The sequence below is a fragment of the Lonchura striata genome, chromosome 4, assembly GCF_046129695.1.
Source record: "Lonchura striata isolate bLonStr1 chromosome 4, bLonStr1.mat, whole genome shotgun sequence".
In the NCBI taxonomy this organism is placed as follows: domain Eukaryota; kingdom Metazoa; phylum Chordata; class Aves; order Passeriformes; family Estrildidae; genus Lonchura; species Lonchura striata.
In genome coordinates, this window is record NC_134606.1 from 66,979,445 (window position 1) to 67,045,972 (window position 66,528).

At 54.5% G+C, this 66,528-nt stretch overlaps 2 protein-coding genes across 2 annotated transcripts; both read left to right on the forward strand.

Annotated features, from left to right (window-relative positions):
- Positions 1–18,756: 18,756 nt before the first annotated feature.
- Positions 18,757–22,128, forward strand: LOC144246176 (serine/threonine-protein kinase pim-1-like). The gene is made up of 6 exons (XM_077782635.1): positions 18,757–18,766; positions 20,224–20,327; positions 20,420–20,470; positions 20,768–21,134; positions 21,527–21,703; positions 22,025–22,128. The coding sequence occupies exons 1-6, from the start codon at positions 18,757–18,759 to the stop codon at positions 22,126–22,128; spliced, it is 813 nt and encodes a 270-aa protein (XP_077638761.1).
- Positions 22,129–27,752: 5,624 nt separating this feature from the next.
- Positions 27,753–31,953, forward strand: LOC144246177 (serine/threonine-protein kinase pim-1-like). Its single transcript, XM_077782636.1, has 6 exons — positions 27,753–27,762; positions 30,049–30,152; positions 30,245–30,295; positions 30,593–30,959; positions 31,352–31,528; positions 31,850–31,953. Exons 1-6 carry the CDS (start codon positions 27,753–27,755, stop codon positions 31,951–31,953), a joined length of 813 nt encoding a protein of 270 aa, XP_077638762.1.
- Positions 31,954–66,528: the final 34,575 nt, after the last annotated feature.

Consider the following 66,528-nt stretch of genomic DNA (forward strand, 5'->3'; position numbering starts at 1 on the left):
CCCCAGCCTGGTGGTGGAGACGGGCCTCCAGACAGCACGGAGGTTCCTCCATCTGCAGGAAGCTGCCCCAAGACAGCCCTCGAGTGCAGCCAAGGCCTTTCTAGTAGCAGGTGAGATCTCCCGAGGAGCTGCCTGCGGCTCCCCCGGGGCTCTGGAGGGGCGCGGCCAGGCCAGGCCAGGGCCCCTGCGAGCAGCCTAGTCGCCGGCTGTTTCCAGTGCCTCCGACGGCACGGCTTGAAAAAGCCCTGTCTGCCTTGCAGCCGCTCCTGGCATCCCCCTGTGCCAAGGCTCGGGCTGCAGCCCCGGCCGTCGTCAGGAGCAGAGCCCAGCCCACGCCGCCGGGGACAGCGACGGTGCCGCCCTGCCCCGCTGCCCCGGGGCTGCCGCAGCCGCCTGTGCGCGCTGCCCCGGCCCGGCTCTGCCGCTCGCCAGCCCGGCGGCTGCAGGGCGGTGGCCGCTGCCCGGCGCGCAGCAGGAAGCAGGTGAGAGCGCGGCGGCCGCGGGGGCCCGGCCCGCTTCACTCGCGGGCACTTGCGGGGGGTTCTGGGCGCAAGGCTGATGGCTTCTCTCGGCCGCAGGGCAACAGAGGCAGCGGCAGGAGCTGTACCTGTGGGGCCCGCAGCTGGGCAGCGGCGGCTTCAGCACCGTCTACTCGGGCATCCGCCTCTCGGACGGGAGCCCGGTGAGTGGCCGCCACGGCCGGGCGGGGCAGGAGGGGCAGCGGCGGGGAGCGGCAGGGCTGGAGCTCAGCCCTCCTCTCTCCGTGGCTCGCAGGTGGCCATCAAACGCGTGGCCCGGGAGAGCGTCCTGCAGTGGGACGAGCTGGTGAGTGAACGGGGCCAGCGGGACAGAGCGGGGCGTGGCGGGCAGGGAGAATCCCGGGGCGGGCTCAGCGTGCGGAGCCGCAGCCCCGCGGGCCTGGGCACACCGGAGAGCGGAGCTGGGGCCGGGCAGCGGCACCCCCGAGCATCCCCCGGGCGGGAGGAAGCGCAAGCGCCTGGGAGGCTGCGCCAGGGGGCACTGGGGCATCCCGGGCAGGGCGCAGCGCAGCCCCAGGGCTGCTGCAGCAGCAGCAGCAGCAGCAGCAGGCTGCTGCAGGCACTGACTTTCTCCTGCTCACAGCCCGACGGCACCCGCGTGCCCTTGGAGGTGGTGCTCATGGAGAAGGTGGGCTCTGGATGCCACAACATCATCCAGCTCCTGGACTGGTTTGAGCTGCCTGACAGCTTCGTGCTGGTCCTGGAGCGTCCGGAGGCATCGCAGGATCTCCTGCAGTTCCTGCAGGAGCAGGGCTGCCTGTGCGAGGAGCAGGCGCGCTGGCTTTTCTGCCAGGTGCTGGAGGCCGTGCAGCACTGCACCGCCTGCGGCGTCCTGCACCGGGACATCAAGCCAGAGAACCTCCTGGTGAACCCGGAGAGCGGCCACCTGAAGCTCATTGACTTCGGCTGCGGCACCTTCCTCCAGGAGCGGGCCTTCACGGGCTTTGCCGGTGAGCCCATGGCCTGGGCCCTGCTCCCGGTGCCAGGCACCGCACGGCCCCGTTCCCTCCTGGGCTGCGGGCTGCGTCCTGCAGCCGGCCGCCTTTAGGAACGGGGCGGATGCCGAGCCCCAGGAGCCGGCTGCCGGCCCTGCCGACAGAGGGGGGGCAAAAGCGGCTCCTGGCCCCTGGGCTCAGCGGGCCCACGAGGGCCTGGGCTGCTCCGCTGGCCTTCTTGGCCTTGCGGAATGGTTTCGTGCCTTTGGCCAGCTGGCTGGGGGACGCGGGGTGGCCTCGGGGGGAAGCTGTGGCCACGGCTGCAGCCCCTGCCTCGGCCAGGAGGCCGGCGCCAGGCTCTGGAAGGCAGCAGCCTGCGCCCGGCCAGCGCCGCCTGTCTCCCCTAGGAACGCACGTGTACAGCCCGCCCGAGTGGATCTGGCTCGGCTGCTACCACGGCCACGCGGCCACCATCTGGTCCCTGGGCGTGCTGCTGTACGTCATGGTCTGCGGGAGCCTCCCCTTCCAGGATGAGCCTGACATCGTGCTGGGCAAGCTCGTCTTCCGGCAGCAGCTCTCTCCAGGTGGGTGTCCAGCCTCAAGCGGGCGGGCTTTGGCAGCTGGCGGCGCGCAGCTCGGCGCGGCCCTCACCAGCTCCGCGGGACGTGGATCTGCCCTCCAGGGCCGGCCGCAGGAGGGGCCCGTGCCGACGGGGTCAGCGCGGCACGGGCGGCCGGAGGAGTCGGCCGTGTCCCGCCGTGCCGCTCTCCTGCGTGGGGCAGAGCCGGTCGGGAGCCCGGCACGGCCCAGAGCCCGGCACAACGTGGCCCGGGCCCCGCGGGCGACGGGGGCAGCTGGGCAGGAGACTCTGCCAGTGACCGGCGCTTTCTGCCTTCTCCCCCCAGAGCTCCAGCACCTGATCCGATGGTGTTTGGCCAAGCACCCTGCGGACAGGCCGGAGCTGGAGGAGATCTCATGCCACCCTTGGGTGCAGGGCCGGCGCTTTTGATGCCTTGCCGGAGCCTCTGCAGCACCCACTTTCCGAGTTCCACGCAGGACTGAGAACCCGAAAAATAAAACAGCAAACCCATTGTGGTGTGTCAAGGCTGGTCCTTGTCAGCAACTTCAGCTAAAGAAACGTCTTGGGAAAAGGGGGAATCTGAGTGCTGCCTTCAGCCTTTGTCAAGCTTTCCATGCCTGCCCTCCCGGCTGGTTCTTTATATCTTCAAACTCAGGCCCTAGTGCGGGCAGGAGGGGCTTTGCCCAGCCAAGAAATTCAGCAGCGGAACAACAGCTGCCCTTGCAAAGTGGCAGGGCTTCTTGGTGTCTCTTGAAGCGACACACAGGTCCATGTGTGAATTCCAAGGGTTATTTGGTTTCAGGGACAGAGACGTTCCTCTCTTAGCAGAACTCTGAGGAGAGCCAGAAGCTACAAAATATCATTTCAGGTTGAGCCCTGCTGAGCTCTTTTTTATTTCTTCCTATGAAATGGGAGGCAGGGCTAGGCGCTTGACCAGCTTGGTCTGCACCATCCTAAGTCATGTGCATGGAGCCCACAGGAAATGTTGAGATGCCAGAGTCATTCCCACAGTGCTGGTCTCATTTTACCCCCAAAAAATATCTTCTGCTGCCTTAAAAACAACCGATGGTAATGGAAAGCGCAGTAACCAGTCACAGGAAAGCACCCAGCTGCCTGCCTGTGGAGGGTGCCATCTACTAAACCTGTGCCACCTTCAGAAAATAGTGTGGCTGCCTCTGCAAGGCAACAGCGCATTCTCCTGCTCTCATTCCCACTGTCAGAGCAAAACTGGAATCAAGCAATCCCATTCCATCACAACCACCCTTACGCTGAAAAGGTGAAGCCCTGATCTCAGGAATGCCATTCGTGGCAGAGGTTTTCCGGGAGTGAAAGCATCCTCCCTTCCCAGAGGTATTGCAAGTTCCCCCTCTCCCCACTCCTTTCCATCCATAAATTGAACACTGACAATCCAGAAATGTTATACACCACAATCCTGGGATGTATTTCTTTTCTTTAGGTAGATCTAAAGCAAGCTGGAAGTTGTTCAGCATCTTCTGCCCTCTTCAAGTGAGCATTTGTAACTTTTCTTCCTACAATAATCCAACCAAACTGCTTGGTTACTCCTTGTCCTAGATTGCAAGGCAATGTGTGTATTCTCTCTGCCACCTGTTGGAGGTGTGGCAGTTTTCTTCTGTCCATTGTGCAGTTTTCTTTATCTCTTCTACAAACCAATACTCCCTCTGGGGAGAAATCTGCTGGTAATGGGCCATGGAGTGGCCCTGCATGGCTGATAAAATTATATCATCTCACTGGGAGATCTTCTGCCCAGGGGGAGGAACCAAGTATTCCTAACTGGGTATAATCAGAGATTTTGGGACACCAGGGCAACCTTTCTCCCAACTGGATTCCCGGAGGTGCAGCTTTCTTTGCCACTGGATTCCCAGAGGAAGACCAGGCCCATCTATACCACTACTGGGCCTTCAGAAGAAAACTCCACCTTTCTACAGGATCCCTGCTCCAGCAGAAGCACAGCTGGCACTGCAGGAGAACTGCAGCCACCATTTAATGGGATGCTGCCACCACCCTGACCCACAGGGTGTCAGGTCTTATTCTGACTCTCTCACTCGTTTCTTTTTGTTGAGCTTTGTCCTATTACATTTGTATTTTTGAGTTTTCCTAGTAAAGAACTGTTATGGTTTGACACTGGCACAATGCCAATGCTCCCATGAAAATGTGATCCCTCCCTTGAATGCTGTGAAGTGGAATTTAGAGCAGAGCAAAACAGGCCTAAGCTTAATAACAGAAAAAAAAAAAACATTATTAAGCTACTACTACAAAAGAAAAGAGAAAGGAAAAAAAGGAAAGAAAAAATACACAAAGATCAAATGAAAACCTTGCAAAGCATTCCTCTTCCTACCACCAAACTCTAACAAACTACAGTGAGACACAATCTAGACCCCAATCAGGTTTTTACCTTCTAAACAATCGATACTCAGCGCCTTCGAGGGAGGCAGGAGCCTCTCTTGTGGCACAGACTCTTGAAGAAAATACAGCTCTACATCTTGTGTTTCTATGTCACACATGGCACCGCCCGGAGAAAAGTTTGCTATAGTAACCTTCTCTTTTCTATGCACAGTGCTCTCACCACCAATGCATGGATGGACAGACTGCTTTTAGGATATTTCCTTTCAAGGATGCCCTGCCAAGAGGGAAGAAAAACAACAGTTCAGTTTTTCATTGTTTGGGTCCACTGTCCCCCCTATTTTCCCATTTCCCCTAGAGCTGAGGGTTTAAAAACAGAGATCTTCTTCTCTTTCCTTTAAAGACAGGGGGCGCCACCACAAACCCTCTAACTTTTTTCTCTGTTCACTTCTGTGTCTTCCCAGCTGAAGGAGGTCTCTTGACTCACTGGCATTTTCTCAAAATACAGTCTCTCTTAAAAGAAAAGATTAGTTCAGTTTGTGGCTAACACGGAAAAGTCCAGTCAAAAGCCACTCCTTGTCCCCCTCCCATCTAGAATTTCTCCTTCTAACATCCCAGGGTCTAAGGTGTCTCTCTTCCTCTCTTTTAAACTGAGGAGGGGAAGGAAAAATTCACAAAGCTTTCATTTCTCAAGAAAGGGTTAAAAGTTCAAACTCCGCACGGATGGCTCGATGCCCAGACTCCGGCAACTCCCACGCACTGGGCACCTTGCAGCTCCCCCCGCTCCTCCTTCCTCACAGTGGAATTGCTGACAAAACTGCCGATGTCTCTTTCTCTCTCTCTCTCGGGAGAGAAACTCTGGCGGGGGGGGAACGGAGACATCTTAGATTTCTTCCACCCTTCCATCTGCAGGGGCCAGCCCGGTTCCAGTCCCTCCACCCTTCGGCCTTACCTCCGTCAGGCCATGGGCCTTCCCCTCCCCACCCAGCCATGGGCCGGGCGGGGGGGGCTGCACTACACACTGACCAGAACTAAAGAGAGCGAGTTCCCCTGGGAATTCTGCTTTTAACCCCTCTATATTCCCAGAGGCGTGTCCACCTTCAATTGGTTAATATCTAAATTGATCTCTTCCTTCTGGAAAAAATTCTCTTTCCGTGTCAAACTACGACACTCTACCCTTTGCTTCGGAGAACACTGATTACAAAAAAAAAAAAAATCAGTATCAAAATTACATTTAACACATTCTATATGAAACAGCAACTTATACTAAATTTCTACCCTAATTTATTTCAAAACTTAACACAAGCTTTGCTTTTATTATTCTTTGATTTCATCTTACAGCTTTTATGTTATCACTAGCTTATCTTGTCTTATTTGATTTTATTTTATTTTTCCCGGTCAGGGAACCAAAAATGTCATGGTTTGACACTGGCACAATGCCAGTGCTCCCATGAAAATGTGATCCCTCCCTTGAATGCTGTGAAGTGGAATTTAGAGCAGAGCAAAATAGGCCTAAGCTTAATAACAGAAAAAAAAAAACTTTATTAAGCTACTACTACAAAAGAAAAGAGAAAGGAAAAAAGGGAAAGAAAAAATACACAAAGATCAAATTGAAACCTTGCAAAGCATTCATCTTCCTACCACCTAACTCTAACAAACTACAGTGAGACACAATCTAGACCCCACTCAGGTTTTTACCTTCTAAACAATCGATACTCAGCCCTTCGAGGGAGGCAGGAGTCTCTTGTGGCACAGACTCTTGAAGAAAATACAGCTCTACATCTTGTGTTTCTATGTGTTTCTTGTGTATCTTTTGTTTCTCTGCGGGGGGACGGAGACATCTTAGATTTCTTCCACCCTTCCATCTGCAGGGGCCAGCCCGGTTTCAGTCCCTCCACCCTTCGGCCTTACCTCCGTCAGGCCATGGGCCTTCCCCTCCCCACCCGGCCCCGGGCCGGGCGGGGGAGGCTGCACTACACGCTGACCAGAACTAAAGAGAGCGAGTTCCCCTGGGAACTCTGCTTTTAACCCCTCTATATTCCCAGAGGTGTGTCCACCTTCAATTGGTTAATATCTAAATTGACCTCGTCCTTCCGGAAAAAATTCTCTTTCCGTATCAAACTAGGACAAGAACTGTTATTCCCATATCTTCACCCGAGAGCCTTTTAATTTTAAAATTATAATGATTTGGAGGGAGGGGGTTTACATTTTCCGTTTCAGGGGAGGCTTCTGCCTTCTTTAGCAGACACCTGTCTTTTCAAACCAAGACACTGCTCCAAGTAGTTGTTGCTGGAAGATTTTGCTGTGCTTCCCCATTATTAACCCAGTTTAAATTTAACCCAAGTGAAATAAGTACTATTTTGCAAATATTGAAACGTCTATATTTGAAGTTCTCAACATACTACAGAGATTGGATAGGTGATTTTCAAACTCTAACGGTGATATTGACCACAGAATATCAATAAATAGGAACTATCAGACAAAAGTTTATCTAATACACACCCTCAAAAAGCCTCAATTTTCTTTTTCTTTTCTATTCTGGAAGAAACAAATTTACCAGCAATGCCATGCATCCAACAAAGTGACCCAGGCAGGCTGATGATCCTTCAGATTCCAGTTTTCAAGGGTGACTCTAGTTGGACACTGCTTGGAGCACTGCTCACACAGTGCTCATGTTAGGATGAAGTTCACAGAATACAGTGTTTTATTAATTTGCCTTGAAGGGGCAATTTCTTCCATAAAACTTCCAAGATTTCTCCGGGAACAGAAGGGATCACGCTGTGCTGTGCAAGGCTACCATGATTTAAGAGTCCAGATTACCTTGGCATATTTAAATAACCTTGTCATTAACAGCAAAGGAGCGGTGCAATTCCCAAGGCTGCATAAGAAAAGGATGTGTGTAGATCCAGCTCTGAAACAAAGCCCAGCTACAAGGTACTTTTGTTTGCTAGGTTTGCAGAGAGCCTTTTTCTCCTGCCCAGACCATCCTCTCCAGGATAACTGCAACAAAACCAAAACACACACTCACCAACACAACTCAGCCAAACCTGCCAGGAAGACCAATGCATTCAGCTGCTTCTACAAAACATCAGCTTACACTTTTCTACTTTAAAAACTAACAGTATAAATATACATGCAAGATTTCTTAAAAAGTGGCTATATCCAATAATTTAAAAAAAGCTTAAACATAATGCCAAGCTTGTCACCAGCTGCATAGGTCATACTATCAATCCTCTTTATTTCATTCTCCTTTGAAAACAAAATTCCAAAGAGCTCTTGAAATTCATTTTTAAGAGCGCCTTTTGTATCCTTTATTCACTCTTAAAGATAACCATGGAACAAGTAACAAAATAGCTGAAGGAAAATTAGCAGTGTTTTATTTGTCCTGAACCTAAGAATTTAGAACCTTACATTTTTACAAACATGATTTTATACAAAGTATAGGCAATGAAGTTTTCCATCCCCACTAAAGAAAAGGATGTGGCCTGAACCACGGCTGCAGCACCCCCAAGGCTGTAACTGCTCTGCCAGGGGTTCTTCCATGGTCATGGCTCTCAGGTGCTCCAGCAGGACCCCAGGCACAGGCACTGATGTTTTGAGGGCTACCTGCTGAGCATGGCCTAATCCACAGCCACAGAGGCTTCAGGTTTATCCCTGGGCCACAATCCCTTCTTGGGCATGGAAACAACCATGGCCACAGGTACTCTGAGAGATTCCTGCTCTGCCATGGGCTTATTCCCAGCCGCAGATGTCTGCGGGTGTCCTGCTCCTGTCTGGGCTCATCCACAGGTCACAGATCCCTCGACTGGAGCTCACACCACTGGAGTTCCAGCAGCACAGAAACAGCAGCGATGTCCTGGCCTGGTCTCATGGATGATGGGAAGGAAAAGCAGGTTCTATTTCAGGGTTTTAAGTGGAGTTTTGATCCTGTCCCTCACAGAATACACCTGGAGCAGGTGTCCAGCTGTGTGACACACAGAAAGGGTGTGCTGGGTGAAGAATGGGCAGATGTACTGGCTTTTAGTGGGATAGGATCCATTTTCTTCCCAGGGAGCGGCAAAGAGCTGGGTTTGGATTCAGCACGGGAATATGGTGGATAGCACACGGATGGCTTGGATGTTGCTGAGCGGGGCTTGCCCTCCTCAAGGACTTTGCAGTGTCACATTGGACAACCCATGTCCCATGCTCTGCCAGCAAGGAGGTGAGATCATCAACATTCCCCTCCTCATCCCTGTGTCCTACGTAAAGAAGAATCTTCCACCCGCTCTGCTCCAGAGTGCTGGCAAGTGCCCCTGGGGAGCCCCCTCATCCCTCCTGGGGCACTGCGGAGGGCGGGGCCGAGGCAGGGCTGTGACTGCACAAAGGGGCAGAGCGCTGCCGTGAGGCAGGGCTGTGATGTCCCAGGGCTGTGCTGGCCGCAGCACTGTGACATCGCTGTGACATCACCGCGCTGTGGCTGTGTGAGACGGGCCAGCGCCCGCAGCTGCCAGTGCAGTCGCGACGGGACGTGCCGGAGCCATGGGTGACGGTGACGTCCTGCTGACCGTGCTTCTCCTGCTGCTGGCCGCCGTGGCTGTCTGGTGGGCCTTTGGCCACCGGCAACCGCGGGGCCGGCGGACACGGAGAGGGAAGTGGAGGAAGCGCCCCAGGGTCCAGCCCAGAGGCTCACGGAGGAAGCGAGGAGCCCCTGCGGCTCCCAGGTTCCCCAGGCCTCGGGCGACTCCTGGCAAGCGGCCACGTGCTCCCGCCAGCCCCCTGGGCAGCCCCTGCAGCTGCGGCCCCTGCCTGGCAGAGGCCCGGGAGCTGCAGGAACTGATGCTGCACCTCGGGGATGGCAACGGGACATGTGAGCCGCTCTACTCCGGGATGTGGCAGGCATTGTGGAAAGAACTGGAGGAGCTGCAGAACCAAGGCCACCTGCCCTGCTGTGGCTTAGCCAGCTCCTCCAGAAGCCTCCATCCCGTCCACAGGCTGCTCCCAGCAAGATTCTCCATCCCTGGGAGAGCCTCAAGGCCTGCAAGGATGGCACAGCAGGGGAGAGACATCACCATTCATGCAGGAAGCTCAGGCTGTCAGAGACCCTGCATCCAGCCAGGGGCCTCTGCTATCTCTGACAGCCTGCATCCCTTGCAGAGGCTCAGTGAGACCTGTCAGCCTGCGGAAGGAGCAGAGCCCGTGGACAGGTCTCCCAGCTCCCTTGGACTCTGGGACTTCAACAACACAGGCAACATCCTGACCCTTGACGTGGCAAGGGAAAGCCCAGAAGTCCAACTGGGAGCCCAGCCCGATGCAGGGGAGCCCGCTCAGGAGCAGCTGGCGGGGCAGCAAGCGTCCTGGAGCCAGCAGTGGGCATCCCCCAGCAGCCAGGACAGCCAGGACGCTCTTCTGGTTCTGCCCGCCAGCAACAGCCCCAGCCTGGTGGTGGAGACGGGCCTCCAGACAGCACGGAGGTTCCTCCATCTGCAGGAAGCTGCCCCAAGACAGCCCTCGAGTGCAGCCAAGGCCTTTCTAGTAGCAGGTGAGATCTCCCGAGGAGCTGCCTGCGGCTCCCCCGGGGCTCTGGAGGGGCGCGGCCAGGCCAGGCCAGGGCCCCTGCGAGCAGCCTAGTCGCCGGCTGTTTCCAGTGCCTCCGACGGCACGGCTTGAAAAAGCCCTGTCTGCCTTGCAGCCGCTCCTGGGATCCCCCTGTGCCAAGGCTCGGGCTGCAGCCCCGGCCGTCGTCAGGAGCAGAGCCCAGCCCACGCCGCCGGGGACAGCGACGGTGCCGCCCTGCCCCGCTGCCCCGGGGCTGCCGCAGCCGCCTGTGCGCGCTGCCCCGGCCCGGCTCTGCCGCTCGCCAGCCCGGCGGCTGCAGGGCGGTGGCCGCTGCCCGGCGCGCAGCAGGAAGCAGGTGAGAGCGCGGCGGCCGCGGGGGCCCGGCCCGCTTCACTCGCGGGCACTTGCGGGGGGTTCTGGGCGCAAGGCTGATGGCTTCTCTCGGCCGCAGGGCAACAGAGGCAGCGGCAGGAGCTGTACCTGTGGGGCCCGCAGCTGGGCAGCGGCGGCTTCAGCACCGTCTACTCGGGCATCCGCCTCTCGGACGGGAGCCCGGTGAGTGGCCGCCACGGCCGGGCGGGGCAGGAGGGGCAGCGGCGGGGAGCGGCAGGGCTGGAGCTCAGCCCTCCTCTCTCCGTGGCTCGCAGGTGGCCATCAAACGCGTGGCCCGGGAGAGCGTCCTGCAGTGGGACGAGCTGGTGAGTGAACGGGGCCAGCGGGACAGAGCGGGGCGCGGCGGGCAGGGAGAATCCCGGGGCGGGCTCAGCGTGCGGAGCCGCAGCCCCGCGGGCCTGGGCACACCGGAGAGCGGAGCTGGGGCCGGGCAGCGGCACCCCCGAGCATCCCCCGGGCGGGAGGAAGCGCAAGCGCCTGGGAGGCTGCGCCAGGGGGCACTGGGGCATCCCGGGCAGGGCGCAGCGCAGCCCCAGGGCTGCTGCAGCAGCAGCAGCAGCAGCAGCAGGCTGCTGCAGGCACTGACTTTCTCCTGCTCACAGCCCGACGGCACCCGCGTGCCCTTGGAGGTGGTGCTCATGGAGAAGGTGGGCTCTGGATGCCACAACATCATCCAGCTCCTCGATTGGTTTGAGCTGCCTGACAGCTTCGTGCTGGTCCTGGAGCGTCCGGAGGCATCGCAGGATCTCCTGCAGCTCCTGCAGGAGCAGGGCTGCCTGTGCGAGGAGCAGGCGCGCTGGCTTTTCTGCCAGGTGCTGGAGGCCGTGCGGCACTGCACCGCCTGCGGCGTCCTGCACCGGGACATCAAGCCAGAGAACCTCCTGGTGAACCCGGAGAGCGGCCACCTGAAGCTCATTGACTTCGGCTGCGGCACCTTCCTCCAGGAGCGGGCCTTCACGGGCTTTGCCGGTGAGCCCATGGCCTGGGCCCTGCTCCCGGTGCCAGGCACCGCACGGCCCCGTTCCCTCCTGGGCTGCGGGCTGCGTCCTTCAGCCGGCCGCCTTTAGGAACGGGGCGGATGCCGAGCCCCAGGAGCCGGCTGCCGGCCCTGCCGACAGAGGGGGGGCAAAAGCGGCTCCTGGCCCCTGGGCTCAGCGGGCCCACGATGGCCTGGGCTGCTCCGCTGGCCTTCTTGGCCTTGCGGAATGGTTTCGTGCCTTTGGCCAGCTGGCTGGGGGACGTGGGGTGGCCTCGGGGGGAAGCTGTGCCCACGGCTGCAGCCCCTGCCTCGGCCAGGAGGCCGGCGCCAGGCTCTGGAAGGCAGCAGCCTGCGCCTGGCCAGCGCCGCCTGTCTCCCCTAGGAACGCGCGTGTACAGCCCGCCCGAGTGGATCTGGCTCGGCTGCTACCACGGCCACGCGGCCACCATCTGGTCCCTGGGCGTGCTGCTGTACGTCATGGTCTGCGGGAGCCTCCCCTTCCAGGATGAGCCTGACATCGTGCTGGGCAAGCTCGTCTTCCGGCAGCAGCTCTCTCCAGGTGGGTGTCCGGCCTCAAGCCGGCGGGCTTTGGCAGCTGGCGGTGCGCAGCTCGGCGCGGCCCTCACCAGCTCCGCGGGACGTGGATCTGCCCTCCAGGGCCGGCCGCAGGAGGGGCCCGTGCCGACGGGGTCAGCGCGGCACGGGCGGCCGGAGGAGGCGGCCGTGTCCCGCCGTGCCGCTCTCCCGCGTGGGGCAGAGCCGGTCGGGAGCCCGGCACGGCCCAGAGCCCGGCACAACATGGCCCGGGCCCCGCGGGCGACGGGGGCAGCTGGGCAGGAGACTCTGCCAGTGACCGGCGCTTTCTGCCTTCTCTCCCCAGAGCTCCAGCACCTGATCCGATGGTGTTTGGCCAAGCACCCTGCGGACAGGCCGGAGCTGGAGGAGATCTCATGCCACCCTTGGGTGCGGGGCCGGCGCTTTTGATGCCTTGCCGGAGCCTCTGCAGCACCCACTTTCCGAGTTCCACGCAGGACTGAGAAGCCGAAAAATAAAACAGCAAACCCATTGTGGTGTGTCAAGGGGCTGGTTCTTTTCAGCAACTTCAGCTAAAGAAACGTCTTGGGAAAAGGGGGAATCAGAGTGCTGCCTTCAGACTTTGTCAAGCTTTCCATGCCTGCCCTCCCGGCTGGTTCTTTCTATCTTCCAGCTCAGGCCGTAGTGCGGGTAGGAGGGGCTTTGCCCAGCCAAGAAATTCAGCAGCGGAACAACAGCTGCCCTTGCAAAGTGGCAGGGCTTCTTGGTGTCTCTTGAAGCGACACACAGGTCCATGTGTGAATTCCAAGGGTTATTTGGTTTCCGGGACAGAGACGTTCCTCTCTTAGCAGAACTCTGAGGAGAGCCAGAAGCTACAAAATATCATTTCAGGTTGAGCCCTGCTGAGCTCTTTTTTATTTCTTCCTATGAAATGGGAGGCAGGGCTAGGCACTTGACCAGCTTGGTCTGCATCATCCTAAGTCATGTGCATGGAGCCCACAGGAAATGTTGAGATGCCAGAGTCATTCCCACAGTGCTGGTCTCATTTTACCCCCCAAAAATATCTTCTGCTGCCTTAAAAACAACCGATGGTAATGGAAAGCGCAGTAACCAGTCACAGGAAAGCACCCAGCTGCCCGCCTGTGGCAGGTTCCATCTACTAAACCTGTGCCACCTTCAGAAAATAGTGTGGCTGCCTCTGCGAGGCAACAGCGCATTCTCCTGCTCTCATTCCCACTGTCAGAGCAAAACTGGAACCAAGCAATCCCATTCCATCACAACCACCCTTACGCTGAAAAGGTGGAGCCCTGATCTCAGGAATGCCATTTGTGGCAGAGGTTTTCCAGGAGCGAAAGCATCCTCCCTTCCCAGAGGTATTGCAAGTTCCCCCTCTCCCCACTCCATTCCATCCATAAATTGAACACTGACAATCCAGAAATGTTATACACCACAACCCTGGGATGTATTTTTTTTCTTTAGGTAGATCTAAAGCAAGCTGGAAGTTGTTCAGCATCTTCTGCCCTCTTCAAGTGAGCATTTGTAACTTTTCTTCCTACAATAATCCAACCAAACTGCTTGGTTATTCCTTGTCCTAGATTGCAAGGCAATGTGTGTATTCTCTCTGCCACCTGTTGGAGGTGTGGCAGTTATCTTCTGTTCATTGGGCAGTTTTCTTTATCTCTTCTACAAACCAATACTCCCTCTGGGGAGAAATCTGCTGGTAATGGGCCATGGAGTGGCCCTGCATGGCTGATAAAATTATATCATCTCACTGGGAGATCTTCTGCTCAGGGGGAGGAACCAAGTATTCCTAACTGGGTATAATCAGAGATTTTGGGACACCAGGGCAACCTTTCTCCCAACTGGATTCCCGGAGGTGCAGCTTTCTTTGCCACTGGATTCCCAGAGGAAGACCAGGCCCATCTATACCACTACTGGGCCTTCAGAAGAAAACTCCACCTTTCTACAGGATCCCTGCTCCAGCAGAAGCACAGCTGGAACTGCAGGAGCACTGCAGCCACCATTTAATGGGATGCTGCCACCACCCTGACCCACAGGGTGTCAGGTCTTATTCTGACTCTCTCACTCGTTTCTTTTTGTTGAGCTTTGTCCTATTACATTTGTATTTTTGAGTTTTCCTAGTAAAGAACTGTTATGGTTTGACACTGGCACAATGCCAATGCTCCCATGAAAATGTGATCCCTCCCTTGAATGCTGTGAAGTGGAATTTAGAGCAGAGCAAAACAGGCCTAAGCTTAATAACAGAAATAAAACTTTATTAAGCTACTACTACAAAAGAAAAGAGAAAGGAAAAAAAGGGAAAGAAAAAATACACAAATATCAAATGAAAACCTTGCAAAGCATTCCTCTTCCTACCACCAAACTCTAACAAACTACAGTGAGACACAATCTAGACCCCAATCAGGTTTTTACCTTCTAAACAATCGATACTCAGCGCCTTCGAGGGAGGCAGGAGTCTCTCTTGTGGCACAGACTCTTCAATACAGATCTACATCTTGTGTTTCTATGTCACACATGGCACCGCCTGGAGAAAAGTTTGCTATAGTGACCTTCTCTTTTCTATGCACAGTGCTCTCACCACCAATGCATGGATGGACAGACTGCTTTTAGGATTTTTCCTTTCAAGGATGCCCTGCCAAGAGAGGAGAAAAACAACAGTTCAGTTTTTCATTGTTTGGGTCCACTGTCCCCCCTATTTTCCCATTTCCCCTAGAGCTGAGGGTTTAAAAACAGAGATCTTCTTCTCTTCTCTTTCCTTTAAAGACAGGGGGCGCCACCACAAACCCTCTAACTTTTTTCTCTGTTCACTTCTGTGTCTTCCCAGCTGAAGGAGGTCTCTTGACTCACTGGCATTTTCTCAAAATACAGTCTCTCTTAAAAGAAGATTAGTTCAGTTTGTGGCTAACACGGAAAAGTCCAGTCAAAAGCCACTCCTTGTCCCCCTCCCATCTAGAATTTCTCCTTCTAACATCCCAGGGTCTAAGGTGTCTCTCTTCCTCTCTTTCAAACCGAGGAGGGGAAGGAAAAATTCACAAAGCTTTCATTTCTCAAGAAAGGGTTAAAAGTTCAAACTCCGCACGGATGGCTCGATGCCCAGACTCCGGCAACTCCCACGCACAGGGCACCTTGCAGCTCCCCCCGCTCCTCTTTCCTCACGGTGGAATTGCTGACAAAACTGCCGATGTCTCTTTCTCTCTCTCTCTCAGGAGAGAAACTCTGGGGGGGGGAACGGAGACATCTTAGATTTCTTCCACCCTTCCATCTGCAGGGGCCAGCCCGGTTCCAGTCCCTCCACCCTTCGGCCTTACCTCCGTCAGGCCATGGCCTTTCCCCTCCCCACCCAGCCACGGGCCGGGCGGGGGAGGCTGCACTACACACTAACCGGAACTAAAGAGAGCGAGTTCCCCTGGGAATTCTGCTTTTAACCCCTCTGTGTTCTCAGAGGCGTGTCCACCTTCAATTGGTTAATATCTAAATTGATCTCTTCCTTCCGGAAAAAATTCTCTTTCTGTGTCAAACCACGACACTCTACCCTTTGCTTCAGAGAACACTGATTACAAAAAAAGAAACAAAAAATCACTATCAAAATTACATTTAACACATTCTATATGAAACAGCAACTTATACTAAATTTCTACCCTAATTTATTTCAAAATTTAACACATGCTTTGCTTTTATTCTTCTTTGATTTCATCTTACAGCTTTTATGTTATCACTAGCTTATCTTGTCTTATTTGATTTTATTTTATTTTTCCCGGTCAGGGAACCAAAAATGTCATGGTTTGACACTGGCACAATGCCAGTGCTCCCATGAAAATGTGATCCCTCCCTTGAATGCTGTGAAGTGGAATTTAGAGCAGAGCAAAACAGGCCTAAGCTTAATAAGAGAAAAAAAAAAAAACTTTATTAGGCTACTACTACAAAAGAAAAGAGAAAGGAAAAAAAGGAAAGAAAAAATACACAAAGATCAAATTGAAACCTTGCAAAGCATTCATCTTCCTACCACCTAACTCTAACAAACTACAGTGAGACACAATCTAGACCCCACTCAGGTTTTTACCTTCTAAACAATCGATACTCAGCCCTTCGAGGGAGGCAGGAGTCTCTTGTGGCACAGACTCTTGAAGAAAATACAGCTCTACATCTTGTGTTTCTATGTGTTTCTTGTGTATCTTGTGTTTCTCTGCGGGGGGACGGAGACATCTTAGGTTTTTTCCACCCTTCCATCTGCAGGGGCCAGCCCGGTTTCAGTCCCTCCACCCTTCGGCCTCACCTCCATCAGGCCATGGGCCTTCCCCTCCCCACCCGGCCCCGGGCCGGGCGGGGGAGGCTGCACTGCACGCTGACCGGAACTAAAGAGAGCGAGTTCCCCTGGGAATTCTGCTTTTAACCCCTCTATATTCCCAGAGGTGTGTCCACCTTCAATTGGTTAATATCTAAATTGACCTCGTCCTTCCGGAAAAAATTCTCTTTCCGTATCAAACTAGGACAAGAACTGTTATTCCCATATCTTCACCCGAGAGCCTTTTAATTTTAAAATTATAATGATTTGGAGGGAAGGGGTTTACATTTTCCGTTTCAGGGGAGGCTTCTGCCTTCTTTAGCAGACACCTGTCTTTTCAAACCAAGACACTGCTCCAAGTAGTTGTTGCTGGAAGATTTTGCTGTGCTTCCCCATTATTAACCCAGTTTAAATTTAACCCAAGTGAAATAAGTACTATTTTGCAAATATTGAAACATCTATATTTGAAGTTCTCAACATACTACAGAGATTGGATAGGTGATTTTCAAACTCTAACGGTGATATTGACCACAGAATATCAATAAATAGGAACTATCAGACAAAAGTTTATCTAATACACACCCTCAAAAAGCCTCAATTTTCTTTTTCTTTTCTATTCTGAAGAAACAAATTTACCAGCAATGCCATGCATCCAACAAAGTGACCCAGGCAGGCTGATGATCCTTCAGATTCCAGTTTTCAAGGGTGACTCTAGTTGGACACTGCTTGGAGCACTGCTCACACAGTGCTCATGTTAGGATGAAGTTCACAGAATAAAGTGTTTTATTAATTTGCCTTGAAGGGGCAATTTCTTCCATAAAACTTCCAAGATTTCTTCGGGAACAGAAGGGATCACGCTGTGCTGTGCAAGGCTACCATGATTTAAGAGTCCAGATTACCTTGCCATATTTAAATAACCTTGTCATTAACAGCAAAGGAGCGGTGCAATTTCCAAGGCTGCATAAGAAAAGGATGTGTGTAGATCCAGCTCTGAAACAAAGCCCAGCTACAAGGTACTTTTGTTTGCTAGGTTTGCAGAGAGCCTTTTTCTCCTGCCCAGACCATCCTCTCCAGGATAACTGCAACAAAACCAAAACACACACTCACCAACACAACTCAGCCAAACCTGCCAGGAAGACCAATGCATTCAGCTGCTTCTACAAAACATCAGCTTACACTTTTCTACTTTAAAAACTAACAGTATAAATATACATGCAAGATTTCTTAAAAAGTGGCTATATCCAATAATTTAAAAAAAGCTTAAACATAATGCCAAGCTTGTCACCAGCTGCATAGGTCATACTATCAATCCTCTTTATTTCATTCTCCTTTGAAAACAAAATTCCAAAGAGCTCTTGAAATTCATTTTTAAGAGCGCCTTTTGTATCCTTTATTCACTCTTAAAGATAACCATGGAACAAGTAACGAAATAGCTGAAGGAAAATTAGCAGTGTTTTATTTGTCCTGAACCTAAGAATTTAGAACCTTACATTTTTACAAACATGATTTTATACAAAGTATAGGCAATGAAGTTTTCCATCCCCACTAAAGAAAAGGATGTGGCCTGAACCACGGCTGCAGCACCCCCAAGGCTGTAACTGCTCTGCCAGGGGTTCTTCCATGGTCATGGCTCTCAGGTGCTCCAGCACGACCCCAGGCACAGGCACTGATGTTTCGAGGGCTACCTGATGAGCATGGCCTAATCCACAGCCACAGAGGCTTCAGGTTTATCCCTGGGCCACAATCCCTTCTTGGGCATGGAAACAACCATGGCCACAGGTACTCTGAGAGATTCCTGCTCTGCCATGGGCTTATTCCCAGCCGCGGATGTCTGCGGGTGTCCTGCTCCTGTCTGGGCTCATCCACAGGTCACAGATCCCTCAACTGGAGCTAACACCACTGGAGTTCCAGCAGCACAGAAACAGCAGCGATGTCCTGGCCTGGTCTCATGGATGATGGGAAGGCAAAGCAGGTTCTATTTCAGGGTTTTAAGTGCAGTTTTGATCCTGTCCCTCACAGAATACACCTGGAGCAGGTGTCCAGCTGTGTGACACACAGAAAGGGTGTGCTGGGTGAAGAATGGGCAGATGTACTGGCTTTCAGTGGGATAGGATCCATTTTCTTCCCAGGGAGCGGCAAAGAGCTGGGTTTGGATTCAGCATGGGAATATGGTGGATAGCACACAGATGTCTTGGATGTTGCTGAGTGGGGCTTGCCCTCCTCAAGGACTTTGCAGTGTCACATTGGACAATCCATGTCCCGTGCTCTGCCAGCAAGGAGGTGAGACCATCAACATTCCCCTCCTCATCCCTGTGTCCTACGTAAAGAAGAATCTTCCACCCGCTCTGCTCCAGAGAGCTGGCAAGTGCCCCTGGGGAGCCCCCTCATCCCTCCTGGGGCACTGCGGAGGGCGGGGCCGAGGCAGGGCTGTGACTGCACAAAGGGGCAGAGCGCTGGCGTGAGGCAGGGCTGTGATGTCCCAGGGCTGTGCTGGCCGCAGCACTGTGACATCGCTGTGACATCACTGCGCTGTGGCTGTGTGAGACGGGCCAGCGCCCGCAGCTGCCAGTGCAGTCGCGACGGGACGTGCCGGAGCCATGGGTGACGGTGACGTCCTACTGACCGTGCTTCTCCTGCTGCTGGCCGCCGTGGCTGTCTGGTGGGCCTTTGGCCACCGGCAACCGCGGGGCCGGCGGACACGGAGAGGGAAGTGGAGGAAGCGCCCCAGGGTCCAGCCCAGAGGCTCACGGAGGAAGCGAGGAGCCCCTGCGGCTCCCAGGTTCCCCAGGCCTCGGGCGACTCCTGGCAAGCGGCCACGTGCTCCCGCCAGCCCCCTGGGCAGCCCCTGCAGCTGCGGCCCCTGCCTGGCAGAGGCCCGGGAGCTGCAGGAACTGATGCTGCACCTCGGGGATGGCAACGGGACACGTGAGCCGCTCTATTCTGGGATGTGGCAGGCATTGTGGAAAGAACTGGAGGAGCTGCAGAACCAAGGCCACCTGCCCTGCTGTGGCTTAGCCAGCTCCTCCAGAAGCCTCCATCCCGTCCACAGGCTGCTCCCAGCAAGTTTCTCCATCCCTGGGAGAGCCTCAAGGCCTGCAAGGACGGCACAGCAGGGGAGAGACATCTCCATTCATGCAGGAAGCTCAGGCTGTCAGAGACCCTGCATCCAGCCAGGGGCCTCTGCTATCTCTGACAGCCTGCATCCCTTGCAGAGGCTCAGTGAGACCTGTCAGCCTGCGGAAAGAGCAGAGCCCGTGGACAGGTCTCCCAGCTCCCTTGGACTCTGGGACTTCAACAACACAGGCAACATCCTGACCCTTGACGTGGCAAGGGAAGGCCCAGAAGTCCAACTGGGAGCCCAGACCGATGCAGGGGAGCCCGCTCAGGAGCAGCTGGCGGGGCAGCAAGCATCCTGGAGCCAGCAGTGGGCATCCCACAGCAACCAGGACAGCCAGGACGCTCTTCTGGTTCTGCCCGCCAGCAACAGCCCCAGCCTGGTGGTGGAGACGGGCCTCCAGACAGCACGGAGGTTCCTCCATCTGCAGGAAGCTGCCCAAGACAGCCCTCGAGTGCAGCCAAGGCCTTTCTAGTAGCAGGTGAGATCTCCCGAGGAGCTGCCTGCGGCTCCCCCGGGGCTCTGGAGGGGCGCGGCCAGGCCAGGCCAGGGCCCCTGCGAGCAGCCTAGTCGCCGGCTGTTTCCAGTGCCTCCGACGGCACGGCTTGAAAAAGCCCTGTCTGCCTTGCAGCCGCTCCTGGCATCCCCCTGTGCCAAGGCTCGGGCTGCAGCCCCGGCCGTCGTCAGGAGCAGAGCCCAGCCCACGCCGCCGGGGACAGCGACGGTGCCGCCCTGCCCCGCTGCCCCGGGGCTGCCGCAGCCGCCTGTGCGCGCTGCCCCGGCCCGGCTCTGCCGCTCGCCAGCCCGGCGGCTGCAGGGCGGTGGCCGCTGCCCGGCGCGCAGCAGGAAGCAGGTGAGAGCGCGGCGGCCGCGGGGGCCCGGCCCGCTTCACTCGCGGGCACTTGCGGGGGGTTCTGGGCGCAAGGCTGATGGCTTCTCTCGGCCGCAGGGCAACAGAGGCAGCGGCAGGAGCTGTACCTGTGGGGCCCGCAGCTGGGCAGCGGCGGCTTCAGCACCGTCTACTCGGGCATCCGCCTCTCGGACGGGAGCCCGGTGAGTGGCCGCCACGGCCGGGCGGGGCAGGAGGGGCAGCGGCGGGGAGCGGCAGGGCTGGAGCTCAGCCCTCCTCTCTCCGTGGCTCGCAGGTGGCCATCAAACGCGTGGCCCGGGAGAGCGTCCTGCAGTGGGACGAGCTGGTGAGTGAACGGGGCCAGCGGGACAGAGCGGGGCGTGGCGGGCAGGGAGAATCCCGGGGCGGGCTCAGCGTGCGGAGCCGCAGCCCCGCGGGCCTGGGCACACCGGAGAGCGGAGCTGGGGCCGGGCAGCGGCACCCCCGAGCATCCCCCGGGCGGGAGGAAGCGCAAGCGCCTGGGAGGCTGCGCCAGGGGGCACTGGGGCATCCCGGGCAGGGCGCAGCGCAGCCCCAGGGCTGCTGCAGCAGCAGCAGCAGCAGCAGCAGGCTGCTGCAGGCACTGACTTTCTCCTGCTCACAGCCCGACGGCACCCGCGTGCCCTTGGAGGTGGTGCTCATGGAGAAGGTGGGCTCTGGATGCCACAACATCATCCAGCTCCTGGACTGGTTTGAGCTGCCTGACAGCTTCGTGCTGGTCCTGGAGCGTCCGGAGGCATCGCAGGATCTCCTGCAGTTCCTGCAGGAGCAGGGCTGCCTGTGCGAGGAGCAGGCGCGCTGCCTTTTCTGCCAGGTGCTGGAGGCCGTGCGGCACTGCACCGCCTGCGGCGTCCTGCACCGGGACATCAAGCCAGAGAACCTCCTGGTGAACCCGGAGAGCGGCCACCTGAAGCTCATTGACTTCGGCTGCGGCACCTTCCTCCAGGAGCGGGCCTTCACGGGCTTTGCCGGTGAGCCCATGGCCTGGGCCCTGCTCCCGGTGCCAGGCACCGCACGGCCCCGTTCCCTCCTGGGCTGCGGGCTGCGTCCTGCAGCCGGCCGCCTTTAGGAACGGGGCGGATGCCGAGCCCCATTAGCTGGCTGCCGGCCCTGCCGACAGAGGGGGGGCAAAAGCAGCTCCTGGCCCCTGGGCTCAGCAGGCCCACGATGGCCTGGGCTGCTCCGCTGGCCTTCTTGGCCTTGCGGAATGGTTTCGTGCCTTTGGCCAGCTGGCTGGGGGACGTGGGGTGGCCTCGGGGGGAAGCTGTGCCCACGGCTGCAGCCCCTGCCTCGGCCAGGAGGCCGGCGCCAGGCTCTGGAAGGCAGCAGCCTGCGCCTGGCCAGCGCCGCCTGTCTCCCCTAGGAACGCGCGTGTACAGCCCACCCGAGTGGATCTGGCTCGGCTGCTACCACGGCCACGCGGCCACCATCTGGTCCCTGGGCGTGCTGCTGTACGTCATGGTCTGCGGGAGCCTCCCCTTCCAGGATGAGCCTGACATCGTGCTGGGCAAGCTCATCTTCCGGCAGCAGCTCTCTCCAGGTGGGTGTCCGGCCTCAAGCCGGCGGGCTTTGGCAGCTGGCGGCGCGCAGCTCGGCGCGGCCCTCACCAGCTCCGTGGGACGTGGATCTGCCCTCCAGGGCCAGCCGCAGGAGGGGCCCGTGCCGACGGGGTCAGCGCGGCACGGGCGGCCGGAGGAGGCGGCCGTGTCCCGCCGTGCCGCTCTCCTGCGTGGGGCAGAGCCGGTCGGGAGCCCGGCACGGCCCAGAGCCCGGCACAACATGGCCCGGGCCCCGCGGGCGACGGGGGCAGCTGGGCAGGAGACTCTGCCGGTGACCGGCGCTTTCTGCCTTCTCCCCCCAGAGCTCCAGCACCTGATCCGATGGTGTTTGGCCAAGCACCCTGCGGACAGGCCGGAGCTGGAGGAGATCTCATGCCACCCTTGGGTGCGGGGCCGGCGCTTTTGATGCCTTGCCGGAGCCTCTGCAGCACCCACTTTCCGAGTTCCACGCAGGACTGAGAACCCGAAAAATAAAACAACCAACCCATTGTGGTGTGTCAAGGGGCTGGTTCTTTTCAGCAACTTCAGCTAAAGAAACGTCTTGGGAAAAGGGGGAATCAGAGTGCTGCCTTCAGCCTTTGTCAAGCTTTCCATGCCTGCCCTCCCGGCTGGTTCTTTCTATCTTCCAGCTCAGGCCGTAGTGCGGGTAGGAGGGGCTTTGCCCAGCCAAGAAATTCAGCAGCGGAACAACAGCTGCCCTTGCAAAGTGGCAGGGCTTCTTGGTGTCTCTTGAAGCGACACACAGGTCCATGTGTGAATTCCAAGGGTTATTTGGTTTCCGGGACAGAGACGTTCCTCTCTTAGCAGAACTCTGAGGAGAGCCAGAAGCTACAAAATATCATTTCAGGTTGAGCGCTGCTGAGCTCTTTTTTATTTCTTCCTATGAAATGGGAGGCAGGGCTAGGCACTTGACCAGCTTGGTCTGCATCATCCTAAGTCATGTGCATGGAGCCCACAGGAAATGTTGACATGCCAGAGTCATTCCCACAGTGCTGGTCTCATTTTACCCCCCAAAAATATCTTCTGCTGCCTTAAAAACAACCGATGGTAATGGAAAGCGCAGTAACCAGTCACAGGAAAGCACCCAGCTGCCCGCCTGTGGCAGGTTCCATCTACTAAACCTGTGCCACCTTCAGAAAATAGTGTGGCTGCCTCTGCGAGGCAACAGCGCATTCTCCTGCTCTCATTCCCACTGTCAGAGCAAAACTGGAACCAAGCAATCCCATTCCATCACAACCACCCTTACGCTGAAAAGGTGGAGCCCTGATCTCAGGAATGCCATTTGTGGCAGAGGTTTTCCGGGAGTGAAAGCATCCTCCCTTCCCAGAGGTATTGCAAGTTCCCCCTCTCCCCACTCCTTTCCATCCATAAATTGAACACTGACAATCCAGAAATGTTATACACCACAACCCTGGGATGTATTTTTTTTCTTTAGGTAGATCTAAAGCAAGCTGGAAGTTGTTCAGCATCTTCTGCCCTCTTCAAGTGAGCATTTGTAACTTTTCTTCCTACAATAATCCAACCAAACTGCTTGGTTACTCCTTGTCCTAGATTGCAAGGCAATGTGTGTATTCTCTCTGCCACCTGTTGGAGGTGTGGCAGTTTTCTTCTGTCCATTGTGCAGTTTTCTTTATCTCTTCTACAAACCAATACTCCCTCTGGGGAGAAATCTGCTGGTAATGGGCCATGGAGTGGCCCTGCATGGCTGATAAAATTATATCATCTCACTGGGAGATCTTCTGCCCAGGGGGAGGAACCAAGTATTCCTAACTGGGTATAATCAGAGATTTTGGGACACCAGGGCAACCTTTCTCCCAACTGGATTCCCGGAGGTGCAGCTTTCTTTGCCACTGGATTCCCAGAGGAAGACCAGGCCCATCTATACCACTACTGGGCCTTCAGAAGAAAACTCCACCTTTCTACAGGATCCCTGCTCCAGCAGAAGCACAGCTGGCACTGCAGGAGAACTGCAGCCACCATTTAATGGGATGCTGCCACCACCCTGACCCACAGGGTGTCAGGTCTTATTCTGACTCTCTCACTCGTTTCTTTTTGTTGAGCTTTGTCCTATTACATTTGTATTTTTGAGTTTTCCTAGTAAAGAACTGTTATGGTTTGACACTGGCACAATGCCAATGCTCCCATGAAAATGTGATCCCTCCCTTGAATGCTGTGAAGTGGAATTTAGAGCAGAGCAAAACAGGCCTAAGCTTAATAACAGAAAAAAAAAAAACATTATTAAGCTACTACTACAAAAGAAAAGAGAAAGGAAAAAAAGGAAAGAAAAAATACACAAAGATCAAATGAAAACCTTGCAAAGCATTCCTCTTCCTACCACCAAACTCTAACAAACTACAGTAAGACACAATCTAGACCCCAATCAGGTTTTTACCTTCTAAACAATCGATACTCAGCGCCTTCGAGGGAGGCAGGAGCCTCTCTTGTGGCACAGACTCTTGAAGAAAATACAGCTCTACATCTTGTGTTTCTATGTCACACATGGCACCGCCCGGAGAAAAGTTTGCTATAGTAACCTTCTCTTTTCTATGCACAGTGCTCTCACCACCAATGCATGGATGGACAGACTGCTTTTAGGATATTTCCTTTCAAGGATGCCCTGCCAAGAGGGAAGAAAAACAACAGTTCAGTTTTTCATTGTTTGGGTCCACTGTCCCCCCTATTTTCCCATTTCCCCTAGAGCTGAGGGTTTAAAAACAGAGATCTTCTTCTCTTTCCTTTAAAGACAGGGGGCGCCACCACAAACCCTCTAACTTTTTTCTCTGTTCACTTCTGTGTCTTCCCAGCTGAAACAGGTCTCTTGACTCACTGGCATTTTCTCAAAATACAGTCTCTCTTAAAAGAAAAGATTAGTTCAGTTTGTGGCTAACACGGAAAAGTCCAGTCAAAAGCCACTCCTTGTCCCCCTCCCATCTAGAATTTCTCCTTCTAACATCCCAGGGTCTAAGGTGTCTCTCTTCCTCTCTTTTAAACTGAGGAGGGGAAGGAAAAATTCACAAAGCTTTCATTTCTCAAGAAAGGGTTAAAAGTTCAAACTCCGCACGGATGGCTCGATGCCCAGACTCCGGCAACTCCCACGCACTGGGCACCTTGCAGCTCCCCCCGCTCCTCCTTCCTCACAGTGGAATTGCTGACAAAACTGCCGATGTCTCTTTCTCTCTCTCTCTCGGGAGAGAAACTCTGGCGGGGGGGGAACGGAGACATCTTAGATTTCTTCCACCCTTCCATCTGCAGGGGCCAGCCCGGTTCCAGTCCCTCCACCCTTCGGCCTTACCTCCGTCAGGCCATGGGCCTTCCCCTCCCCACCCAGCCATGGGCCGGGCGGGGGGGGCTGCACTACACACTGACCAGAACTAAAGAGAGCGAGTTCCCCTGGGAATTCTGCTTTTAACCCCTCTATATTCCCAGAGGCGTGTCCACCTTCAATTGGTTAATATCTAAATTGATCTCTTCCTTCTGGAAAAAATTCTCTTTCCGTGTCAAACTACGACACTCTACCCTTTGCTTCGGAGAACACTGATTACAAAAAAAAAAAAAATCAGTATCAAAATTACATTTAACACATTCTATATGAAACAGCAACTTATACTAAATTTCTACCCTAATTTATTTCAAAACTTAACACAAGCTTTGCTTTTATTATTCTTTGATTTCATCTTACAGCTTTTATGTTATCACTAGCTTATCTTGTCTTATTTGATTTTATTTTATTTTTCCCGGTCAGGGAACCAAAAATGTCATGGTTTGACACTGGCACAATGCCAGTGCTCCCATGAAAATGTGATCCCTCCCTTGAATGCTGTGAAGTGGAATTTAGAGCAGAGCAAAATAGGCCTAAGCTTAATAACAGAAAAAAAAAAACTTTATTAAGCTACTACTACAAAAGAAAAGAGAAAGGAAAAAAGGGAAAGAAAAAATACACAAAGATCAAATTGAAACCTTGCAAAGCATTCATCTTCCTACCACCTAACTCTAACAAACTACAGTGAGACACAATCTAGACCCCACTCAGGTTTTTACCTTCTAAACAATCGATACTCAGCCCTTCGAGGGAGGCAGGAGTCTCTTGTGGCACAGACTCTTGAAGAAAATACAGCTCTACATCTTGTGTTTCTATGTGTTTCTTGTGTATCTTGTGTTTCTCTGCGGGGGGACGGAGACATCTTAGATTTCTTCCACCCTTCCATCTGCAGGGGCCAGCCCGGTTTCAGTCCCTCCACCCTTCGGCCTTACCTCCGTCAGGCCATGGGCCTTCCCCTCCCCACCCGGCCCCGGGCCGGGCGGGGGAGGCTGCACTACACGCTGACCAGAACTAAAGAGAGCGAGTTCCCCTGGGAACTCTGCTTTTAACCCCTCTATATTCCCAGAGGTGTGTCCACCTTCAATTGGTTAATATCTAAATTGACCTCGTCCTTCCGGAAAAAATTCTCTTTCCGTATCAAACTAGGACAAGAACTGTTATTCCCATATCTTCACCCGAGAGCCTTTTAATTTTAAAATTATAATGATTTGGAGGGAGGGGGTTTACATTTTCCGTTTCAGGGGAGGCTTCTGCCTTCTTTAGCAGACACCTGTCTTTTCAAACCAAGACACTGCTCCAAGTAGTTGTTGCTGGAAGATTTTGCTGTGCTTCCCCATTATTAACCCAGTTTAAATTTAACCCAAGTGAAATAAGTACTATTTTGCAAATATTGAAACGTCTATATTTGAAGTTCTCAACATACTACAGAGATTGGATAGGTGATTTTCAAACTCTAACGGTGATATTGACCACAGAATATCAATAAATAGGAACTATCAGACAAAAGTTTATCTAATACACACCCTCAAAAAGCCTCAATTTTCTTTTTCTTTTCTATTCTGGAAGAAACAAATTTACCAGCAATGCCATGCATCCAACAAAGTGACCCAGGCAGGCTGATGATCCTTCAGATTCCAGTTTTCAAGGGTGACTCTAGTTGGACACTGCTTGGAGCACTGCTCACACAGTGCTCATGTTAGGATGAAGTTCACAGAATACAGTGTTTTATTAATTTGCCTTGAAGGGGCAATTTCTTCCATAAAACTTCCAAGATTTCTCCGGGAACAGAAGGGATCACGCTGTGCTGTGCAAGGCTACCATGATTTAAGAGTCCAGATTACCTTGCCATATTTAAATAACCTTGTCATTAACAGCAAAGGAGCGGTGCAATTCCCAAGGCTGCATAAGAAAAGGATGTGTGTAGATCCAGCTCTGAAACAAAGCCCAGCTACAAGGTACTTTTGTTTGCTAGGTTTGCAGAGAGCCTTTTTCTCCTGCCCAGACCATCCTCTCCAGGATAACTGCAACAAAACCAAAACACACACTCACCAACACAACTCAGCCAAACCTGCCAGGAAGACCAATGCATTCAGCTGCTTCTACAAAACATCAGCTTACACTTTTCTACTTTAAAAACTAACAGTATAAATATACATGCAAGATTTCTTAAAAAGTGGCTATATCCAATAATTTAAAAAAAGCTTAAACATAATGCCAAGCTTGTCACCAGCTGCATAGGTCATACTATCAATCCTCTTTATTTCATTCTCCTTTGAAAACAAAATTCCAAAGAGCTCTTGAAATTCATTTTTAAGAGCGCCTTTTGTATCCTTTATTCACTCTTAAAGATAACCATGGAACAAGTAACAAAATAGCTGAAGGAAAATTAGCAGTGTTTTATTTGTCCTGAACCTAAGAATTTAGAACCTTACATTTTTACAAACATGATTTTATACAAAGTATAGGCAATGAAGTTTTCCATCCCCACTAAAGAAAAGGATGTGGCCTGAACCACGGCTGCAGCACCCCCAAGGCTGTAACTGCTCTGCCAGGGGTTCTTCCATGGTCATGGCTCTCAGGTGCTCCAGCATGACCCCAGGCACAGGCACTGATGTTTTGAGGGCTACCTGCTGAGCATGGCCTAATCCATAGCCACAGAGGCTTCAGGTTTATCCCTGGGCCACAATCCCTTCTTGGGCATGGAAACAACCATGGCCACAGGTACTCTGAGAGATTCCTGCTCTGCCATGGGCTTATTCCCAGCCGCAGATGTCTGCGGGTGTCCTGCTCCTGTCTGGGCTCATCCACAGGTCACAGATCCCTCGACTGGAGCTCACACCACTGGAGTTCCAGCAGCACAGAAACAGCAGCGATGTCCTGGCCTGGTCTCATGGATGATGGGAAGGAAAAGCAGGTTCTATTTCAGGGTTTTAAGTGGAGTTTTGATCCTGTCCCTCACAGAATACACCTGGAGCAGGTGTCCAGCTGTGTGACACACAGAAAGGGTGTGCTGGGTGAAGAATGGGCAGATGTACTGGCTTTCAGTGGGATAGGATCCATTTTCTTCCCAGGGAGCGGCAAAGAGCTGGGTTTGGATTCAGCACGGGAATATGGTGGATAGCACACGGATGGCTTGGATGTTGCTGAGCGGGGCTTGCTCTCCTCAAGGACTTTGCAGTGTCACATTGGACAACCCATGTCCCATGCTCTGCCAGCAAGGAGGTGAGATCATCAACATTCCCCTCCTCATCCCTGTGTCCTACGTAAAGAAGAATCTTCCACCCGCTCTGCTCCAGAGTGCTGGCAAGTGCCCCTAGGGAGCCCCCTCATCCCTCCTGGGGCACTGCGGAGGGCGGGGCCGAGGCAGGGCTGTGACTGCACAAAGGGGCAGAGCGCTGCCGTGAGGCAGGGCTGTGATGTCCCAGGGCTGTGCTGGCCGCAGCGCTGTGACATCGCTGTGACATCACCGCGCTGTGGCTGTGTGAGACGGGCCAGCGCCCGCAGCTGCCAGTGCAGTCGCGACGGGACGTGCCGGAGCCATGGGTGACGGTGACGTCCTGCTGACCGTGCTTCTCCTGCTGCTGGCCGCCGTGGCTGTCTGGTGGGCCTTTGGCCACCGGCAACCGCGGGGCCGGCGGACACGGAGAGGGAAGTGGAGGAAGCGCCCCAGGGTCCAGCCCAGAGGCTCACGGAGGAAGCGAGGAGCCCCTGCGGCTCCCAGGTTCCCCAGGCCTCGGGCGACTCCTGGCAAGCGGCCACGTGCTCCCGCCAGCCCCCTGGGCAGCCCCTGCAGCTGCGGCCCCTGCCTGGCAGAGGCCCGGGAGCTGCAGGAACTGATGCTGCACCTCGGGGATGGCAACGGGACATGTGAGCCGCTCTACTCCGGGATGTGGCAGGCATTGTGGAAAGAACTGGAGGAGCTGCAGAACCAAGGCCACCTGCCCTGCTGTGGCTTAGCCAGCTCCTCCAGAAGCCTCCATCCCGTCCACAGGCTGCTCCCAGCAAGATTCTCCATCCCTGGGAGAGCCTCAAGGCCTGCAAGGATGGCACAGCAGGGGAGAGACATCACCATTCATGCAGGAAGCTCAGGCTGTCAGAGACCCTGCATCCAGCCAGGGGCCTCTGCTATCTCTGACAGCCTGCATCCCTTGCAGAGGCTCAGTGAGACCTGTCAGCCTGCGGAAGGAGCAGAGCCCGTGGACAGGTCTCCCAGCTCCCTTGGACTCTGGGACTTCAACAACACAGGCAACATCCTGACCCTTGACGTGGCAAGGGAAAGCCCAGAAGTCCAACTGGGAGCCCAGCCCGATGCAGGGGAGCCCGCTCAGGAGCAGCTGGCGGGGCAGCAAGCGTCCTGGAGCCAGCAGTGGGCATCCCCCAGCAGCCAGGACAGCCAGGACGCTCTTCTGGTTCTGCCCGCCAGCAACAGCCCCAGCCTGGTGGTGGAGACGGGCCTCCAGACAGCACGGAGGTTCCTCCATCTGCAGGAAGCTGCCCCAAGACAGCCCTCGAGTGCCGCCAAGGCCTTTCTAGTAGCAGGTGAGATCTCCCGAGGAGCTGCCTGCGGCTCCCCCGGGGCTCTGGAGGGGCGCGGCCAGGCCAGGCCAGGGCCCCTGCGAGCAGCCTAGTCGCCGGCTGTTTCCAGTGCCTCCGACGGCACGGCTTGAAAAAGCCCTGTCTGCCTTGCAGCCGCTCCTGGCATCCCCCTGTGCCAAGGCTCGGGCTGCAGCCCCGGCCGTCATCAGGAGCAGAGCCCAGCCCACGCCGCCGGGGACAGCGACGGTGCCGCCCTGCCCCGCTGCCCCGGGGCTGCCGCAGCCGCCTGTGCGCGCTGCCCCGGCCCGGCTCTGCCGCTCGCCAGCCCGGCGGCTGCAGGGCGGTGGCCGCTGCCCGGCGCGCAGCAGGAAGCAGGTGAGAGCGCGGCGGCCGCGGGGGCCCGGCCCGCTTCACTCGCGGGCACTTGCGGGGGGTTCTGGGCGCAAGGCTGATGGCTTCTCTCGGCCGCAGGGCAACAGAGGCAGCGGCAGGAGCTGTACCTGTGGGGCCCGCAGCTGGGCAGCGGCGGCTTCAGCACCGTCTACTCGGGCATCCGCCTCTCGGACGGGAGCCCGGTGAGTGGCCGCCACGGCCGGGCGGGGCAGGAGGGGCAGCGGCGGGGAGCGGCAGGGCTGGAGCTCAGCCCTCCTCTCTCCGTGGCTCGCAGGTGGCCATCAAACGCGTGGCCCGGGAGAGCGTCCTGCAGTGGGACGAGCTGGTGAGTGAACGGGGCCAGCGGGACAGAGCGGGGCGCGGCGGGCAGGGAGAATCCCGGGGCGGGCTCAGCGTGCGGAGCCGCAGCCCCGCGGGCCTGGGCACACCGGAGAGCGGAGCTGGGGCCGGGCAGCGGCACCCCCGAGCATCCCCCGGGCGGGAGGAAGCGCAAGCGCCTGGGAGGCTGCGCCAGGGGGCACTGGGGCATCCCGGGCAGGGCGCAGCGCAGCCCCAGGGCTGCTGCAGCAGCAGCAGCAGCAGCAGCAGGCTGCTGCAGGCACTGACTTTCTCCTGCTCACAGCCCGACGGCACCCGCGTGCCCTTGGAGGTGGTGCTCATGGAGAAGGTGGGCTCTGGATGCCACAACATCATCCAGCTCCTGGACTGGTTTGAGCTGCCTGACAGCTTCGTGCTGGTCCTGGAGCGTCCGGAGGCATCGCAGGATCTCCTGCAGTTCCTGCAGGAGCAGGGCTGCCTGTGCGAGGAGCAGGCGCGCTGGCTTTTCTGCCAGGTGCTGGAGGCCGTGCGGCACTGCACCGCCTGCGGCGTCCTGCACCGGGACATCAAGCCAGAGAACCTCCTGGTGAACCCGGAGAGCGGCCACCTGAAGCTCATTGACTTCGGCTGCGGCACCTTCCTCCAGGAGCGGGCCTTCACGGGGTTTGCGGGTGAGCCCATGGCCTGGGCCCTGCTCCCGGTGCCAGGCACCGCACGGCCCCGTTCCCTCCTGGGCTGCGGGCTGCGTCCTGCAGCCGGCCGCCTTTAGGAACGGGGCGGATGCCGAGCCCCAGGAGCCGGCTGCCGGCCCTGCCGACAGAGGGGGGGCAAAAGCGGCTCCCGGCCCCTGGGCTCAGCGGCCCCACGAGGGCCTGGGCTGCTCCGCTGGCCTTCTTGGCCTTGCGGAATGGTTTCGTGCCTTTGGCCAGCTGGCTGGGGGACGCGGGGTGGCCTCGGGGGGAAGCTGTTGCCACGGCTGCAGCCCCTGCCTCGGCCAGGAGGCCGGCGCCAGGCTCTGGAAGGCAGCAGCCTGCGCCCGGCCAGCGCCGCCTGTCTCCCCTAGGAACGCACGTGTACAGCCCGCCCGAGTGGATCTGGCTCGGCTGCTACCACGGCCACGTGGCCACCATCTGGTCCCTGGGCGTGCTGCTCTACGTCATGGTCTGCGGGAGCCTCCCCTTCCAGGATGAGCCTGACATCGTGCTGGGCAAGCTCATCTTCCGGCAGCAGCTCTCTCCAGGTGGGTGTCCGGCCTCAAGCCGGCGGGCTTTGGCAGCTGGCGGCGCGCAGCTCGGTGCGGCCCTCACCAGCTCCGCGGGACGTGGATCTGCCCTCCAGGGCCGGCCGCAGGAGGGGCCCGTGCCGACGGGGTCAGCGCGGCACGGGCGGCCGGAGGAGGCGGCCGTGTCCCGCCGTGCCGCTCTCCCGCGTGGGGCAGAGCCGGTCGGGAGCCCGGCACGGCCCAGAGCCCGGCACAACATGGCCCGGGCCCCGCGGGCGACGGGGGCAGCTGGGCAGGAGACTCTGCCGGTGACCGGCGCTTTCTGCCTTCTCTCCCCAGAGCTCCAGCACCTGATCCGATGGTGTTTGGCCAAGCACCCTGCGGACAGGCCGGAGCTGGAGGAGATCTCATGCCACCCTTGGGTGCAGGGCCGGCGCTTTTGATGCCTTGCCGGAGCCTCTGCAGCACCCACTTTCCGAGTTCCACGCAGGACTGAGAACCCGAAAAATAAAACAACCAACCCATTGCGGTTTGTCAAGGCTGGTCCTTGTCAGCAACTTCAGCTAATGAAACGTCTTGGGAAAAGGGGGAATCTGAGTGCTGCCTTCAGCCTTTGTCAAGCTTTCCATGCCTGCCCTCCCGGCTGGTTCTTTATATCTTCAAACTCAGGCCCTAGTGCGGGCAGGAGGGGCTTTGCCCAGCCAAGAAATTCAGCAGCGGAACAACAGCTGCCCTTGCAAAGTGGCAGGGCTTCTTGGTGTCTCTTGAAGCGACACACAGGTCCATGTGTGAATTCCAAGGGTTATTTGGTTTCAGGGACAGAGACGTTCCTCTCTTAGCAGAACTCTGAGGAGAGCCAGAAGCTACAAAATATCATTTCAGGTTGAGCCCTGCTGAGCTCTTTTTTATTTCTTCCTATGAAATGGGAGGCAGGGCTAGGCGCTTGACCAGCTTGGTCTGCACCATCCTAAGTCAAGTGCATGGAGCCCACAGGAAATGTTGAGATGCCAGAGTCATTCCCACAGTGCTGGTCTCATTTTACCCCCAAAAAATATCTTCTGCTGCCTTAAAAACAACCGATGGTAATGGAAAGCGCAGTAACCAGTCACAGGAAAGCACCCAGCTGCCTGCCTGTGGAGGGTGCCATCTACTAAACCTGTGCCACCTTCAGAAAATAGTGTGGCTGCCTCTGCAAGGCAAAAGCGCATTCTCCTGCTCTCATTCCCACTGTCAGAGCAAAACTGGAATCAAGCAATCCCATTCCATCACAACCACCCTTACGCTGAAAAGGTGAAGCCCTGATCTCAGGAATGCCATTTGTGGCAGAGGTTTTCCGGGAGTGAAAGCATCCTCCCTTCCCAGAGGTATTGCAAGTTCCCCCTCTCCCCACTCCATTCCATCCATAAATTGAACACTGACAATCCAGAAATGTTATACACCACAACCCTGGGATGTATTTTTTTTCTTTAGGTAGATCTAAAGCAAGCTGGAAGTTGTTCAGCATCTTCTGCCCTCTTCAAGTGAGCATTTGTAACTTTTCTTCCTACAATAATCCAACCAAACTGCTTGGTTATTCCTTGTCCTAGATTGCAAGGCAATGTGTGTATTCTCTCTGCCACCTGTTGGAGGTGTGGCAGTTATCTTCTGTTCATTGGGCAGTTTTCTTTATCTCTTCTACAAACCAATACTCTCTCTGGGGAGAAATCTGCTGGTAATGGGCCATGGAGTGGCCCTGCATGGCTGATAAAATTATATCATCTCACTGGGAGATGTTCTGCCCAGGGGGAGGAACCAAGTATTCCTAACTGGGTATAATCAGAGATTTTGGGACACCAGGGCAGCCTTTCTCCCAACTGGATTCCCGGAGGTGCAGCTTTCTTCGCCACTGGATTCCCAGAGGAAGACCAGGCCCATCTATACCACTACTGGGCCTTCAGAAGAAAACTCCACCTTTCTACAGGATCCCTGCTCCAGCAGAATCACAGCTGGCACTGCAGGAGCACTGCAGCCACCATTTAATGGGATGCTGCCACCACCCTGACCCACAGGGTGTCAGGTCTTATTCTGACTCTCTCACTCGTTTCTTTTTGTTGAGCTTTGTCCTATTACATTTGTATTTTTGAGTTTTCCTAGTAAAGAACTGTTATGGTTTGACACTGGCACAATGCCAATGCTCCCATGAAAATGTGATCCCTCCCTTGAATGCTGTGAAGTGGAATTTAGAGCAGAGCAAAACAGGCCTAAGCTTAATAACAGAAAAAAAAAACTTTATTAGGCTACTACTACAAAAGAAAAGAGAAAGGAAAAAAAGGAAAGAAAAAATACACAAAGATCAAATGAAAACCTTGCAAAGCATTCCTCTTCCTACCACCCAACTCTAACAAACTACAGTGAGACACAATCTAGACCCCAATCAGGTTTTTACCTTCTAAACGATCGATACTCAGCCCCTTTGAGGGAGGCAGGAGCCTCTCTTGTGGCACAGACTCTTGAAGAAAATACAGATCTACATCTTGTGTTTCTATGTCACACATGGCACCGCCCAGAGAAAAGTTTGCTATAGTGACCTTCTCTTTTCTATGCACAGTGCTCTCACCACCAATGCATGGATGGACAGACTGCTTTTAGGATTTTTCCTTTCAAGGATGCCCTGCCAAGAGGGAAGAAAAACAACAGTTCAGTTTTTCATTGTTTGGGTCCACTGTCCCCCCTATTTTCCCATTTCCCCTAGAGCTGAGGGTTTAAAAACAGAGATCTTCTTCTCTTCTCTTTCCTTTAAAGACAGGGGGCGCCACCACAAACCCTCTAACTTTTTTCTCTGTTCACTTCTGTGTCTTCCCAGCTGAAACAGGTCTCTTGACTCACTGGCATTTTCTCAAAATACAGTCTCTCTTAAAAGAAGATTAGTTCAGTTTGTGGCTAACACGGAAAAGTCCAGTCAAAAGCCACTCCTTGTCCCCCTCCCATCTAGAATTTCTCCTTCTAACATCCCAGGGTCTAAGGTGTCTCTCTTCCTCTCTTTCAAACCGAGGAGGGGAAGGAAAAATTCACAAAGCTTTCATTTCTCAAGAAAGGGTTAAAAGTTCAAACTCCCCACAGATGGCTCGATGCCCAGACTCCGGCAACTCCCACGCACTGGGCACCTTGCAGCTCCCCCCGCTCCTCCTTCCTCACGGTGGAATTGCTGACAAAACTGCCGATGTCTCTTTCTCTCTCTCTCTCGGGAGAGAAACTCTGGGGGGGGGAACGGAGACATCTTAGATTTCTTCCACCCTTCCATCTGCAGGGGCCAGCCCGGTTCCAGTCCCTCCACCCTTTGGCCTTACCTCCGTCAGGCCATGGCCTTTCCCCTCCCCACCCAGCCACGGGCCGGGCGGGGGGGGCTGCACTACACACTAACCAGAACTAAAGAGAGCGAGTTCCCCTGGGAATTCTGCTTTTAACCCCTCTGTGTTCTCAGAGGCGTGTCCACCTTCAATTGGTTAATATCTAAATTGATCTCTTCCTTCTGGAAAAAATTCTCTTTCCGTGTCAAACTACGACACTCTACCCTTTGCTTCGGAGAACACTGATTACAAAAAAAAAAAAAAAATCAGTATCAAAATTACATTTAACACATTCTATATGAAACAGCAACTTATACTAAATTTCTACCCTAATTTATTTCAAAATTTAACACATGCTTTGCTTTTATTATTCTTTGATTTCATCTTACAGCTTTTATGTTATCACTATCTTATCTTGTCTTATTTGATTTGATTTTATTTTTCCCGGTCAGGGAACCAAAAATGTCATGGTTTGACACTGGCACAATGCCAGTGCTCCTATGAAAATGTGATCCCTCCCTTGAATGCTATGAAGTGGAATATAGAACAGAGCAAAACAGGCCTAAGCTTAATAACAGAAAAAAAAAAACTTTATTAAGCTACTACTACAAAAGAAAAGAGAAAGGAAAAAAGGGAAAGAAAAAATACACAAAAATCAAATGAAAACCTTGCAAAGCATTCATCTTCCTACCATACAACTCTAACAAACTACAGTGAGACACAATCTAGACCCCACTCAGGTTTTTACCTTCTAAACAATCGATACTCAGCGCCTTCGAGGGAGGCAGGAGTCTCTTGTGGCACAGACTCTTGAAGAAAATACAGCTCTACATCTTGTGTTTGTATGTGTTTCTTGTGTATCTTGTGTTTCTCTGGGGGGGGACGGAGACATCTTAGATTTCTTCCACCCTTCCATCTGCAGGGGCCAGCCCGGTTTCAGTCCCTCCAGCCTTCGGCCTTACCTCCGTCAGGCCATGGGCCTTCCCCTCCCCACCCAGCCACGGGCCGGGCGGGGGAGGCTGCACTACACACTAACCGGAACTAAAGAGAGCGAGTTCCCCTGGGAATTCTGCTTTTAACCCCTCTATATTCCCAGAGGTGTGTCCACCTTCAATTGGTTAATATCTAAATTGACCTCGTCCTTCCGGAAAAAATTATCTTTCCGTATCAAACTAGGACAAGAACTGTTATTCCCATATCTTCACCCGAGAGCCTTTTAATTTTAAAATTATAATGATTTGGAGGGAGGGGGTTTACATTTTCCGTTTCAGGGGAGGCTTCTGCCTTCTTTAGCAGACACCTGTCTTTTCAAACCAAGACACTGCTCCAAGTAGTTGTTGCTGGAAGATTTTGCTGTGCTTCCCCATTATTTAACCCAATTTAAATTTAACCCAAGTGAAATAAGTACTATTTTGCAAATATTGAAACGTCTATATTTGAAGTTCTCAACATACTACAGAGATTGGATAGGTTATTTTCAAACTCTAACGGTGATATTGACCACAGAATATCAATAAATAGGAACTATCAGACAAAAGTTTATCTAATACACACCCTCAAAAAGCCTCAATTTTCTTTTTCTTTTCTATTCTGGAAGAAACAAATTTACCAGCAATGCCATGCATCCAACAAAGTGACCCAGGCAGGCTGATGATCCTTCAGATTCCAGTTTTCAAGGGTGACTCTAGTTGGACACTGCTTGGAGCACTGCTCACACAGTGCTCATGTTAGGATGAAGTTCACAGAATACAGTGTTTTATTAATTTGCCTTGAAGGGGCAATTTCTTCCATAAAACTTCCAAGATTTCTCCGGGAACAGAAGGGATCACGCTGTGCTGTGCAAGGCTACCATGATTTAAGAGTCCAGATTACCTTGGCATATTTAAATAACCTTGTCATTAACAGCAAAGGAGCGGTGCAATTTCCAAGGCTGCATAAGAAAAGGATGTGTGTAGATCCAGCTCTGAAACAAAGCCCAGCTACAAGGTACTTTTGTTTGCTAGGTTTGCAGAGAGCCTTTTTCTCCTGCCCAGACCATCCTCTCCAGGATAACTGCAACAAAACCAAAACACACACTCACCAACACAACTCAGCCAAACCTGCCAGGAAGACCAATGCATTCAGCTGCTTCTACGAAACATCAGCTTACACTTTTCTACTTTAAAAACTAACAGTATAAATATACATGCAAGATTTCTTAAAAAGTGGCTATATCCAATAATTTAAAAAAAGCTTCAACATAATACCAAGCTTGTCACCAGCTGCATAGGTCATACTATCAATCCTCTTTATTTCATTCTCCTTTGAAAACAAAATTCCAAAGAGCTCTTGAAATTCATTTTTAAGAGCGCCTTTTGTATCCTTTATTCACTCTTAAAGATAACCATGGAACAAGTAACGAAATAGCTGAAGGAAAATTAGCAGTGTTTTATTTGTCCTGAACCTAAGAATTTAGAACCTTACATTTTTACAAACATGATTTTATACAAAGTATAGGCAATGAAGTTTTCCATCCCCACTAAAGAAAAGGATGTGGCCTGAACCACGGCTGCAGCACCCCCAAGGCTGTAACTGCTCTGCCAGGGGTTCTTCCATGGTCATGGCTCTCAGGTGCTCCAGCACGACCCCAGGCACAGGCACTGATGTTTCGAGGGCTACCTGCTGAGCATGGCCTAATCCACAGCCACAGAGGCTTCAGGTTTATCCCTGGGCCACAGTCCCTTCTTGGGCATGGAAACAACCATGGCCACAGGTACTCTGAGAGATTCCTGCTCTGCCATGGGCTTATTCCCAGCCACGGATGCCTGCTCCTGTCTGGGCTCATCCACAGGTCACAGATCCCTCGACTGGAGCTCACACCACTGGAGTTCCAGCAGCACAGAAACAGCAGCGATGTCCTGGCCTGGTCTCATGGATGATGGGAAGGAAAAGCAGGTTCTATTTCAGGGTTTTAAGTGGAGTTTTGATCCTGTCCCTCACAGAATACACCTGGAGCAGGTGTCCAGCTGTGTGACACACAGAAAGGGTGTGCTGGGTGAAGAATGGGCAGATGTACTGGCTTTCAGTGGGATAGGATCCATTTTCTTCCCAGGGAGCGGCAACGAGCTGGGTTTGGATTCAGCATGGGAATGTGGTGGATAGCACACAGATGTCTTGGATGTTGCTGAGTGGGGCTTGCCCTCCTCAAGGACTTTGCAGTGTCACATTGGACAACCCATGTCCCATGCTCTGCCAGCAAGGAGGTGAGATCATCAACATTCCCCTCCTCATCCCTGTGTCCTACGTAAAGAAGAATCTTCCACCCGCTCTGCTCCAGAGAGCTGGCAAGTGCCCCTAGGGAGCCCCCTCATCCCTCCTGGGGCACTGCGGAGGGCGGGGCCGAGGCAGGGCTGTGACTGCACAAAGGGGCAGAGCGCTGGCGTGAGGCAGGGCTGTGATGTCCCAGGGCTGTGCTGGCCGCAGCACTGTGACATCGCTGTGACATCACCGCGCTGTCGCTGTGTGAGACGGGCCAGCGCCCGCAGCTGCCAGTGCAGTCACGACGGGACGTGCCGGAGCCATGGGTGACGGTGACGTCCTGCTGACCGTGCTTCTCCTGCTGCTGGCCGCCGTGGCTGTCTGGTGGGCCTTTGGCCACCGGCAACCGCGGGGCCGGCGGACACGGAGAGGGAAGTGGAGGAAGCGCCCCAGGGTCCAGCCCAGAGGCTCACGGAGGAAGCGAGGAGCCCCTGTGGCTCCCAGGTTCCCCAGGCCTCGGGCGACTCCTGGCAAGCGGCCACGTGCTCCCGCCAGCCCCCTGGGCAGCCCCTGCAGCTGCGGCTCCTGCCTGGCAGAGGCCCGGGAGCTGCAGGAAATGATGCTGCACCTCGGGGATGGCAACGGGACACGTGAGCCGCTCTATTCTGGGATGTGGCAGGCATTGTGGAAAGAACTGGAGGAGCTGCAGAACCAAGGCCACCTGCCCTGCTGTGGCTTAGCCAGCTCCTCCAGAAGCCTCCATCCCGTCCACAGGCTGCTCCCAGCAAGTTTCTCCATCCCTGGGAGAGCCTCAAGGCCTGCAAGGATGGCACAGCAGGGGAGAGACATCTCCATTCATGCAGGAAGCTCAGGCTGTCAGAGACCCTGCATCCAGCCAGGGGCCTCTGCTATCTCTGACAGCCTGCATCCCTTGCAGAGGCTCAGTGAGACCTGTCAGCCTGCGGAAGGAGCAGAGCCCGTGGACAGGTCTCCCAGCTCCCTTGGACTCTGGGACTTCAACAACACAGGCAACATCCTGACCCTTGACGTGGCAAGGGAAGGCCCAGAAGTCCAACTGGGAGCCCAGACCGATGCAGGGGAGCCCGCTCAGGAGCAGCTGGCGGGGCAGCAAGCGTCCTGGAGCCAGCAGTGGGCATCCCCCAGCAGCCAGGACAGCCAGGACGCTGTTCTGGTTCTGCCCGCCAGCAACAGCCCCAGCCTGGTGGTGGAGACGGGCCTCCAGACAGCACGGAGGTTCCTCCATCTGCAGGAAGCTGCCCCAAGACAGCCCTCGAGTGCAGCCAAAGCCTTTCTAGTAGCAGGTGAGATCTCCCGAGGAGCTGCCTGCGGCTCCCCCGGGGCTCTGGAGGGGCGCGGCCAGGCCAGGCCAGGGCCCCTGCGAGCAGCCTAGTCGCCGGCTGTTTCCAGTGCCTCCGACGGCACGGCTTGAAAAAGCCCTGTCTGCCTTGCAGCCGCTCCTGGCATCCCCCTGTGCCAAGGCTCGGGCTGCAGCCCCGGCCGTCGTCAGGAGCAGAGCCCAGCCCACGCCGCCGGGGACAGCGACGGTGCCGCCCTGCCCCGCTGCCCCGGGGCTGCCGCAGCCGCCTGTGCGCGCTGCCCCGGCCCGGCTCTGCCGCTCGCCAGCCCGGCGGCTGCAGGGCGGTGGCCGCTGCCCGGCGCGCAGCAGGAAGCAGGTGAGAGCGCGGCGGCCGCGGGGGCCCGGCCCGCTTCACTCGCGGGCACTTGCGGGGGGTTCTGGGCGCAAGGCTGATGGCTTCTCTCGGCCGCAGGGCAACAGAGGCAGCGGCAGGAGCTGTACCTGTGGGGCCCGCAGCTGGGCAGCGGCGGCTTCAGCACCGTCTACTCGGGCATCCGCCTCTCGGACGGGAGCCCGGTGAGTGGCCGCCACGGCCGGGCGGGGCAGGAGGGGCAGCGGCGGGGAGCGGCAGGGCTGGAGCTCAGCCCTCCTCTCTCCGTGGCTCGCAGGTGGCCATCAAACGCGTGGCCCGGGAGAGCGTCCTGCAGTGGGACGAGCTGGTGAGTGAACGGGGCCAGCGGGACAGAGCGGGGCGTGGCGGGCAGGGAGAATCCCGGGGCGGGCTCAGCGTGCGGAGCCGCAGCCCCGCGGGCCTGGGCACACCGGAGAGCGGAGCTGGGGCCGGGCAGCGGCACCCCCGAGCATCCCCCGGGCGGGAGGAAGCGCAAGCGCCTGGGAGGCTGCGCCAGGGGGCACTGGGGCATCCCGGGCAGGGCGCAGCGCAGCCCCAGGGCTGCTGCAGCAGCAGCAGCAGCAGCAGCAGGCTGCTGCAGGCACTGACTTTCTCCTGCTCACAGCCCGACGGCACCCGCGTGCCCTTGGAGGTGGTGCTCATGGAGAAGGTGGGCTCTGGCTGCCAGAATATCATCCAGCTCCTGGACTGGTTTGAGCTGCCTGACAGCTTCGTGCTGGTCCTGGAGCGTCCGGAGGCATCGCAGGATCTCCTGCAGTTCCTGCAGGAGCAGGGCTGCCTGTGCGAGGAGCAGGCGCGCTGGCTTTTCTGCCAGGTGCTGGAGGCCGTGCGGCACTGCACCGCCTGCGGCGTCCTGCACCGGGACATCAAGCCAGAGAACCTCCTGGTGAACCCGGAGAGCGGCCACCTGAAGCTCATTGACTTCGGCTGCGGCACCTTCCTCCAGGAGCGGGCCTTCACGGGCTTTGCCGGTGAGCCCATGGCCTGGGCCCTGCTCCCGGTGCCAGGCACCGCACGGCCCCGTTCCCTCCTGGGCTGCGGGCTGCGTCCTTCAGCCGGCCGCCTTTAGGAACGGGGCGGATGCCGAGCCCCAGGAGCCGGCTGCCGGCCCTGCCGACAGAGGGGGGGCAAAAGCGGCTCCCGGCCCCTGGGCTCAGCGGGCCCACGAGGGCCTGGGCTGCTCCGCTGGCCTTCTTGGCCTTGCGGAATGGTTTCGTGCCTTTGGCCAGCTGGCTGGGGGACGCGGGGTGGCCTCGGGGGGAAGTTGTGGCCACGGTTGCAGCCCCTGCCTCGGCCAGGAGGCCGGTGCCAGGCTCTGGAAGGCAGCAGCCTGCGCCCGGCCAGCGCCACCTGTCTCCCCTAGGAACGCGCGTGTACAGCCCACCCGAGTGGATCTGGCTCGGCTGCTACCACGGCCACGCGGCCACCATCTGGTCCCTGGGCGTGCTGCTGTACGTCATGGTCTGCGGGAGCCTCCCCTTCCAGGATGAGCCTGACATCGTGCTGGGCAAGCTCGTCTTCCGGCAGCAGCTCTCTCCAGGTGGGTGTCCGGCCTCAAGCCGGCGGGCTTTGGCAGCTGGCAGCGCGCAGCTCGGCACGGCCCCCACCAGCTCCGCGGGACGTGGATCTGCCCTCCAGGGCCGGCCGCAGGAGGGGCCCGTGCCGACGGGGTCAGCGCGGCACGGGCGGCCGGAGGAGGCGGCCGTGTCCCGCCGTGCCGCTCTCCCGCGTGGGGCAGAGCCGGTCGGGAGCCCGGCACGGCCCAGAGCCCGGCACAACATGGCCCGGGCCCCGCGGGCGACGGGGGCAGCTGGGCAGGAGACTCTGCCGGTGACCGGCGCTTTCTGCCTTCTCCCCCCAGAGCTCCAGCACCTGATCCGATGGTGTTTGGCCAAGCACCCTGCGGACAGGCCGGAGCTGGAGGAGATCTCATGCCACCCTTGGGTGCGGGGCCGGCGCTTTTGATGCGTTGCCGGAGCCTCTGCAGCACCCACTTTCCGAGTTCCACGCAGGACTGAGAACCCGAAAAATAAAACAACCAACCGATTGTTGTGTGTCAAGGCTGGTCCTTGTCAGCAACTTCAGCTAAAGAAACGTCTTGGGAAAAGGGGGAATCAGAGTGCTGCCTTCAGCCTTTATCAAGCTTTCCATGCCTGCCCTCCCGGCTGGTTCTTTATATCTTCAAGCTCAGGCTGTAGTGCGGGTAGGAGGGGCTTTGTCCAGCCAAGAAATGCAGCAGTGGAACAACAGCTGCCCTTGCAAAGTGGCAGGGCTTCTTGGTGTCTCTTGAAGCGACACACAGGTCCATGTGTGAATTCCAAGGGTTATTTGGTTTCCGGGACAGAGACGTTCCTCTCTTAGCAGAACTCTGAGGAGAGCCAGAAGCTACAAAATATCATTTCAGGTTGAGCCCTGCTGAGCTCTTTTTTATTTCTTCCTATGAAATGGGAGGCAGGGCTAGGCACTTGACCAGCTTGGTCTGCACCATCCTAAGTCATGTGCATGGAGCCCACAGGAAATGTTGAGATGCCAGAGTCATTCCCACGGTGCTGGTCTCATTTTACCCCCCAAAAATATCTTCTGCTGCCTTAAAAACAACCGATGGTAATGGAAAGCGCAGTAACCAGTCACAGGAAAGCACCCAGCTGCCCGCCTGTGGCAGGTGCCATCTACTAAACCTGTGCCACCTTCAGAAAATAGTGTGGCTGCCTCTGCGAGGCAACAGCGCATTCTCCTGCTCTCATTCCCACTGTCAGAGCAAAACTGGAACCAAGCAATCCCATTCCATCACAACCACCCTTACGCTGAAAAGGTGGAGCCCTCATCTCAGGAATGCCATTTGTGGCAGAGGTTTTCTGGGAGTGAAAGCATCCTCCCTTCTCAGAGGTATTGCAAGTTCCCCCTCTCCCCACTCCTTTCCATCCATAAATTGAACACTAACAATCCAGAAATGTTATACACCACAACCCTGGGATGTATTTTTTTTCTTTAGGTAGATCTAAAGCAAGCTGGAAGTTGTTCAGCATCTTCTGCCCTCTTCAAGTGAGCATTTGTAACTTTTCTTCCTACAATAATCCAACCAAACTGCTTGGTTACTCCTTGTCCTAGATTGCAAGGCAATGTGTGTATTCTCTCTGCCACCTGTTGGAGGTGTGGCAGTTATCTTCTGTTCATTGGGCAGTTTTCTTTATCTCTTCTACAAACCAATACTCCCTCTGGGGAGAAATCTGCTGGTAATGGGCCATGGAGTGGCCCTGCATGGCTGATAAAATTATATCATCTCACTGGGAGATGTTCTGCCCAGGGGGAGGAACCAAGTATTCCTAACTGGGTATAATCAGAGATTTTGGGACACCAGGGCAGCCTTTCTCCCAACTGGATTCCCGGAGGTGCAGCTTTCTTCGCCACTGGATTCCCAGAGGAAGACCAGGCCCATCTATACCACTACTGGGCCTTCAGAAGAAAACTCCACCTTTCTACAGGATCCCTGCTCCAGCAGAATCACAGCTGGCACTGCAGGAGAACTGCAGCCACCATTTAATGGGATGCTGCCACCACCCTGATCCACAGGGTGTCAGGTCTTATTCTGACTCTCTCACTCGTTTCTTTTTGTTGAGCTTTGTCCTATTACATTTGTATTTTTGAGTTTTCCTAGTAAAGAACTGTTATGGTTTGACACTGGCACAATGCCAATGCTCCCATGAAAATGTGATCCCTCCCTTGAATGCTGTGAAGTGGAATTTAGAGCAGAGCAAAACAGGCCTAAGCTTAATAAGAGAAAAAAAAAAAACTTTATTAGGCTACTACTACAAAAGAAAAGAGAAAGGAAAAAAAGGAAAGAAAAAATACACAAAGATCAAATGAAAACCTTGCAAAGCATTCCTCTTCCTACCACCCAACTCTAACAAACTACAGTGAGACACAATCTAGACCCCAATCAGGTTTTTACCTTCTAAACGATCGATACTCAGCCCCTTTGAGGGAGGCAGGAGCCTCTCTTGTGGCACAGACTCTTGAAGAAAATACAGATCTACATCTTGTGTTTCTATGTCACACATGGCACCGCCCGGAGAAAAGTTTGCTATAGTGACCTTCTCTTTTCTATGCACAGTGCTCTCACCACCAATGCATGGATGGACAGACTGCTTTTAGGATTTTTCCTTTCAAGTATGCCCTGCCAAGAGGGAAGAAAAACAACAGTTCAGTTTTTCATTGTTTGGGTCCACTGTCCCCCCTATTTTCCCATTTCCCCTAGAGCTGAGGGTTTAAAAACAGAGATCTTCTTCTCTTCTCTTTCCTTTAAAGACAGGGGGCGCCACCACAAACCCTCTAACTTTTTTCTCTGTTCACTTCTGTGTCTTCCCAGCTGAAACAGGTCTCTTGACTCACTGGCATTTTCTCAAAATACAGTCTCTCTTAAAAGAAGATTAGTTCAGTTTGTGGCTAACACGGAAAAGTCCAGTCAAAAGCCACTCCTTGTCCGCCTCCCATCTAGAATTTCTCCTTCTAACATCCCAGGGTCCAAGGTGTCCCTCTTCCTCTCTTTCAAACCGAGGAGGGGAAGGAAAAATTCACAAAGCTTTCATTTCTCAAGAAAGGGTTAAAAGTTCAAACTCCGCATGAATGGCTCGATGCCCAGACTCCGGCAACTCCCACGCACTGGGCACCTTGCAGCTCCCCCCGCTCCTCCTTCCTTACGGTGGAATTGCTGACAAAACTGCCGATGTCTCTTTCTCTCTCTCTCTCGGGAGAGAAACTCTGGGGGGGGGAACGGAGACATCTTAGATTTCTTCCACCCTTCCATCTGCAGGGGCCAGCCCGGTTCCAGTCCCTCCACCCTTCGGCCTTACCTCCGTCAGGCCATGGGCTTTCCCCTCCCCACCCAGCCACGGGCCGGGCGGGGGAGGCTGCACTACACACTAACCAGAACTAAAGAGAGCGAGTTCCCCTGGGAATTCTGCTTTTAACCCCTCTGTGTTCTCAGAGGCGTGTCCACCTTCAATTGGTTAATATCTAAATTGATCTCTTCCTTCCGGAAAAAATTCTCTTTCTGTGTCAAACCACGACACTCTACCCTTTGCTTCAGAGAACACTGATTACAAAAAAAGAAACAAAAAATCAGTATCAAAATTACATTTAACACATTCTATATGAAACAGCAACTTATACTAAATTTCTACCCTAATTTATTTCAAAATTTAACACATGCTTTGCTTTTATTCTTCTTTGATTTCATCTTACAGCTTTTATGTTATCACTATCTTATCTTGTCTTATATGATTTTATTTTATTTTTCCCGGTCAGGGAACCAAAAATGTCATGGTTTGACACTGGCACAATGCCAGTGCTCCCATGAAAATGTGATCCCTCCCTTGAATGCTGTGAAGTGGAATTTAGAGCAGAGCAAAACAGGCCTAAGCTTAATAACAGAAAAAAAACTTTATTAAGCTACTACTACAAAAGAAAAGAGAAAGGAAAAAAGGGAAAGAAAAAATACACAAAGATCAAATTGAAACCTTGCAAAGCAGTCATCTTCCTACCACCTAACTCTAACAAACTACAGTGAGACACAATCTAGACCCCACTCAGGTTTTTACCTTCTAAACAATCGATACTCAGCCCTTCGAGGGACGCAGGAGTCTCTTGTGCCACAGACTCTTGAAGAAAATACAGCTCTACATCTTGTGTTTCTATGTGTTTCTTGTGTATCTTGTGTTTCTCTGCGGGGGGACGGAGACATCTTAGATTTCTTCCACCCTTCCATCTGCAGGGGCCAGCCCGGTTTCAGTCCCTCCACCCTTTGGCCTTACCTCCGTCAGGCCATGGGCTTTCCCCTCCCCACCCAGCCACGGGCCGGGCAGGGGAGGCTGCACTACACACTAACCAGAACTAAAGAGAGCGAGTTCCCCTGGGAATTCTGCTTTTAACCCCTCTATATTCCCAGAGGTGTGTCCACCTTCAATTGGTTAATATCTAAATTGACCTCGTCCTTCCGGAAAAAATTCTCTTTCCGTATCAAACTAGGACAAGAACTGTTATTCCCATATCTTCACCCGAGAGCCTTTTAATTTTAAAATTATAATGATTTGGAGGGAAGGGGTTTACATTTTCCGTTTCAGGGGAGGCTTCTGCCTTCTTTAGCAGACACCTGTCTTTTCAAACCAAGACACTGCTCCAAGTAGTTGTTGCTGGAAGATTTTGCTGTGCTTCCCCATTATTTAACCCAATTTAAATTTAACCCAAGTGAAATAAGTACTATTTTGCAAATATTGAAACGTCTATATTTGAAGTTCTCAACATACTACAGAGATTGGATAGGTGATTTTCAAACTCTAACAGTGATATTGACCACAGAATATCAATAAATAGGAACTATCAGACAAAAGTTTATCTAATACACACCCTCAAAAAGCCTCAATTTTCTTTTTCTTTTCTATTCTGAAGAAACAAATTTACCAGCAATGCCATGCATCCAACAAAGTGACCCAGGCAGGCTGATGATCCTTCAGATTCCAGTTTTCAAGGGTGACTCTAGTTGGACACTGCTTGGAGCACTGCTCACACAGTGCTCATGTTAGGATGAAGTTCACAGAATACAGTGTTTTATTAATTTGCCTTGAAGGGGCAATTTCTTCCATAAAACTTCCAAGATTTCTCCGGGAACAGAAGGGATCACGCTGTGCTGTGCAAGGCTACCATGATTTAAGAGTCCAGATTACCTTGCCATATTTAAATAACCTTGTCATTAACAGCAAAGGAGTGGTGCAATTTCCAAGGCTGCATAAGAAAAGGATGTGTGTAGATCCAGCTCTGAAACAAAGCCCAGCTACAAGGTACTTTTGTTTGCTAGGTTTGCAGAGAGCCTTTTTCTCCTGCCCAGACCATCCTCTCCAGGATAACTGCAACAAAACCAAAACACACACTCACCAACACAACTCAGCCAAACCTGCCAGGAAGACCAATGCATTCAGCTGCTTCTACAAAACATCAGCTTACACTTTTCTACTTTAAAAACTAACAGTATAAATATACATGCAAGATTTCTTAAAAAGTGGCTATATCCAATAATTTAAAAAAAGCTTCAACATAATACCAAGCTTGTCACCAGCTGCATAGGTCATACTATCAATCCTCTTTATTTCATTCTCCTTTGAAAACAAAATTCCAAAGAGCTCTTGAAATTCATTTTTAAGAGCGCCTTTTGTATCCTTTATTCACTCTTAAAGATAACCATGGAACAAGTAACGAAATAGCTGAAGGAAAATTAGCAGTGATTTATTTGTCCTGAACCTAAGAATTTAAAACCTTACATTTTTACAAACATGATTTTATACAAAGTATAGGCAATGAAGTTTTCCATCCCCACTAAAGAAAAGGATGTGGCCTGAACCACGGCTGCAGCACCCCCAAGGCTGTAACTGCTCTGCCAGGGGTTCTTCCATGGTCATGGCTCTCAGGTGCTCCAGCACGACCCCAGGCACAGGCACTGATGTTTCGAGGGCTACCTGCTGAGCATGGCCTAATCCACAGCCACAGAGGCTTCAGGTTTATCCCTGGGCCACAATCCCTTCTTGGGCATGGAAACAACCATGGCCACAGGTACTCTGAGAGATTCCTGCTCTGCCATGGGCTTATTCCCAGCCGTGGATGCCTGCGGGTGTCCTGCTCCTTTCTGGGCTCGTCCACAGGTCACAGATCCCTCGACTGGAGCTCACACCACTGGAGTTCCAGCAGCACAGAAACAGCAGTGATGTCCTGGCCTGGTCTCATGGATGATGGGAAGGAAAAGCAGGTTCTATTTCAGGGTTTTAAGTGGAGTTTTGATCCTGTCCCTCACAGAATACACCTGGAGCAGGTGTCCAGCTGTGTGACACACAGAAAGGGTGTGCTGGGTGAAGAATGGGCAGATGTACTGGCTTTCAGTGGGATAGGATCCATTTTCTTCCCAGGGAGCGGCAAAGAGCTGGGTTTGGATTCAGCACGGGAATATGGTGGATAGCACACAGATGTCTTGGATGTTGCTGAGTGGGGCTTGCCCTCCTCAAGGACTTTGCAGTGTCACATTGGACAATCCATGTCCCGTGCTCTGCCAGCAAGGAGGTGAGACCATCAACATTCCCCTCCTCATCCCTGTGTCCTACGTAAAGAAGAATCTTCCACCCGCTCTGCTCCAGAGAACTGGCAAGTGCCCCTAGGGAGCCCCCTCATCCCTCCTGGGGCACTGCGGAGGGCGGGGCCGAGGCAGGGCTGTGACTGCACAAAGGGGCAGAGCGCTGGCGTGAGGCAGGGCTGTGATGTCCCAGGGCTGTGCTGGCCGCAGCACTGTGACATCGCTGTGACATCACCGCGCTGTGGCTGTGTGAGACGGGCCAGCGCCCGCAGCTGCCACTGCAGTCGCGACGGGACGTGCCGGAGCCATGGGTGATGGTGACGTCCTGCTGACCGTGCTTCTCCTGCTGCTGGCCGCCGTGGCTGTCTGGTGGGCCTTTGGCCACCGGCAACCGCGGGGCCGGCGGACACGGAGAGGGAAGTGGAGGAAGCGCCCCAGGGTCCAGCCCAGAGGCTCACGGAGGAAGCGAGGAGCCCCTGCGGCTCCCAGGTTCCCCAGGCCTCGGGCGACTCCTGGCAAGCGGCCATGTGCTCCCGCCAGCCCCCTGGGCAGCCCCTGCAGCTGCGGCCCCTGCCTGGCAGAGGCCCGGGAGCTGCAGGAAATGATGCTGCACCTCGGGGATGGCAACGGGACACGTGAGCCGCTCTATTCTGGGATGTGGCAGGCATTGTGGAAAGAACTGGAGGAGCTGCAGAACCAAGGCCACCTGCCCTGCTGTGCCTTAGCCAGCTCCTCCAGAAGCCTCCATCCTGTCCACAGGCTGCTCCCAGCAAGATTCTCCATCCCTGGGAGAGCCTCAAGGCCTGCAAGGATGGCACAGCAGGGGAGAGACATCACCATCCATGCAGGAAGCTCAGGCTGTCAGAGACCCTGCATCCAGCCAGGGGCCTCTGCTATCTCTGACAGCCTCCATCCCTTGCAGAGGCTCAGTGAGACCTGTCAGCCTGCGGAAAGAGCAGAGCCCGTGGACAGGTCTCCCAGCTCCCTTGGACTCTGGGACTTCAACAACACAGGCAACATCCTGACCCTTGACGTGGCAAGGGAAAGCGCAGAAGTCCAACTGGGAGCCCAGACCGATGCAGGGGAGCCCGCTCAGGAGCAGCTGGCGGGGCAGCAAGCGTCCTGGAGCCAGCAGTGGGCATCCCACAGCAGCCAGGACAGCCAGGACGCTGTTCTGGTTCTGCCCGCCAGCAACAGCCCCAGCCTGGTGGTGGAGACGGGCCTCCAGACAGCACGGAGGTTCCTCCATCTGCAGGAAGCTGCCCCAAGACAGCCCTCGAGTGCAGCCAAGGCCTTTCTAGTAGCAGGTGAGATCTCCCGAGGAGCTGCCTGCGGCTCCCCCGGGGCTCTGGAGGGGCGCGGCCAGGCCAGGCCAGGGCCCCTGCGAGCAGCCTAGTCGCCGGCTGTTTCCAGTGCCTCCGACGGCACGGCTTGAAAAAGCCCTGTCTGCCTTGCAGCCGCTCCTGGCATCCCCCTGTGCCAAGGCTCGGGCTGCAGCCCCGGCCGTCGTCAGGAGCAGAGCCCAGCCCACGCCGCCGGGGACAGCGACGGTGCCGCCCTGCCCCGCTGCCCCGGGGCTGCCGCAGCCGCCTGTGCGCGCTGCCCCGGCCCGGCTCTGCCGCTCGCCAGCCCGGCGGCTGCAGGGCGGTGGCCGCTGCCCGGCGCGCAGCAGGAAGCAGGTGAGAGCGCGGCGGCCGCGGGGGCCCGGCCCGCTTCACTCGCGGGCACTTGCGGGGGGTTCTGGGCGCAAGGCTGATGGCTTCTCTCGGCCGCAGGGCAACAGAGGCAGCGGCAGGAGCTGTACCTGTGGGGCCCGCAGCTGGGCAGCGGCGGCTTCAGCACCGTCTACTCGGGCATCCGCCTCTCGGACGGGAGCCCGGTGAGTGGCCGCCACGGCCGGGCGGGGCAGGAGGGGCAGCGGCGGGGAGCGGCAGGGCTGGAGCTCAGCCCTCCTCTCTCCGTGGCTCGCAGGTGGCCATCAAACGCGTGGCCCTGGAGAGCGTCCTGCAGTGGGACGAGCTGGTGAGTGAACGGGGCCAGCGGGACAGAGCGGGGCGTGGCGGGCAGGGAGAATCCCGGGGCGGGCTCAGCGTGCGGAGCCGCAGCCCCGCGGGCCTGGGCACACCGGAGAGCGGAGCTGGGGCCGGGCAGCGGCACCCCCGAGCATCCCCCGGGCGGGAGGAAGCGCAAGCGCCTGGGAGGCTGCGCCAGGGGGCACTGGGGCATCCCGGGCAGGGCGCAGCGCAGCCCCAGGGCTGCTGCAGCAGCAGCAGCAGCAGCAGCAGCAGGCTGCTGCAGGCACTGACTTTCTCCTGCTCACAGCCCGACGGCACCCGCGTGCCCCTGGAGGTGGTGCTCATGGAGAAGGTGGGCTCTGGATGCCACAACATCATCCAGCTCCTGGACTGGTTTGAGCTGCCTGACAGCTTCGTGCTGGTCCTGGAGCGTCCGGAGGCATCGCAGGATCTCCTGCAGCTCCTGCAGGAGCAGGGCTGCCTGTGCGAGGAGCAGGCGCGCTGGCTTTTCTGCCAGGTGCTGGAGGCCGTGCGGCACTGCACCGCCTGCGGCGTCCTGCACCGAGACATCAAGCCAGAGAACCTCCTGGTGAACCCGGAGAGCGGCCACCTGAAGCTCATTGACTTCGGCTGCGGCACCTTCCTCCAGGAGCGGGCCTTCACGGGCTTTGCCGGTGAGCCCATGGCCTGGGCCCTGCTCCCGGTGCCAGGCACCGCACGGCCCCGTTCCCTCCTGGGCTGCGGGCTGCGTCCTTCAGCCGGCCGCCTTTAGGAACGGGGCGGATGCCGAGCCCCAGGAGCCGGCTGCCGGCCCTGCCGACAGAGGGGGGACAAAAGCGGCTCCCGGCCCCTGGGCTCAGCGGGCCCACGAGGGCCTGGGCTGCTCCGCTGGCCTTCTTGGCCTTGCGGAATGGTTTCGTGCCTTTGGCCAGCTGGCTGGGGGACGCGGGGTGGCCTCGGGGGGAAGCTGTGGCCACGGCTGCAGACCCTGCCTCGGCCAGGAGGCCGGCGCCAGGCTCTGGAAGGCAGCAGCCTGCGCCCGGCCAGCGCCGCCTGTCTCCCCTAGGAACGCGCGTGTACAGCCCGCCCGAGTGGATCTGGCTCGGCTGCTACCACGGCCACGCGGCCACCATCTGGTCCCTGGGCGTGCTGCTGTACGTCATGGTCTGCGGGAGCCTCCCCTTCCAGGATGAGCCTGACATCGTGCTGGGCAAGCTCGTCTTCCGGCAGCAGCTCTCTCCAGGTGGGTGTCCGGCCTCAAGCCGGCGGGCTTTGGCAGCTGGCGGCGCGCAGCTCGGCGCGGCCCTCACCAGCTCCGCGGGACGTGGATCTGCCCTCCAGGGCCGGCCGCAGGAGGGGCCCGTGCCGACGGGGTCAGCGCGGCACGGGCGGCCGGAGGAGGCGGCCGTGTCCCGCCGTGCCGCTCTCCTGCGTGGGGCAGAGCCGGTCGGGAGCCCGGCACGGCCCAGAGCCCGGCACAACATGGCCCGGGCCCCGCGGGCGACGGGGGCAGCTGGGCAGGAGACTCTGCCGGTGACCGGCGCTTTCTGCCTTCTCTCCCCAGAGCTCCAGCACCTGATCCGATGGTGTTTGGCCAAGCACCCTGCGGACAGGCCGGAGCTGGAGGAGATCTCATGCCACCCTTGGGTGCGGGGCCGGCATTTTTGATGCCTTGCCGGAGCCTCTGCAGCACCAACTTAGCGAGTCCCAGACAGGACTGAGAACCCGAAAAATAAAACAGCAAACCCATTGCGGTGTGTCAAGGCTGGTCCTTGTCAGCAACTTCAGCTAAAGAAACGTCTTGGGAAAAGGGGGGAATCAGAGTGCTGCCTTCAGCCGTTGTCAAGCTTTCCATGCCTGCCCTCCCGGCTGGTTTTTTGTATCTTCCAGCTCAGGCCGTAGTGCGGGTAGGAGGGGCTTTGTCCAGCCAAGAAATGCAGCAGTGGAACAACAGCTGCCCTTGCAAAGTGGCAGGGCTTCTTGGTGTCTCTTGAAGCGACACACAGGTCCATGTGTGAATTCCAAGGGTTATTTGGTTTCCGGGACAGAGACGTTCCTCTCTTAGCAGAACTCTGAGGAGAGCCAGAAGCTACAAAACATCATTTCAGGTTGAGCCCTGCTGAGCTCTTTTTTATTTCTTCCTATGAAATGGGAGGCAGGGCTAGGCGCTTGACCAGCTTGGTCTGCACCATCCTAAGTCATGTGCATGGAGCTCACAGGAAATGTTGAGATGCCAGAGTCATTCCCACAGTGCTGGTCTCATTTTACCCCCCAAAAATATCTTCTGCTGCCTTAAAAACAACCAATGGTAATGGAAAGTGCAGTAACCAGTCACAGGAAAGCACCCAGCTGCCCGCCTGTGGAGGGTGCCATCTACTAAACCTGTGCCACCTTCAGAAAATAGTGTGGCTGCCTCTGCGAGGCAACAGCACATTCTCCTGCTCTCATTCCCACTGTCAGAGCAAAACTGGAATCAAGCAATCCCATTCCATCACAACCACCCTTACGCTGAAAAGGTGGAGCCCTGATCTCAGGAATGCCATTTGTGGCAGAGGTTTTCCGGGAGTGAAAGCATCCTCCCTTCCCAGAGGTATTGCAAGTTCCCCCTCTCCCCACTCCATTCCATCCATAAATTGAACACGAACAATCCAGAAATGTTATACACCACAACCCTGGGATGTATTTTTTTTCTTTAGGTAGATCTAAAGCAAGCTGGAAGTTGTTCAGCATCTTCTGCCCTCTTCAAGTGAGCATTTGTAACTTTTCTTCCTACAATAATCCAACCAAACTGCTTGGTTACTCCTTTTCCTAGATTGCAAGGCAATGTGTGTATTCTCTCTGCCACCTGTTGGAGGTGTGGCAGTTATCTTCTGTTCATTGGGCAGTTTTCTTTATCTCTTCTACAAACCAATCCTCCCTCTGGGGAGACATCTGCTGGTAATGGGCCATGGAGTGGCCCTGCATGGCTGATAAAATTATATCATCTCACTGGGAGATGTTCTGCCCAGGGGGAGGAACCAAGTATTCCTAACTGGGTATAATCAGAGATTTTGGGACACCAGGGCAGCCTTTCTCCCAACTGGATTCCCGGAGGTGCAGCTTTCTTTGCCACTGGATTCCCAGAGGAAGACCAGGCCCATCTATACCACTACTGGGCCTTCAGAAGAAAACTCCACCTTTCTACAGGATCCCTGCTCCAGCAGAAGCACAGCTGGAACTGCAGGAGCACTGCAGCCACCATTTAATGGGATGCTGCCACCACCCTGACCCACAGGGTGTCAGGTCTTATTCTGACTCTCTCACTCGTTTCTTTTTGTTGAGCTTTGTCCTATTACATTTGTATTTTTGAGTTTTCCTAGTAAAGAACTGTTATGGTTTGACACTGGCACAATGCCAATGCTCCCATGAAAATGTGATCCCTCCCTTGAATGCTGTGAAGTGGAATTTAGAGCAGAGCAAAACAGGCCTAAGCTTAATAAGAGAAAAAAAAAAAACTTTATTAGGCTACTACTACAAAAGAAAAGAGAAAGGAAAAAAAGGAAAGAAAAAATACACAAAGATCAAATGAAAACCTTGCAAAGCATTCCTCTTCCTACCACCCAACTCTAACAAACTACAGTGAGACACAATCTAGACCCCAATCAGGTTTTTACCTTCTAAACGATCGATACTCAGCCCCTTTGAGGGAGGCAGGAGCCTCTCTTGTGGCACAGACTCTTGAAGAAAATACAGATCTACATCTTGTGTTTCTATGTCACACATGGCACCGCCCGGAGAAAAGTTTGCTATAGTGACCTTCTCTTTTCTATGCACAGTGCTCTCACCACCAATGCATGGATGGACAGACTGCTTTTAGGATTTTTCCTTTCAAGTATGCCCTGCCAAGAGAGGAGAAAAACAACAGTTCAGTTTTTCACTGTTTGGGTCCACTGTCCCCCATATTTTCCCATTTCCCCTAGAGCTGAGGGTTTAAAAACAGAGATCTTCTCTTCTCTTTCCTTTAAAGACAGGGGGTGCCACCACAAACCCTCTAACTTTTTTCTCTGTTCACTTCTGTGTCTTCCCAGCTGAAACAGGTCTCTTGACTCACTGGCATTTTCTCAAAATACAGTCTCTCTTAAAAGAAGATTAGTTCAGTTTGTGGCTAACACGGAAAAGTCCAGTCAAAAGCCACTCCTTGTCCCCCTCCCATCTAGAATTTCTCCTTCTAACATCCCAGGGTCTAAGGTGTCTCTCTTCCTCTCTTTCAAACCAAGGAGGGGAAGGAAAAATTCACAAAGCTTTCATTTCTCAAGAAAGGGTTAAAAGTTCAAACTCCGCATGGATGGCTCGATGCCCAGACTCCGGCATCTCCCACGCACTGGGCACCTTGCAGCAGCTTCCCCAGCTCCTCCTTCCTCACAGTGGAATTGCTGACAAAATTGCCGATGTCTCTTTCTCTCTCTCTCTCAGGAGAGAAACTCTGGGGGGGGGAACGGAGACATCTTAGATTTCTTCCACCCTTCCATCTGCAGGGGCCAGCCCGGTTCCAGTCCCTCCACCCTTCGGCCTTACCTCCGTCAGGCCATGGGCTTTCCCCTCCCCACCCAGCCACGGGCCGGGCGGGGGAGGCTGCACTACACACTAACCAGAACTAAAGAGAGCGAGTTCCCCTGGGAATTCTGCTTTTAACCCCTCTGTGTTCTCAGAGGCGTGTCCACCTTCAATTGGTTAATATCTAAATTGATCTCTTCCTTCCGGAAAAAATTCTCTTTCTGTGTCAAACCACGACACTCTACCCTTTGCTTCAGAGAACAATGATTACAAAAAAAGAAAAAAAAAATCAGTATCAAAATTACATTTAACACATTCTATATGAAACAGCAACTTATACTAAATTTCTACCCTAATTTATTTCAAAATTTAACACATGCTTTGCTTTTATTCTTCTTTGATTTCATCTTACAGCTTTTATGTTATCACTATCTTATCTTGTCTTATATGATTTTATTTTATTTTTCCCGGTCAGGGAACCAAAAATGTCATGGTTTGACACTGGCACAATGCCAGTGCTCCCATGAAAATGTGATCCCTCCCTTGAATGCTGTGAAGTGGAATTTAGAGCAGAGCAAAACAGGCCTAAGCTTAATAACAGAAAAAAAAAAAAACTTTATTAGGCTACTACTACAAAAGAAAAGAGAAAGGAAAAAAAGGAAAGAAAAAATACACAAAGATCAAATTGAAACCTTGCAAAGCATTCATCTTCCTACCACCTAACTCTAACAAACTACAGTGAGACACAATCTAGACCCCACTCAGGTTTTTACCTTCTAAACAATCGATACCCAGCCCTTCGAGGGAGGCAGGAGTCTCTTGTGGCACAGACTCTTGAAGAAAATACAGCTCTACATCTTGTGTTTCTATGTGCTTCTTGTGTATCTTGTGTTTCTCTGCGGGGGGACGGAGACATCTTAGGTTTCTTCCACCCTTCCATCTGCAGGGGCCAGCCCGGTTTCAGTCCCTCCAGCCTTTGGCCTCACCTCCATCAGGCCATGGGCCTTCCCCTCCCCACCCAGCCACGGGCCGGGCGGGGGAGGCTGCACTGCACGCTGACCGGAACTAAAGAGAGCGAGTTCCCCTGGGAATTCTGCTTTTAACCCCTCTATATTCCCAGAGGTGTGTCCACCTTCAATTGGTTAATATCTAAATTGACCTCGTCCTTCCGGAAAAAATTCTCTTTCCGTATGAAACTACGACAAGAACTGTTATTCCCATATTTTCAACCGAGAGCCTTTTAATTTTAAAATTATAATGATTTGGAGGGAAGGGGTTTACATTTTCCGTTTCAGGGGAGGCTTCTGCCTTCTTTAGCAGACACCTGTCTTTTCAAACCAAGACACTGCTCCACGTAGTTGTTGCTGGTAGATTTTGCTGTGCTTCCCCATTATTAACCCAATTTAAATTTAACCCAAGTGAAATAAGTACTATTTTGCAAATATTGAAACGTCTATATTTGAAGATCTCAACATACTACAGAGATTGGATAGGTGATTTTCAAACTCTAACGGTGATATTGACCACAGAATATCAATAAATAGGAACTATCAGACAAAAGTTTATCTAATACACACCCTCAAAAAGCCTTAATTTTCTTTTTCTTTTCTATTCTGGAAGAAACAAATTTACCAGCAATGCCATGCATCCAACAAAGTGACCCAGGCAGGCTGATGATCCTTCAGATTCCAGTTTTCAAGGGTGACTCTAGTTGGACACTGCTTGGAGCACTGCTCACACAGTGCTCATGTTAGGATGAAGTTCACAGAATAAAGTGTTTTATTAATTTGCCTTGAAGGGGCAATTTCTTCCATAAAACTTCCAAGATTTCTCCGGGAACAGAAGGGATCACGCTGTGCTGTGCAAGGCTACCATGATTTAAGAGTCCAGATTACCTTGCCATATTTAAATAACCTTGTCATTAACAGCAAAGGAGTGGTGCAATTTCCAAGGCTGCATAAGAAAAGGATGTGTGTAGATCCAGCTCTGAAACAAAGCCCAGCTACAAGGTACTTTTGTTTGCTAGGTTTGCAGAGAGCCTTTTTCTCCTGCCCAGACCATCCTCTCCAGGATAACTGCAACAAAACCAAAACACACACTCACCAACACAACTCAGCCAAACCTGCCAGGAAGACCAATGCATTCAGCTGCTTCTACAAAACATCAGCTTACACTTTTCTACTTTAAAAACTAACAGTATATTTACATGCAAGATTTCTTAAAAAGTGGCTATATCCAATAATTTAAAAAAAGCTTCAACATAATACCAAGCTTGTCACCAGCTGCATAGGTCATACTATCAATCCTCTTTATTTCATTCTCCTTTGAAAACAAAATTCCAAAGAGCTCTTAAAATTCATTTTTAAGAGCGCCTTTTGTATCCTTTATTCACTCTTAAAGATAACCATGGAACAAGTAACGAAATAGCTGAAGGAAAATTAGCAGTGTTTTATTTGTCCTGAACCTAAGAATTTAGAACCTTAAATTTTTACAAACATGATTTTATACAAAGTATAGGCAATGAAGTTTTCCATCCCCACTAAAGAAATGGATGTGGCCTGAACCACGGCTGCAGCACCCCCAAGGCTGTAACTGCTCTGCCAGGGGTTCTTCCATGGTCATGGCTCTCAGGTGCTCCAGCACGACCCCAGGCACAGGCACTGATGTTTCGAGGGCTACCTGATGACCATGGCCTAATCCACAGCCACAGAGGCTTCAGGTTTATCCCTGGGCCACAATCCCTTCTTGGGCATGGAAACAACCATGGCCACAGGTACTCTGAGAGATTCCTGCTCTGCCATGGGCTTATTCCCAGCCGCGGATGCCTGCGGGTGTCCTGCTCCTTTCTGGGCTCATCCACAGGTCAAAGATCCCTCGACTGGAGCTCACACCACTGGAGTTCCAGCAGCACAGAAACAGCAGCGATGTCCTGGCCTGGTCTCATGGATGATGGGAAGGAAAAGCAGGTTCTATTTCAGGGTTTTAAGTGGAGTTTTGATCCTGTCCCTCACAGAATACACCTGGAACAGGTGTCCAGCTGTGTGACACACAGAAAGGGTGTGCTGGGTGAAGAATGGGCAGATGTACTGGCTTTCAGTGGGACAGGATCCATTTTCTTCCCAGGGAGCGGCAAAGAGCTGGGTTTGGATTCAGCACGGGAATATGGTGGATAGCACACAGATGTCTTGGATGTTGCTGAGTGGGGCTTGCCCTCCTCAAGGACTTTGCAGTGTCACATTGGACAACCCATGTCCCGTGCTCTGCCAGCAAGGAGGTGAGACCATCAACATTCCCCTCCTCATCCCTGTGTCCTACGTAAAGAAGAATCTTCCACCCGCTCTGCTCCAGAGAGCTGGCAAGTGCCCCTAGGGAGCCCCCTCATCCCTCCTGGGGCACTGCGGAGGGCGGGGCCGAGGCAGGGCTGTGACTGCACAAAGGGGCAGAGCGCTGGCGTGAGGCAGGGCTGTGATGTCCCAGGGCTGTGCTGGCCGCAGCACTGTGACATCGCTGTGACATCACCGCGCTGTCGCTGTGTGAGATAGGCCAGCGTCCGCAGCTGCCAGTGCAGTCGCGACAGGACGTGCCGGAGCCATGGGTGACGGTGACGTCCTGCTGACCGTGCTTCTCCTGCTGCTGGCCGCCGTGGCTGTCTGGTGGGCCTTTGGCCACCGGCAACCGCGGGGCCGGCGGACACGGAGAGGGAAGTGGAGGAAGCGCCCCAGGGTCCAGCCCAGAGGCTCACGGAGGAAGCGAGGAGCCCCTGTGGCTCCCAGGTTCCCCAGGCCTCGGGCGACTCCTGGCAAGCGGCCATGTGCTCCCGCCAGCCCCCTGGGCAGCCCCTGCAGCTGCGGCTCCTGCCTGGCAGAGGCCCGGGAGCTGCAGGAAATGATGCTGCACCTCGGGGATGGCAACGGGACACGTGAGCCGCTCTATTCTGGGATGTGGCAGGCATTGTGGAAAGAACTGGAGGAGCTGCAGAACCAAGGCCACCTGCCCTGCTGTGGCTTAGCCAGCTCCTCCAGAAGCCTCCATCCCGTCCACAGGCTGCTCCCAGCAAGTTTCTCCATCCCTGGGAGAGCCTCAAGGCCTGCAAGGATGGCACAGCAGGGGAGAGACATCTCCATTCATGCAGGAAGCTCAGGCTGTCAGAGACCCTGCATCCAGCCAGGGGCCTCTGCTATCTCTGACAGCCTCCATCCCTTGCAGAGGCTCAGTGAGACCTGTCAGCCTGCGGAAGGAGCAGAGCCCGTGGACAGGTCTCCCAGCTCCCTTGGACTCTGGGACTTCAACAACACAGGCAACATCCTGACCCTTGACGTGGCAAGGGAAGGCCCAGAAGTCCAACTGGGAGCCCAGACCGATGCAGGGGAGCCCGCTCAGGAGCAGCTGCTGGGGCAGCAAGCGTCCTGGAGCCAGCAGTGGGCATCCCACAGCAGCCAGGACAGCCAGGACGCTCTTCTGGTTCTGCCCGCCAGCAACAGCCCCAGCCTGGTGGTGGAGACGGGCCTCCAGACAGCACGGAGGTTCCTCCATCTGCAGGAAGCTGCCCCAAGACAGCCCTCGAGTGCAGCCAAGGCCTTTCTAGTAGCAGGTGAGATCTCCCGAGGAGCTGCCTGCGGCTCCCCCGGGGCTCTGGAGGGGCGCGGCCAGGCCAGGCCAGGGCCCCTGCGAGCAGCCTAGTCGCCGGCTGTTTCCAGTGCCTCCGACGGCACGGCTTGAAAAAGCCCTGTCTGCCTTGCAGCCGCTCCTGGCATCCCCCTGTGCCAAGGCTCGGGCTGCAGCCCCGGCCGTCGTCAGGAGCAGAGCCCAGCCCACGCCGCCGGGGACAGCGACGGTGCCGCCCTGCCCCGCTGCCCCGGGGCTGCCGCAGCCGCCTGTGCGCGCTGCCCCGGCCCGGCTCTGCCGCTCGCCAGCCCGGCGGCTGCAGGGCGGTGGCCGCTGCCCGGCGCGCAGCAGGAAGCAGGTGAGAGCGCGGCGGCCGCGGGGGCCCGGCCCGCTTCACTCGCGGGCACTTGCGGGGGGTTCTGGGCGCAAGGCTGATGGCTTCTCTCGGCCGCAGGGCAACAGAGGCAGCGGCAGGAGCTGTACCTGTGGGGCCCGCAGCTGGGCAGCGGCGGCTTCAGCACCGTCTACTCGGGCATCCGCCTCTCGGACGGGAGCCCGGTGAGTGGCCGCCACGGCCGGGCGAGGCAGGAGGGGCAGCGGCGGGGAGCGGCAGGGCTGGAGCTCAGCCCTCCTCTCTCCGTGGCTCGCAGGTGGCCATCAAACGCGTGGCCCGGGAGAGCGTCCTGCAGTGGGACGAGCTGGTGAGTGAACGGGGCCAGCGGGACAGAGCGGGGCGTGGCGGGCAGGGAGAATCCCGGGGCGGGCTCAGCGTGCGGAGCCGCAGCCCCGCGGGCCTGGGCACACCGGAGAGCGGAGCTGGGGCCGGGCAGCGGCACCCCCGAGCATCCCCCGGGCGGGAGGAATCGCAAGCGCCTGGGAGGCTGCGCCAGGGGGCACTGGGGCATCCCGGGCAGGGCGCAGCGCAGCCCCAGGGCTGCTGCAGCAGCAGCAGCAGCAGCAGCAGGCTGCTGCAGGCACTGACTTTCTCCTGCTCACAGCCCGACGGCACCCGTGTGCCCTTGGAGGTGGTGCTCATGGAGAAGGTGGGCTCTGGATGCCACAACATCATCCAGCTCCTGGACTGGTTTGAGCTGCCGGACAGCTTCGTGCTGGTCCTGGAGCGTCCGGAGGCATCGCAGGATCTCCTGCAGCTCCTGCAGGAGCAGGGCTGCCTGTGCGAGGAGCAGGCGCGCTGGCTTTTCTGCCAGGTGCTGGAGGCCGTGCGGCACTGCACCGCCTGCGGCGTCCTGCACCGGGACATCAAGCCAGAGAACCTCCTGGTGAACCCGGAGAGCGGCCACCTGAAGCTCATTGACTTCGGCTGCGGCACCTTCCTCCAGGAGCGGGCCTTCACGGGCTTTGCCGGTGAGCCCATGGCCTGGGCCCTGCTCCCGGTGCCAGGCACCGCACGGCCCCGTTCCCTCCTGGGCTGCGGGCTGCGTCCTTCAGCCGGCCGCCTTTAGGAACGGGGCGGATGCCGAGCCCCAGGAGCCAGCTGCCGGCCCTGCCGACAGAGGGGGGGCAAAAGCGGCTCCTGGCCCCTGGGCTCAGCGGGCCCACGAGGGCCTGGGCTGCTCCGCTGGCCTTCTTGGCCTTGCGGAATGGTTTCGTGCCTTTGGCCAGCTGGCTGGGGGACGTGGTGTGGCCTCGGGGGGAAGCTGTGGCCACGGCTGCAGCCCCTGCCTCGGCCAGGAGGCCGGCGCCAGGCTCTGGAAGGCAGCAGCCTCCGCCTGGCCAGCGCCGCCTGTCTCCCCTAGGAACGCGCGTGTACAGCCCGCCCGAGTGGATCTGGCTCGGCTGCTACCACGGCCACGCGGCCACCATCTGGTCCCTGGGCGTGCTGCTGTACGTCATGGTCTGCGGGAGCCTCCCCTTCCAGGATGAGCCTGACATCGTGCTGGGCAAGCTCGTCTTCCGGCAGCAGCTCTCTCCAGGTGGGTGTCCGGCCTCAAGCCGGCGGGCTTTGGCAGCTGGCGGCGCGCAGCTCGGCGCGGCCCTCACCAGCTCCGCGGGACGTGGATCTGCCCTCCAGGGCCGGCCGCAGGAGGGGCCCGTGCCGACGGGGTCAGCGCGGCACGGGCGGCCGGAGGAGGCGGCCGTGTCCCGCCGTGCCGCTCTCCCGCGTGGGGCAGAGCTGGTCGGGAGCCCGGCACGGCCCAGAGCCCGGCACAACATGGCCCGGGCCCCGCGGGCGACGGGGGCAGCTGGGCAGGAGACTCTGCCGGTGACCGGCGCTTTCTGCCTTCTCCCCCCAGAGCTCCAGCACCTGATCCGATGGTGTTTGGCCAAGCACCCTGCGGACAGGCCGGAGCTGGAGGAGATCTCATGCCACCCTTGGGTGCGGGGCCGGCGCTTTTGATGCCTTGCCGGAGCCTCTGCAGCACCCACTTTCCGAGTTCCACGCAGGACTGAGAACCCGAAAAATAAAACAACCAACCCATTGTGGTGTGTCAAGGGGCTGGTTCTTTTCAGCAACTTCAGCTAAAGAAACGTCTTGGGAAAAGGGGGAATCAGAGTGCTGCCTTCAGCCTTTGTCAAGCTTTCCATGCCTGCCCTCCCGGCTGGTTCTTTCTATCTTCCAGCTCAGGCCGTAGTGCGGGTAGGAGGGGCTTTGCCCAGCCAAGAAATTCAGCAGCAGAACAACAGCTGCCCTTGCAAAGTGGCAGGGCTTCTTGGTGTCTCTTGAAGCGACACACAGGTCCATGTGTGAATTCCAAGGGTTATTTGGTTTCCGGGACAGAGACGTTCCTCTCTTAGCAGAACTCTGAGGAGAGCCAGAAGCTACAAAATATCATTTCAGGTTGAGCGCTGCTGAGCTCTTTTTTATTTCTTCCTATGAAATGGGAGGCAGGGCTAGGCACTTGACCAGCTTGGTCTGCATCATCCTAAGTCATGTGCATGGAGCCCACAGGAAATGTTGAGATGCCAGAGTCATTCCCACAGTGCTGGTCTCATTTTACCCCCCAAAAATATCTTCTGCTGCCTTAAAAACAACCGATGGTAATGGAAAGCGCAGTAACCAGTCACAGGAAAGCACCCAGCTGCCCGCCTGTGGCAGGTTCCATCTACTAAACCTGTGCCACCTTCAGAAAATAGTGTGGCTGCCTCTGCGAGGCAACAGCGCATTCTCCTGCTCTCATTCCCACTGTCAGAGCAAAACTGGAACCAAGCAATCCCATTCCATCACAACCACCCTTACGCTGAAAAGGTGGAGCCCTGATCTCAGGAATGCCATTTGTGGCAGAGGTTTTCCGGGAGTGAAAGCATCCTCCCTTCCCAGAGGTATTGCAAGTTCCCCCTCTCCCCACTCCATTCCATCCATAAATTGAACACTGACAATCCAGAAATGTTATACACCACAACCCTGGGATGTATTTTTTTTCTTTAGGTAGATCTAAAGCAAGCTGGAAGTTGTTCAGCATCTTCTGCCCTCTTCAAGTGAGCATTTGTAACTTTTCTTCCTACAATAATCCAACCAAACTGCTTGGTTATTCCTTGTCCTAGATTGCAAGGCAATGTGTGTATTCTCTCTGCCACCTGTTGGAGGTGTGGCAGTTATCTTCTGTTCATTGGGCAGTTTTCTTTATCTCTTCTACAAACCAATACTCTCTCTGGGGAGAAATCTGCTGGTAATGGGCCATGGAGTGGCCCTGCATGGCTGATAAAATTATATCATCTCACTGGGAGATCTTCTGCTCAGGGGGAGGAACCAAGTATTCCTAACTGGGTATAATCAGAGATTTTGGGACACCAGGGCAACCTTTCTCCCAACTGGATTCCCGGAGGTGCAGCTTTCTTTGCCACTGGATTCCCAGAGGAAGACCAGGCCCATCTATACCACTACTGGGCCTTCAGAAGAAAACTCCACCTTTCTACAGGATCCCTGCTCCAGCAGAAGCACAGCTGGCACTGCAGGAGCACTGCAGCCACCATTTAATGGGATGCTGCCACCACCCTGACCCACAGGGTGTCAGGTCTTATTCTGACTCTCTCACTCGTTTCTTTTTGTTGAGCTTTGTCCTATTACATTTGTATTTTTGAGTTTTCCTAGTAAAGAACTGTTATGGTTTGACACTGGCACAATGCCAATGCTCCCATGAAAATGTGATCCCTCCCTTGAATGCTGTGAAGTGGAATTTAGAGCAGAGCAAAACAGGCCTAAGCTTAATAACAGAAATAAAACTTTATTAAGCTACTACTACAAAAGAAAAGAGAAAGGAAAAAAAGGGAAAGAAAAAATACACAAATATCAAATGAAAACCTTGCAAAGCATTCCTCTTCCTACCACCAAACTCTAACAAACTACAGTGAGACACAATCTAGACCCCAATCAGGTTTTTACCTTCTAAACAATCGATACTCAGCGCCTTCGAGGGAGGCAGGAGTCTCTCTTGTGGCACAGACTCTTCAATACAGATCTACATCTTGTGTTTCTATGTCACACATGGCACCGCCTGGAGAAAAGTTTGCTATAGTGACCTTCTCTTTTCTATGCACAGTGCTCTCACCACCAATGCATGGATGGACAGACTGCTTTTAGGATTTTTCCTTTCAAGGATGCCCTGCCAAGAGAGGAGAAAAACAACAGTTCAGTTTTTCATTGTTTGGGTCCACTGTCCCCCCTATTTTCCCATTTCCCCTAGAGCTGAGGGTTTAAAAACAGAGATCTTCTTCTCTTCTCTTTCCTTTAAAGACAGGGGGCGCCACCACAAACCCTCTAACTTTTTTCTCTGTTCACTTCTGTGTCTTCCCAGCTGAAACAGGTCTCTTGACTCACTGGCATTTTCTCAAAATACAGTCTCTCTTAAAAGAAGATTAGTTCAGTTTGTGGCTAACACGGAAAAGTCCAGTCAAAAGCCACTCCTTGTCCCCCTCCCATCTAGAATTTCTCCTTCTAACATCCCAGGGTCTAAGGTGTCTCTCTTCCTCTCTTTCAAACCGAGGAGGGGAAGGAAAAATTCACAAAGCTTTCATTTCTCAAGAAAGGGTTAAAAGTTCAAACTCCGCACGGATGGCTCGATGCCCAGACTCCGGCAACTCCCACGCACAGGGCACCTTGCAGCTCCCCCCGCTCCTCTTTCCTCACGGTGTAATTGCTGACAAAACTGCCGATGTCTCTTTCTCTCTCTCTCTCAGGAGAGAAACTCTGGGGGGGGGAACGGAGACATCTTAGATTTCTTCCACCCTTCCATCTGCAGGGGCCAGCCCGGTTCCAGTCCCTCCACCCTTCGGCCTTACCTCCGTCAGGCCATGGCCTTTCCCCTCCCCACCCAGCCACGGGCCGGGCGGGGGAGGCTGCACTACACACTAACCGGAACTAAAGAGAGCGAGTTCCCCTGGGAATTCTGCTTTTAACCCCTCTGTGTTCTCAGAGGCGTGTCCACCTTCAATTGGTTAATATCTAAATTGATCTCTTCCTTCCGGAAAAAATTCTCTTTCTGTGTCAAACCACGACACTCTACCCTTTGCTTCAGAGAACACTGATTACAAAAAAAGAAACAAAAAATCACTATCAAAATTACATTTAACACATTCTATATGAAACAGCAACTTATACTAAATTTCTACCCTAATTTATTTCAAAATTTAACACATGCTTTGCTTTTATTCTTCTTTGATTTCATCTTACAGCTTTTATGTTATCACTAGCTTATCTTGTCTTATTTGATTTTATTTTATTTTTCCCGGTCAGGGAACCAAAAATGTCATGGTTTGACACTGGCACAATGCCAGTGCTCCCATGAAAATGTGATCCCTCCCTTGAATGCTGTGAAGTGGAATTTAGAGCAGAGCAAAACAGGCCTAAGCTTAATAACAGAAAAAAAAAAAAAAATTTATTAGGCTACTACTACAAAAGAAAAGAGAAAGGAAAAAAAGGAAAGAAAAAATACACAAAGATCAAATTGAAACCTTGCAAAGCATTCATCTTCCTACCACCTAACTCTAACAAACTACAGTGAGACACAATCTAGACCCCACTCAGGTTTTTACCTTCTAAACAATCGATACTCAGCCCTTCGAGGGAGGCAGGAGTCTCTTGTGGCACAGACTCTTGAAGAAAATACAGCTCTACATCTTGTGTTTCTATGTGTTTCTTGTGTATCTTGTGTTTCTCTGCGGGGGGACGGAGACATCTTAGGTTTTTTCCACCCTTCCATCTGCAGGGGCCAGCCCGGTTTCAGTCCCTCCACCCTTCGGCCTCACCTCCATCAGGCCATGGGCCTTCCCCTCCCCACCCGGCCCCGGGCCGGGCGGGGGAGGCTGCACTGCACGCTGACCGGAACTAAAGAGAGCGAGTTCCCCTGGGAATTCTGCTTTTAACCCCTCTATATTCCCAGAGGTGTGTCCACCTTCAATTGGTTAATATCTAAATTGACCTCGTCCTTCCGGAAAAAATTCTCTTTCCGTATGAAACTACGACAAGAACTGTTATTCCCATATTTTCAACCGAGAGCCTTTTAATTTTAAAATTATAATGATTTGGAGGGAAGGGGTTTACATTTTCCGTTTCAGGGGAGGCTTCTGCCTTCTTTAGCAGACACCTGTCTTTTCAAACCAAGACACTGCTCCAAGTAGTTGTTGCTGGAAGATTTTGCTGTGCTTCCCCATTATTTAACCCAATTTAAATTTAACCCAAGTGAAATAAGTACTATTTTGCAAATATTGAAACGTCTATATTTGAAGTTCTCAACATACTACAGAGATTGGATAGGTGATTTTCAAACTCTAACAGTGATATTGACCACAGAATATCAATAAATAGGAACTATCAGACAAAAGTTTATCTAATACACACCCTCAAAAAGCCTCAATTTTCTTTTTCTTTTCTATTCTGAAGAAACAAATTTACCAGCAATGCCATGCATCCAACAAAGTGACCCAGGCAGGCTGATGATCCTTCAGATTCCAGTTTTCAAGGGTGACTCTAGTTGGACACTGCTTGGAGCACTGCTCACACAGTGCTCATGTTAGGATGAAGTTCACAGAATACAGTGTTTTATTAATTTGCCTTGAAGGGGCAATTTCTTCCATAAAACTTCCAAGATTTCTCCGGGAACAGAAGGGATCACGCTGTGCTGTGCAAGGCTACCATGATTTAAGAGTCCAGATTACCTTGCCATATTTAAATAACCTTGTCATTAACAGCAAAGGAGTGGTGCAATTTCCAAGGCTGCATAAGAAAAGGATGTGTGTAGATCCAGCTCTGAAACAAAGCCCAGCTACAAGGTACTTTTGTTTGCTAGGTTTGCAGAGAGCCTTTTTCTCCTGCCCAGACCATCCTCTCCAGGATAACTGCAACAAAACCAAAACACACACTCACCAACACAACTCAGCCAAACCTGCCAGGAAGACCAATGCATTCAGCTGCTTCTACAAAACATCAGCTTACACTTTTCTACTTTAAAAACTAACAGTATAAATATACATGCAAGATTTCTTAAAAAGTGGCTATATCCAATAA

Excerpts from the sequence above, each read along its gene's own strand:
- LOC144246177 (XM_077782636.1), top strand. Across the intron at positions 30,153-30,244 it reads GCCTCTCGGACGGGAGCCCG|GTGGCCATCAAACGCGTGGC; the intron begins GTGAGTGGCCGC and ends CGTGGCTCGCAG. Across the intron at positions 31,529-31,849 it reads CCGGCAGCAGCTCTCTCCAG|AGCTCCAGCACCTGATCCGA; the intron begins GTGGGTGTCCGG and ends TTCTCTCCCCAG.
- LOC144246176 (XM_077782635.1), top strand. Across the intron at positions 20,471-20,767 it reads TCCTGCAGTGGGACGAGCTG|CCCGACGGCACCCGCGTGCC; the intron begins GTGAGTGAACGG and ends TCCTGCTCACAG. Across the intron at positions 21,135-21,526 it reads GGCCTTCACGGGCTTTGCCG|GAACGCGCGTGTACAGCCCA; the intron begins GTGAGCCCATGG and ends TGTCTCCCCTAG.